General features: G+C 54.0%; 3 protein-coding genes across 3 annotated transcripts; 2 read left to right on the forward strand and 1 right to left on the reverse strand.

Moving 5' to 3' along the window:
* Positions 1–3,591: 3,591 nt before the first annotated feature.
* On the reverse strand, positions 3,592–55,391 carry LOC120324669 (zinc finger protein 501-like). Its single transcript, XM_039388410.1, has 3 exons — positions 55,224–55,391; positions 50,795–51,390; positions 3,592–4,215 (listed from the first exon to the last, which is right to left on the reverse strand). The coding sequence occupies exons 1-3, from the start codon at positions 55,389–55,391 to the stop codon at positions 3,642–3,644; spliced, it is 1,338 nt and encodes a 445-aa protein (XP_039244344.1). The 3' UTR covers positions 3,592–3,641.
* LOC120324672 (zinc finger protein 154-like) lies at positions 13,104–13,893 on the forward strand (the record flags this gene model as incomplete). Its single annotated transcript, XM_039388414.1, has 1 exon — positions 13,104–13,893. A coding segment is annotated over one exon (789 nt), but the record flags the coding sequence as incomplete, so codon positions are not given.
* Positions 55,392–63,390: 7,999 nt separating the features above from the next.
* Positions 63,391–64,308, forward strand: LOC113983331 (olfactory receptor 14J1-like; the record flags this gene model as incomplete). The annotated part of the gene is made up of 1 exon (XM_039388413.1): positions 63,391–64,308. A coding segment is annotated over exon 1 (918 nt), but the record flags the coding sequence as incomplete, so codon positions are not given.
* Between the last annotated feature and the right edge of the window lie 5,327 nt (positions 64,309–69,635).

Here is a 69,635-nt window from a genome sequence, read left to right on the forward strand (position 1 = left end):
CCAGTTCCCTCAGCCGTCCCTCAGCAGACATGTTTTCCAGAGCCTTCCCCAGCTCCGTTCCCTTCTCTGGACACGCTCCAGCCCCTCAAGGGCCTTTTGGCACTGAGGGGCCACAACTGGACACAGCACTCCAGGTGGGGCCTCCCCAGTGCCCAGCACAGAGGGGCAATCAGTTCTCTGCTCCTGCTGGCCACACTCTTCTCCACAAAGGCCACCATGCCCTTGGCCTTCTTGCCCCCCTGGGCACACTCTGCCTCATATCCAGCCCCTGTCAAGCAGCACCCCCAAGTCCCTTCCTGCTGAGCAGCTCTCCAGCCCCTCTGCCCCCAGCCTGGAGCGTTCCAGGGGGTTGTTGGGAGCCAAGGGCAGGCCCTGACACTTGGCCTTATTGATCCAGCCTGTCCAGATCCCTCTGCAGAGCCTTCCTGCCCTCCAGCACATCCACACTCACACCCAACATGGTGTTGTCCACGACTTTCCTGAGGGGGCACTCGATCCCCTGGCCCAGATCATCAAGAACGATGTGAAACAGGATCAGCCCCAACCCTGAGCCCTTGGGAACCCCACTAGTGACCGGCCCAACCTGGATTTCCTTCCATTCCCCACCACTCCCTGGGCCATCAGACACTTTGTCACCCAGCAAACAGTTCCCCGGGCAAGCCATGAGCAGCCAGTTTGTGCAGGAGATGCTGGGGGAGATGGTGCCAAAGGCTTTCTGGAATTCCACAGAGACACATCCCCAGCCTTTCCCTCAGCTGCTGAGCGGGTCCTTTGTCAGAGAAGGAGATGAGGTTGGTCAGGCAGGACCTGCCTTTCCCAACCCCACGCTGGCTGGGCCTGATCCCCTGGTTGTCCTGCCCCTGCCATGGGATGGCACTGAGGAGGATCTCCTGCATGGACTTCCCTGGTCCTGAGGTCAATGGGACAGGCCAGAAGTTCCCCAGATGCTCCTTTTGGCCCTTCCTGGGGATGGGCATCACATGTGCTTGTTGCCAGTCAGCTGGGACTTGTGCAGTTGTGCAGCACTGCTGGGGAATGAGTGAGAGTGGCTTGGCCAGCTCTTTCTCCAGCTCCCTCAGGACTCTTGGCTGCATCCCATGTGGACCCAGGCACTTGGGGGGTCTCACTGGCAGAGCAGGTCACTGACCATTTCCTCCTGCATTGTGGGGGCTTCACTCAGCTCCCCATCACCAGCTTCCAGCCAAAGCCTGCCTGCCAGGTGTCCAAGGGGTCAGTTCTGCTGCCCCCTCCTTCCTTCCCCCACAATGGAAAACTCCCTCATTTTGGGTCCCTGTGCCCCAGACGGCTCCAACCACCACCTCACCCACCAGTCCCACAATCATGGGATGCTTTGGCTTGGGAGGGGCCTTAAAGAGCATCTCAGCACCCTCAGATTCAAGATTTCCTTCCTACTGCCTCCTGGAACTCTTCCCTCTATCCGTGTGAAGCCACTGCCCCTTGTCCTGTCACTCCAGGCCCTTGTCCAAAGTCTCTCTCCATCTTTCCTGTTGGCTCCCTTCAGGCACTGCAAGGCCACAATTAGGTCACTCCAAAGCCTTCTCTTCTCCAGCCTCAACAATCCCAGTTCTCTCAGCCTTTCCTCACAGCAGAGCTGCTCCATCCCTCTGATCCTCTTGCTGCTCCCCTCTGCACTCGCTCCAACAGGTCCATGTCCTTCCTGTGCTGGAGCCCAGAGCTGGAGGCAGCTCTGCAGGTGGGGCAGCATTACAGCCACACATGTTCCAGCAAGGACATGGTGGAACCTCATGGAACCAAGGACCATTGGGACACTGCAGGGCCTTCTGGAGCCAAAGGAGCCCTGGGACACTGGGCAATCTCATGGAATCAAGGCAGCACTGTCACCCTGGGAAAACTCAGGGAATTCAGGGCCCACTGTGACACTGCAGGTCCCCATGGAACAAAAGGAACCCTGGGACGCTGCAGAAACTCATGGAACCAAGGGACCATTGGGACATTGAGGGGGCTGATGGAATCAGGAGGCCATTGGGACAATCCAGGGTCTCGTGAAATCAAAGGAATTCTGGGACACTGTCAAACCTCCTGGAACCAAGGGTTCCTGGTGACATGTGTGTCCTCCTGGAACCAAGGGAGCCCGGAGATATTTCTGAACCTCCCAGAATCCAGGGGCCATTGGGACCCTGCAGAACCTCCTGCATTCAAGTGCTCCTTGTGAAACTGCAGGCTCTCCTGGAACCCAAGGATTCCTGGAACACTGCAGAGCTCACGGAACCAAGGGGCCACTGTCCCACTGCAGCTCCTTCTGAAGCACAAGGGACCCTGGGACAATGGGAAATCTCCGAGAATCCAAAGGGCATTTTGGGACTGCAGGGCCCCATGGAACTAAAGGAACCTTTGGAGACTGTGGAAGTTCATGGAATCCAGGGGCCATTGGGACATGTGGGGCCTCCTGGAAGCAAAGGAACCCTGAGAATTTCTGTGGGAACAACAAAAGGCAGCAGCAGCTGCATTCAGTTAATCAAGATCCAAAAGGAGTGTTTTGGCCTTGACTGGTGTTTTCCATCCAGAGAGTGCTGTTTTCCAAAGTGGAAACCACTTGGAACGCTCTGCATGGCAGCCTGTGTTTTTGTCTGGTGGCTGAACACAGCCAGCACATGAGGGGAGGGGAATATCTGGGATCAGGGCCCTGCTTTGGGGCCATGCTGGGAATTCCAGTGGACTAAAAGACAAAGCCCAGGCGCTGTTTCCAAAGGAACCCCAATGAAAGGGGGACGCCGGAAAGATGGGAGGACAAGTCCCGCAATGGAACTCTGTGTGTGCAGCCTCATTTTCTCCTTCAGCACCCACAGGAGAGGGGGTAAAAAGTAGGAGGGTGGGAGCCCAAAACTATTTGGGGGGAAATTCGGGATTGAAAGGACAATGGAAAAGTGGGAGGAACAGGGAGAAGGGTGGAAAAGGGGGGGTGGTCTGGCACGTCCAATGTTCCCATGGGGGTCTTTGGGCACAGGGAGGCTTGAAAAGGGGGTTGGCCCCATGAGCTCCCAACTTCCTGTGGGGTGCTGGGGGCTGCTGGATCCAATCTCAGCCTTGCATTATGCCAACAGTTTAATTTAGAGGAATTACAGAGGTGTGACTGAACCACTTTTGTCCCCCAGGTTTTAATGATGGCAAATCAGATCAATTGAGGGAAGTGAATTATTTAGGGTTACAAATGATCAGACAAAAGATCTTCATCAGAATTATTTACTGCACAAGATAAACACTAAAACTACCAGGAGTACAGGATAAGATAGGACAGTGCTCTACACTAAAGCAATTGTTGAAGCAATTCTACTCAAGCTGGCACAAAAGCAAGAATTCTTAATTAGAGATGGATGGAACTCCCCCAGACCAACGCTCAGGGGGAGATCTCTGCTCTCAGCCTCCAGCAGTGACCTTGGAGGGGTCCCAGCCAAGGCAGGAATCTCCACACACACCCCACACACAGGAAGGGTTCTGTTGGAAGAAGTTGCCCCTGGGAAAGGGGACTGGTCCTTTGTGGTTGAAAGGGATGGACTGACAGTCACTGGAGTCCAGGGGTTGCCTCACCATCAGGGGGTTCATTCGGGGTGGAAGCAGCGGCCGAAGCTCTTCCCGCAGTCGGGGCACTGGTAGGGCTTCCCTTACTGGTGGGTCCGTTGGTGATTGGTCAAGGTAGAGCTGTGGGGGAAGCTCTTCCCACACTCCTCACACTTGTAGGGCCTCTCTCCAGTGTGGATGCGCTGGTGGGTGATGAGGTGGTAGTTGTGCTTGAAGCCCTTCCCACAGTCGGTGCAGTGAAAGGGCCTCTCATCCGTGTGCGTCCGCTCGTGCAGGAGGAGACTGAAGCTGGTCTTAAACCTCTTCCCACATTCCAAGCACTTGTAGGGCTGTTCCCTAGTGTGGATGAGCTGGTGGGTGCGGAGGCTGGAGCTGTCACTGAAGCTCTTCCCACATTCCCCACATGTGTGGGGCCGTTCCCCAGTGTGGATGTGCTGGTGTCGGATCAGGTTGGAGCTGTTCCTGAAACTCTTCCCACAATCATTACACATGTAGGGCCATTCCCCAGTGTGGACACGCTGGTGTTTGAACAGGTGGAAGCTCTGGTTGAAGCTCTTCCCACATTCCTCACACGCGTAGGGACGTGCCCCAGTGTGGATCTGCTGGTGTCGGATCAGGTGGGAGCTGTTCTTGAAGCTCTTCCCACATTCCAAGCACCTGAAGGGCTTCTCTCTGCTTAGAGGCTGCTCAGGGACCACCAGCTCAGAGCTCTCCCTCAAGCTCCAGCCACCTTCCCGGCACAGGCTGGCTCTTTCCTCCTCAGAGCACCCTGGGATGGCTTTGGAGCCCCTCCTGCGGGGGGATCTCCGGCCCTTTTCCTCCCCGGTGCCTTCCTGCGCCGGGGAGCCCTTCAAAACGGCCTCTCCCACCAGGGTCTCACGGGGGGATTTGTCCTCCGGGCTCTCCGTCCTCACCTCGGGGCCTGGGGCAGGAAGCAAGAAGGACAGGCAGGGGATTTGCCTCCGGCCCACAGGGAAGGCCAAGGACATCCCCCCAACTCCGGCCCCGGCAGGACGGCGGCGCCAGCGGGGTTGTCCTGCAGCCGGGGCCATGCTCGGCTGACAGAGCCAGCACAACACCCGCCCAAAGGGACACTGACTTCCTCCTCACCTGCCTGGGGGGACCAAGGCATCTTCCTCTTCCTCGCAGCCTCCTCCTCCATCCGACCAAGCTTTGGGAAGGACAAATCCTGATGGGGGGAAAACAAGGGCTGAGTGCGTTGGCTTGGGGGTTCCTCCTGCCCAAGTCCATCTCTTAAACTCACCGGGCATCCTGTGTCCATTAAAACCTCCAAAACACCAAGATTCAGCCTAGAAAAACTCAAACCACCACCCAGATTCAGGCAAAAACCCCTCAGAAATAGCAAGAAGACCCTCGCCACCCCAAACTGCAAAAAGTTGAGATTCAGCTAAAAAATACTCCAAAGTATGAAGATTCAGCCCATGAAAAGGTGATGGGGACTGAATTTAACCATCCAGCAGGAGAGTTGTTTGATTTCAAGCTCATCTTCAAGGCGTACCCTGCAATTGGAGCCTGGGTTCTAATTAACCTCTCCTGTGCTGCCAAACAACAGGAGCTGTATGGCCAAGGGACAAACTCTGTGATCCCTGTCAGTGTCCATGGCCCCTGTCAGTGTCCTTCAGGTAAACTGGGAGGAGGAAATGAAGAAATTGGTTTGGAACTAAAACGGTGTTAACATGGGAAAAACCTCCTTCCATGGAAATAAAACTTAATTTTTCCTGGGATGAACGAGCTCATTCAGGGATGAAGGACTGCCATATATATGATACAGAATATATCTGATTATTGCTTTATCTGCCTGTCCAGACAGATATTGTGTATGCACAGAGATTGTATTTGAGGGATATGTTCCTCTCTATACCCTGTTGGTTCCACTCCCAAGGCCAGCAAATTCCTGAAGCTCCCCCTTCTGTGCCCTGCAGGTTTTGGCAGATTTGCAAGAGCAGGGGAATCATTCCCTGCAGCCCCTTTGCACTGTAGGAAATGGGAGCCCTGTGCACATCCTGCTGCCTCCAGATTCCATTCTGGGTGTGGGAAGGACCCTGTGGGGAGCAAAGAAATGCCTGGTTCTGCAGGAGCTGGAGATGCTCAAGGGGCAGCAGGACCAAGTCAGGGGCCTGGGGGGGCCTGGGGGGCTTTGGGGAGCGGGAGGGTCCTGGGGGAGCTGGGGAGGGGCTTTGGGGATTGGGGGTACAAACCAGGACAGACCAGTACAGACCAGTACAGACCAGTACCTCCTCACTGCTCCCCAGATCTCTCCTGGAGCTGGGCCACGTTGTCCTGGGACACCTCAGCCCCCCCCAGTGCCCTCCCAGTACAGCCCAGTGCCCCCAGTACAGCCCACTGTGTTCCTGTCCCAGGGTGCCAGCTGATCCCTCTTTGGGGGGGGTTGGAAGTGATTTGAGGGGGGGCTGGGGAAGATTTGGGGGGATCTGAGGAGTTTGGATGGGGATTTGGGGGTTTTGAGTGCCCTTAGGGAAGTTAAAAGAGGTCTTGGGGACATTGGGGGGTCAGAGGTACCTATGGGGGGAGGGGATTAAAGGGAAAATGGAGGTTAGGAGACATTTGGGAGCAGTTAATGAGGCCTGGGCGGGCAGAGGAGGGGCTGCACCAAGAGCAGGTGAGTCTTGAGACCCCTCCTGGTGTCCCCAAGACCCTCTTGGTGTCCCCAGTTCCTCCCTTGACACCCCGAGGCCCCCCTGGTGTCTCCAATGTTCCCAAGGACTTCCCATAGCCCTAATTCCCCCCTGGCACCCCCAATTCCACTGTCCACAAACCCCTCCCCACTGTCCCCAAGGCCCATCCCTGATGTCCCCAACCCTCCATCTCACCCCAGGAGCCCCCCTGGACCCTCTGACCACAAAAACACCCCCCACCCCATGCTCACAGAAAGGCCAAGGGCATCTGGGGAAACATTGGGGAGAGTTGGGGGGCTTTGCAGGGCCCTGGGTGATTATTGGGGGATACTGGGACACACTGGGGGGAACTGAGGGACACTGGGAGGGCACTGGGAGGGACTGGGGGGTTAATGGGGGATTACCAGGACACATGGGGAGACAATGGCAGGTTACTGGGCCATACTGGGGGTTACTGGGTGCTCACTGCAGGATCACTGGGCCATCCTGGGGGGCAGTGGGAGGTCACTGGGACACACTGGCTGGTCACCGAAGGGGTCACTGGAAAGTCACTGGGATATACTGGGGTCTAGGGATCCCCTTACCCCGATGTGGTACATTCCCCCCCCGGATTTTGGGGAGCATCCCTAGGACCCCTCCCCTTGGGGCTGGGGGACCCCCTGGACCCACTGCTGGGCTTTAGGGGACCCCCAAAATGCCTTCAAACCCCCTGAAATCCCCCCCTCGACACATCAAAACCTTCTCAAGGTCCCCTCAAATGCCCTCAGAGACCTCATCCCTCCCCAGCACCCTCTAAACCCTCTCAGTGACCCGCAAAACCCACCTGGGACCCCCCAGTCCCCTTCAGAAACCCCCCAATCCCCCTCAGAGACCCTCAAGACCGTCTAAGACCCCGTAAACCCCCTAGAGACCCCAAAACCACCTTAAAGGTCCCGCCAGGACCCCCAAACCTCCTCAGAGACCCCCAAAGCCCACCTGGCACCCCCCAAATCTCCTCAGAAACCAAAACCCCCTCAGAGACCCCCAAACCCCTTCAGGAACCTTCAACCACCCCCTGAGTCCCCTCAGGACACCGAACTCCCTCAGGGACCCCTCAAAACCTCCTCGGTTATCCCCGAACCCCCCCGCTAAACCTCCCGATCCCCCCCGGGGGGACTCACAGCACTCAGAGCGAACCGCAGGCCCCGCCGCCAGCACCGATTCCCGGCTGCGCGCGCACCGCGTTCCGAGAACGCCGCCGCAGCCAATCAGCGCGCGGCCACGCCCCCGCAGCCCCGCCCCCGCCCCTGCCGCGTGGGCTGCCGGGAATCGGTGATGGCGGCGGGTCGGTCGGTGAGCTCTGAGTGCAGGCGGGGGGTGCGGGAGAGCGGGGTCTGGGGATCCCCTCGGGGGCTGCGGGGAGCGCGGCTGTGGGGGGAAAGGCTGGAGGGCTCGGGAGGGTTTAGCGCGGAGGGTTCGGAGGTTCGGAGGACCCTCTCGGGGGCCGCGGGGCCCGGAGGCCTCCCAAGAACCCGGAAGGGTGATTCGATTCCTGAAAAAGTCCCTCGGAGAAAAAAATTCAAAACTTCCCAACCAAAAAAAGAACCCTAAAAAAAAGGAAAAGAGAGAAAAAGGTGAAGGAAAAACTGGAAGGGCGAGGATGATTTTATTGCTTTGCTTCAGTTTTTCCTTGGTCTCCTCCTTCTCAGATTCTTTGCTCTCTTCCTTTACAGAAAGCTCTTCTGCTGTTCTGTGGTTTTGTGGTCCCTTAGGGGCTTTTAGGGGTCCCTGAGGAGGTTTTGAGGGGTCTCTGAAGGGGTTTGGTGTCCTGAGGGGACTTAGGGGGGAGGTTGAAGGTCCCTGAAGGGGTTTGGGAATCCCTGAGGGAGTTTTGGAGTCTCCGAGGGAATTGGGAGGTCCTGGGGGGCTTTGGGGGGAGGGTCTTTGAAAGAGTTTTGGAGGTTTCTAGGGGGATTTAGGGAGTCCCAGGCGGTTTTGAGGGTCCCTGAGGGGGTTTTTGGGGTCCCTGAAAGGGCCTGGAGGATCCCAGGTGGGTTTTGCAGGTCACTGAGAGGGCTTAGGGTGTCCTGGGGGGGAGATGAGGTCTCTGAGGGGATTTGGGGTGTTTTTGAGGAGGTTTTGATGGGTCCAGAGGTGGATTTCTGAGGGAATTTCAGGGGTTTTGTGTGGATTTTATGGAGTCCCCGTGTCAATCCTGTCTGGCCACGGCCAACTAAAACTCCTATGAGGCCATTTCCTGTCCCACCACAATGTCTCTGCCAGCCCAGCGGACCAACCCCAAGGAAAGGGGATCCCAATTCCCCCCTCGAACCCCAGAGACCCCCAAAACTCAGCATACAGAGACTCAGCATACAAAGACACCCTTTAGGTGTCCCCTAAAGCCCAGCAGTGGGGTTCAGGGGATCTCCCAGCCCTCAGGGGAGGGGTCCTGGGGGTGCCCACAAAAGTCCAGGGGGAGATGTACCACATCCGGATAAGGGGATCCCAGTGCCCCCAGTATATCCCAGTGACCTCCCAGTGAGCCCCACTATGGCCCAGTAACCCCCTCAGTGACTACCCAATGTATCCCAGTGACCTCCCACTGCCCCCCAGTATGGCCCAGTGATCCTGCAGTGAGCACCCAGTAACCCCCAGTATGGCCCAGTAACCTGCCAGTGTCTCCCTGTGTGTCCTGGTAATCCCCCAGTAACTCCCCAGTCCCTCCCAGTGCCCCCTGGTTCCCCCCAGTGTGTCCCAGTATCCCCCAGTAATCACTCAGTGCCTCTCAAAGCCCCCCAACTGTCCCCAACGTGTCCCGAGATGCCCTTGGCCTTTCTGTGAGTGTGGGAGGCAGTGTGTTTTTGTGGTCAGAGGGTCGAGGGGGGCTCCTGGGGTGAGATGGAGCGTTGGGGACATCAGGGATGGGTTTGGGGACAATGGGGACAGTGGGGAGGGGTTTGGGGACAGTGGAATTAGGGATGTCAAGGGGAGAGTTGGGGCCATGGGGAGGCCCTGGGGACATTGGAGACACCAGGGGGGTCTCGGGGTGTTAAGGGTGGAACTGGGGACACCAAGAGGGTCTTGGGGACACCAGAGGGGTCTCAGGAATCACCTGCTCGTGGAGCTGCCCCTCCCCACCCAAGCCCCTTTAACCCCCCCTAAATGTCCCCAACCTCCATTTTTCCTTAAATCCCCTCCTCCCATAGATCCCTTTGATGCCCCAGTACCCTCCAAACCCATTTTAACTCCCCTAAATGCACCCAAAGCACCCCAAAACCCCCCAAATTCCTATCCAACCTACCCCCCAAATCTCCCCCAGCCTCCCCTCAAATCCCTTCCAGCCCCCCCCCAAAGAGGGATCACCCGGCACCCTGGGACAGGAACACAGTGGGCTGTACTGGGGGCACTGGGCTGTACTGGGAGGCCACTGGGGGGGGCTGAGGTGTCCCAGGACAACGTGGCCCAGCTCCAGGAGAGATCTGGGGAGCAGTGAGGAGGTACTGGTCTGTCCTGGTCTGTCCTGGTCTGTCCTGGTTTGTACTCCCAATCCCCAAAGCCCCTCCCCAGTTCCCCCAGGACCCTCCCAGACCCCAAAGCCCCCCAGGCCCCTTCAGGCCCCTGACTTGGTCCTGCTGCCCCTTGAGCATCTGCAGCTGCTGCAGAACCAGGCATTTCATCAGCAAATGTGCAGGTGACCCCAAGCTGGGGGTGTGTTGATGTGCTGGAAGGCAGGAGGGCTCTGGAGCACAGATGGTGTGAGGAGAGGCTGAGGGAGCTGGGGGTGTTGAGGCTGGAGAAGAGGAGGCTCAGGGGAGACCTCCTGACTGTCTGCAAGTCCCTGCCAGGAGGTTGGAGCCAGGTGGGGTGGGGCTGTTCTGCCAGGAAGCAGCAGTAGGACAAGAGGGCTGGGTCTTGAGCTGTGCCAGGGGAGGTTTAGGTTGGATATTAGGAAGCAATTCTTTCCCAAGAGAGTCATCAGGCCTTGGAATGGGCTGGGCAGGGAGGGGGTGGAGTCAGCGTCCCTGGAGGTGTTGAAGGTGAGAGTGGATGTGGCCTCAGTGCCATGGTCTGGGAAGCACGGCGGGGTTGGATCCAGGGTTGGACTTGATGATCTCAGAGGTCTTTTCCAACGTGGCTGATTCTGTGATTCTGTGATTGCCATTCCTGTGGCAGCACATGCTTGAGGCTCCATCCCCAGGGGGATAGAGATGTCTGTCCATATCTATCTGCAAGGTTAGTCTGTAAATGTGTGGTGTTAGAAAAGCAGGCTGAGTTCTGGGCTGGTTGTAGAAGGAGAAAGAAGCCCAGAGGGCAGTGCAAGCAGGCAGCCCTGAGCTTGCACCTGATGTCCCCTCCCTGCAGGTTCCTGTCCTTGAGCCCAGGCCCTGAGGTGAGGCTGAGAAGTGGCGCGGAGGTGAGCCCAGAGCTGTCCCTGAGGTGAGGCTGAGAATAAGTGCAAGGCAGAGGTGCTGCTGAGGAAGGAGAGCCCCGTGGTGGGGAAGGGACAGAAGCTGTGAATGCCCATCCCTGAGCAGGTGCTGTGTCCATCCCCTGTGTGCCAGGTGAGCTGGGGCTTTGCTGCAGAGCTGCGGGCGCTGATTTGAGCGTCTCCAAGTGCTGAGATGGTGGGCACCCAGGAACACAAACTGTGCCTGGCCACGGAGCCTGCAAGGAGGAGCAGAGACAGCAGTGGCAGTGTGGGGGGCCAGGTTGTGCCTGTGCCTTCCCCTGCAGGCCCTGTCTGTCCCTGCTGGGCCCCTGTCCATCCCCATCAGGTCCCTGCCCGTCCCCCCGGGCTGAGCTCCCCCCAGGAAGTGCCGTGGAGCTGAAGCTGCTGCCATCCCCCCCTGCAGCCGCTGCCCCAGCCAAGGGAGCAGCAAAGGCAGGGCCAGGAGCAGAGGCAGCAGCAGGGGAGCCCTGGGGGGGCCGGGAAGGTCTTGTGGGGGTCAGGAAAGAGGCGCTGGGCACGAGGCCGGGGCTGTGCTGAGCAGGCCCAGCCCTCACATCCCCCCAGCCAACGCCGGCTGCCCGGGGGGCTTGGGAGGGACCCCCAGCCCGTGTGCCCCACACTGAGCTGGCAGAGAGAGAGCCAAGGGACAGGGCCATGGGCAGGGCCCCGGGTGAGGGACAGGCAGGGCCATTGCAGGGCCACGGTGAGGGCACAGCCTGTGGCAGCAGAGCTGCCCAGGGCCGGGGGCAGCCGGGGGTGTTGGTACCAGCCAGTGCTGGGGCCGAGCAGAGCACGAGGCCTCTTGCAGACCCCTGGAGCAGCCTCCCACTTGCCAGCCCCGCCCTGGTGGGGTGACACTGTCCCCTCCCTACAGGACACTCCCCCAGAAATCTTCAGAGAGACCTTTTGTGTATATTGCTGGTTGCTGATTGATGCTGGGGACCTGAGAGAACCTCTGCAATCCCATTCATGGGGCACAATCTTCTCTCCAGAGTTTGACTCACTGCAGATTGTGCAGGGAAATCTGTGCTTGTAGCTAAAGTATGTCATGACCTCCTACCCTTCCCCCAGGGTATTTGGGATGAGTTCCCTCTTCCCGGGCACCTGCGGGATGGGAGAACCGTTGTTCTCCCGCTGTTGCTGTTCCTGCTCCACCCCTGGGTGCTCTTGGGGGTGGGCAGGAGGTGTTTTTTGGGGGTGCCGGGCTGGGTTGGGGGCAGAGCCTCGGTGGTGGGTGGGGGGATGTGGGTCCCCCCCATGGTGGGGGTTGGTGTTGCTGGGTCAGGCCCCGCCGGCTCCATTGTCAGCCCGGTGCTGATGGGGGGGACACAGCGGGTTTGGGCCCCCCAGGAGTGCTGGGAGTGGGTGTGGAGCCCGGGAGCTGCCGAGTGTGGAGGGCGGAGCGGGGAGATGCCAGAGCTGGGGGACCCCCGGCAGCCTGGAGGGGGGAGCACGGAGAGGGAGGAGCCCTGGGACCCCCGGGAGCCTGAAATAGGGGGCGTGGAGAAGGGGAAGCCTGAACAGTGGGGACCCCTGGGATCCCTGGGACAATAAAGTGGAGAATCTGGAGAGGGGCAATATCAGGGAATGTGGCACCTGAAAGCGAGTCAGAGGAGAAGGGACCCTTGGGACCCCCAAAACTCCCAGCATCCCAGACAGGGGAGACTCTCTGTACCCCATAGGAGGGAAACCAGAGAGGGGTAACTTCTGAGAGAGATGTTTTGGGCTAATCTTCATATTTTGGAATATTTTTTACCTGAATTGCAACTTTTTGCAGTTTGGGGGGTGTAAAAGTCGTCTTGCTATTTCTGATGGGTTTTTTTCCTGAATCTTGGTGGTTTGGGTTTCTTTAGGCTGAATCTTAGTGTTTTGGAGGGTTTTATGGACACAGGATGCCCGGTGAGTTGTAGAGATGGACTTGGGCAGGAAGAACCTCCAAACCAACGCGCTCAGCCCTTGTTTTCCCCCCATCAGGATTTGTCCTTCCCAAAGCTTGGTCGGATGGAGGAGGAGGCTGCGAGGAAGAGGAAGATGCCTTGGTCCCCCCAGGCAGGTGAGGAGGAAGTCAGTGTCCCTTTGGGCGGGTGTTGTGCTGGCTCTGTCAGCCGAGCATGGCCCCGGCTGCAGGACAACCCCGCTGGCGCCGCCGTCCTGCCGGGGCCGGAGTTGGGGGGATGTCCTTGGCCTTCCCTGTGGGCCGGAGGCAAATCCCCTGCCTGTCCTTCTTGCTTCCTGCCCCAGGCCCCGAGGTGAGGAGGGAGAGCCCGGAGGACAAATCCCCCCGTGAGACCCTGGTGGGAGAGGCCGTTTTGAAGGGCTCCCCGGCGCAGGAAGGCAGCGGGGAGGAAAAGGGCCGGAGATCCCCCCGCAGGAGGGGCTCCAAAGCCATCCCAGGGTGCTCTGAGGAGGAAAGAGCCAGCCTGTGCCGGGAAGGCGGCCGGAGCTTGAGGCAGAGCTCTGACCTGGTGGTCCCTGAGCAGCCTCCCAGCAGGGAGAAACCCTTCCAGTGCTTGGAATGTGGGAAGAGCTTCAGGAAGAGCACCAACCTCCTCTGCCATCAGCATATCCACACTGGGGAACGTCCATACACTTGTGGGGAATGTGGGAAGAGTTTCAGTGACAGCTCCAACCTTAGGCAACACCGGCAAATCCACAGTGGGGAACGTCCCTACACATGTGGGGAATGTGGGAAGAGTTTCAGGGACAGCTCCACTCTCACCCAACACCAGCGCATCCACACTGGGGAACAGCCATGCCCATGTCAGGAATGCGGGAAGAGTTTCAGGGACAGCTCCACCCTGATGCAACACCAGCACATCCACACTGGGGAACGGCCATACCCATGTCAGGAATGTGGGAAGAGTTTCAGGGTCAGTTCTGACCTGATCCAACACCAGCACATCCACACTGGAAAATGGCCTTACACATGTGGGGAATGTGGGAAGGGCTTCAGTTACAGCTCCAGACTCCGCAAACACCAGCTCATCCACACTGGGGAACGACCTTACAAGTGCTTGGAATGTGGGAAGGGGTTTCAGACCAGCTTCAGTCTCCTCCTGCACCAGCGGACGCACACGGATGAGAGGCCCTTCCGCTGCACCGACTGCGGGAAGGGCTTCAAGCACAACTCCACCCTCGTCGCCCACCGGCGCATCCACAATGGGGAGAGGCCCTACAAGTGTGGGGAGTGTGGGAAGAGCTTCACCCACAGCTCTAACTTTACCAGACACCAACGGACCCACCAGTAAGGGAAGCCCTCTGAGTGCCCCGACTGCGGGAAGAGCTTCAGCCGCTACTTCCACCCTGAATGAAGCCCCTGATGGTGAGGCAACCCCTGGAGTCCAGTGACTGTCAGTCCATCCCTTTCAACCACAAAGGGCCAGTCCCCTTTCCCAGGGGCAGGTTATTCCAACAGAAGCCTTCTGGGAGAGTTTGTGGAGACTCCTGCCTTGGCTGGCAACCCCCCTAGGTCGGTTCTGGAGGTTGAGAGCAGAGATCTCCTCCCGAGCGTTGGTCTGGGGAAGTTCCATCCATCTCTAATTAAGAATTATTGCTTTTGTGCCAGCTTGAGTAGAATTGCTTCAACAATTGCTTTAGTGTAGAGCACTGTCCTACCTTATCCTGTACTCCTGGTAGTCTTAGTGTTTGTACTGTGCAGTAAATAATTCTGATGAAGATCTTTTGTCTGATCATTTGTAACTATAACTAACTCATTTCTATCAATAGATCTGTTTTGCCATTATTAAAATCTGGGCGACAAAAGTGTTTCAGTCACACCTCTGTAATTCCTCTAATTTGCAACTGTTGGCATAATGCAAGTGAGATTGGATACAGCACCCCCAGCACCACACTTTCCATGCACCCCTGTGTCCAAAGACCTCAATGGGACTGTTGAACCCACCAGACTATCCCCCTTTTCCACCCTTCTCCCTGTAACTCCCACTTTCCCATTTTTCCCTCAATCCCCATTTCCCCCCCCCCCAACAGTTTAGGGGTCCCAACCCCCACTTTTTGCTCCCTCTGTGGGCACTGAGGGAGAAAATGAGGCTGCACACACAGAGTTCCATTTCAGGACTTGTCCACCCATCTTTCCGGCGTCCCCCTTTCATTGGGGTTCCTTTGGAAACAGCGCCTGGGCTTTGTCTTTTAGTCCACTGGAATTCCCAGCATGGCCCCAAAGCAGTGCCCTGATCCCACACATTCCCCTCCCCTCATGTGCTGGCTGTGTTCAGCCACCAGAGAAAAACACAGGCTGCCATGCAGAGCGTTCCAAGTGGTTTCCACTTTGGCAAACAGCCCTCTCTGGATGGAAAACACCAGTCAAGGCCAAAACACTCCTTTTGGATCCTGATTAACTGAATGCAGCTGCTGCTGCCTTAACTTGTTCCCACAGAAATTCTCAGGGTTCCTTTGGTTCCATGAGACCCCACATGTCACAATGGCCCCTTGGTTCCATGAGCTTCCACAGTCTCCAAAGGTTCCTTTAGTTCCATGAGGCCCTGCAGTCCCAAAATGCCCTTTGGATTCTCAGAGATTTCCCACTGTCCCAGGGTCCCTTGTGCTTCAGAAGGAGCTGCAGTGGGACAGTGGCCCCTTGGTTCCGTGAGCTCTGCAGTGTTCCAGGAATCCTTGGGTTCCAGGAGAGCCTGCAGTTTCACAAGGAGCACTGGAATGCAGGAGGTTCTGCAGGGTCCCAATGGCCCCTGGATTCTGGGAGGTTCAGAAATATCTCCGGGCTCCCTTGGTTCCAGGAGGACACACATGTCAGCAGGAACCCTTGGTTCCAGGAGGTTTGACAGTGTCCCAGAATTCCTTTGATTTCATGAGGCCCTGGATTGTCCCAATGGCCTCCTGATTCCATCAGCCCCCTCAATGTCCCAATGGTCCCTTGGTTCCATGAGTTTCTGCAGCGTCCCAGGGTTCCTTTTGTTCCATGGGGAGTTGCAGTGTCACAATGAGCCCTGAATTCCAGGAGTTTTCCCAGAGTGACAGTGCTGCCTTGATTCCATGAGATTGCCCAGTGTCCCAGGGCTCCTTTGGCTCCAGAAGGCCCTGCAGTGTCCCAGTGGTCCTTGGTTCCAGGAGGTTCCACCATGTCCTTGCTGGAACATGCATGGCTGTAATGCTGCCCCACCTGCAGAGCTGCCTCCAGCTCTGGGCTCCAGCACAGGAAGGACATGGACCTGTTGGAGCGAGTGCAGAGGGGAGCAGCAAGAGGATCAGAGGGATGGAGCAGCTCTGCTGTGAGAAAAGACTGAGAGAATTGGGATTGTTGAGGCTGGAGAAGAGAAGGCTCAGGGGTGACCTAATTGTGGCCTTGCAGTGCCTGAAGGGAGCCAACCAGAGAGATGGAGAGAGACTTTGGACAAGGGCCTGGAGTGACAGGACAAGGGGCAGTGGCTTCACATGGATAGAGGGAAGGGTTGGAGGAGATAGTAGGAAGGAATTCTTGACTCTGAGGGTGCTGAGATGCTCTTTAAGGCCCCTCCCAAGCCAAAGCATCCCATGATTGTGGGACTGGTGGGTGAGGTGGTGGTTGGAGCCGTCTGGGGCACAGGGACCCAAAATGAGGGAGTTTTCCATTGTGGGGGAAGGAAGGAGGGGGCAGCAGAACTGACCCCTTGGACACCTGGCAGGCAGGCTTTGGCTGGAAGCTGGTGATGGGGAGCTGAGTGAAGCCCCCACAATGCAGGAGGAAATGGTCAGTGACCTGCTCTGCCAGTGAGACCCCCCAAGTGCCTGGGTCCACATGGGATGCAGCCAAGAGTCCTGAGGGAGCTGGAGAAGGAGCTGGCCAAGCCACTCTCACTCATTCCCCAGCAGTGCTGCACAACTGCACAAGTCCCAGCTGACTGGCAACAAGCACATGTGATGCCCATCCCCAGGAAGGGCCAAAAGGAGCATCTGGGGAACTTCTGGCCTGTCCCATTGACCTCAGGACCAGGGAAGTCCATGCAGGAGATCCTCCTCAGTGCCATCCCATGGCAGGGGCAGGACAACCAGGGGATCAGGCCCAGCCAGCGTGGGGTTGGGAAAGGCAGGTCCTGCCTGACCAACCTCATCTCCTCTGACAAAGGACCCGCTCAGCAGCTGAGGGAAAGGCAGGGGATGTGTCTCTGTGGAATTCCAGAAAGCCTTTGGCACCATCTCCCCCAGCATCTCCTGCACAATGCTATAGTGAAAGGTTGTGAGGGAATGGCCTTAAATTGCGTTGGGCAAGGTTCATATTAGATATTAAAGAAACCTTTTTCCACTGAGAGAGTGTTCAGGCATTGGAACAAGTAGCCCAGGGAGGTGGTGGAGTCTCTGGAAGTGTTCAGGTGTGTGGTGGGTTGACCTTGGCTGGATACCATGTGCCCTCCCAACCACTCTATCACTCCCCTTCCCAGCGGGACAGGGGAGAGAGTAGGGTGGAAAAAAAAATAGTGGGTTTAAATAAGGCAGGTTTTTTAAAGGAAAAAGCAAAGCAAAGCTTGTGCACACAGAAGCCAAAGACAGCAGGGTTTGTTCTCTGCTTCCCATGAGCAGCCATGGTCGGCCACTCCCGAGGAGCAGGGCTTGGGTCCGCGGGACGGTTCCTCAGCAGGCAGCCATCAGACAATGAATGCCCCCCTCCTGCTCCCTGCCTCAGCTTTTAGAGCTGAGCTGACCTCCCATGGGCTGCAATGTCCCTTGGCTCAGTTGGGCTCAGCTGGCCTACTTGGGTCCCCTGCCAGGCTCTTGCCCTCAGCTAAGGAAGGAATGTCCCAGTGTTGGTGCTGTGCTCAGCAGGGGCCAAAACACTGGTGTGATGTCACAGGAGAGCTGTTATGTCATGAGGAGGTATGATGTCATGTGGGAGATGTGATGTCAGAGGGGAGGACGTGACATCACAGGGATGATATGATATCACAGGAGAGGTGTGATGTCACAGGGGAGAATGTGATATCATAGAGGAGAGATGATATCACAGGAAGGATGTGATGTCATGGGGAGGACATGATGTTACAAGGGAGACATGATGTCATATGACGGATGTGACATCATAAGAGAGCTGTGATGTCCTGGGGAGGATGTGATGTCATGGAGGAGTTATGATTTCACAGAGAAGGACAGGGCATCACAGGGATGATGTGACATCACAGGAGAGGTGTGATGTCATATGATGGATGTGAGGTCATAGGGGAGATGTGATGTTACAGGACAGGTGTGGTGCCACAGAGGAGCTGTGACGTAACAGAGGAGCTTTGATGTCATGGGGAGGTGTGATGTAATAATGAAGATGTGATGTCACATGAAGGATGTGATGTCATAGGGGAGGAAATGATGTCACGGGGATTATATGATATCACATGAGAGGTGTGATGTCATATGATGGATTTGATGTCATAGAGGAGATATGATGTCACATGAAGGATGTGATGTCATATGATGGATGTAATTTCATAGTGGAGGATGTGATGTCACAGGGAGCTGTGATGTCATAGGAGAGCTGTGATGTCACAGGGGAGGACATGATGTCACAGGGGTTATATGATATCTCAGGACAGATGTGATGTCATATGATGGATGTGATGTCATATAGGAGATGTGATGTCATAGGGGAGGTGTGATGTCACAGGAAGGATGTGATGTCATGGGGAACATGTGATGTCAGAGAGGAGTGACACATCCCCCCCCAACCTTGCTCCAGCTAAAGCCATGGAATTTGTCTTTGTTTCCCTTGGGTTCAAGGTCAGGCTGGTTTATTTCCATGGATGTCTAGAGATGAGTTAAGGGTTGCTCAGACCTTTTGGTGAGGAAGGAGTTGTTTCCTCTTGAGCATTTGAACACAGCCTTTGTTCCTGGTTTCTTCCCACTGTTTCAGAGCAGTTCATTTCCCAGGGTGAAAGCTCTGATTCCCCAGCACAGTCAGGTTCTCCTGAGTTCAGGATCTTTCACTGGTCTCATTTTTCTCCGGTATTAATTCTGTGCCAAATTCTTGCTTCCTAGGTCAGTTAAATGTTGGGGTTTTTTGTGGATGATTTTCCCCCCCAGTCTTTCCAAAGGAGCTTTCTTGAATGTACCTTCTTACAGCTAATTTGAAGGATTAGTTTAGATAAGCCTCTTAGAGTAGATGCATTTCAATAAAATGAGGGCACGTGTCTTTTTGGCTCTGGTGCAAGATTCTAACTAATTTGTTTCTTCCTCTTTGACTCAATTAAAAGTCATCTTAAAACACTCCCAATATATTGTGTGAGTGCAGGGCTTGAGACTGAATGTATGGGATTGAATGGACACAGAGAAAGAACTAACATTCAGAAATATATCTGCTTCAATTAACAAACCCTACAGTTTAACACATTAATAATATCCATAGTAATTGTGATTTGACTATATATTGTGACCTGCATATGCACATGTGAGCATAAGGACATAGGAAATAGGTGTTGTAGTTTCTGCAGTTCTTGTGTTATGGGTGAGGGTAGAGAGGATTCGAGCTAAAAATTGTCTGAACATTTTGAGAGTGCAGAGACATCTGTCTGACCATCACTAGGTATGCTTTGATTTGAAGGCAGAGCATGTTAAAGAATGCAATAACTTAAAGCCAGCTGCAGTCTTGAATTTTTGCTCTTTCAACAATAACAATAGCACTAATAATTACTAATATTTAATGAGCTAACATGCAATAAATGTATCTACTCATTTTGACATATGTGTCAGTTAATTAAGTTTAAATGAATCAGTGCATTTGTAACAGGAAATCTCCCTCAACCTCTGATTACAATGTAACGTTGACTAAAGGATTCTAGAGGGGACTTAATTTTACTGACTGTTTTAACAGTTGTCACAGGTGTTGGAAGAAGGAAAGGCAATTGAAACACTTCAAAAAAGGGGGGGGGAGCAGAACGGGAGTAGTTTAATAAATTTAAACATGGTCTCTGAATGCCAAACATAAAAAATTGAGCAGATTTGTAGCACCAGGAAGCTGCTGTACACTATGTACGTTTGCCTTTTGTGGCTCACTGTGTTTCATTCATTTGAACACTGAGCAGTTTCCCTACTTTCTCCATTTAAAAATGTGCCAACAGCGTTTAAATGTGGAACAGATTCAGCTGTTCATGTGCCTGGAGTTTCATCTTAGAATGCAGCTGATAGAATACTCAGCTGACAGGAAATAAAGGCTGTGTAGAATGGCTGTAACATTTCAGAAGTGGACACAGGTGTCACATCCTGTGAATGCTGCAGTGCAGTGATGGTTGGTGCACATATTTTATGTTTTTCTAACCGTTCCCATGTTGTGATGTGGGAATGGTGTGTGGAGTTCCCCTGCGAGTCTGTCTGGGTTATGTCTGTGCAGGGATGAACAGGAGTGTGTGTGTAGATTCCCATGCCTGTGTGTTTGTGTGTGTGCAGGGGGATTCTGTGCTGAACTCATTGAGCTACGAGGTGCACAAAGGACCCCCCTGCTTTCTAAAGTCCTTCTCAGAGAGGAGCCTGGGGGTGGCTGGATCCAATCTCAGACTCAGATTTTGGTTTCAGTTGCAGGAATTATAGAGGTGTGATTCAATCACTTTGTCCTGCAGTTTTTAGTGATGGCAAATCAGAAATATTTCTATAAAATGAACGATTTATTATGACAAATGAACAGAAAATTTACTAGACAAGTGAACAGACTAAAGACCTTAAAGAGAGTTATTTACTTCAAATTATAAAAGCCAAAAATCTCTTAGCAGTATAGTGTAAGATAGGACAGGACAGTCTATCAAAGTCATTCTATTAAAGTAATTGGATCAAAATCAGCAAAAAGAAACAATCCTGAAGCAGACATTGAGATAACTCATCCCACAATGACAGGGGGTAGTTCTCTCTCTTTCACTTAACCCTTGGGCAGTGACCATGAAGAGCTGTCCCTGCTTCATGGCAGAAGCCCCACAAACTTCAAGAAGTCTGTGGAAGAATCTGCCCCATGACAGTTGGACGGGGCTTTTACAGTTATCAAGGGTTTGACTGCCAGACATATTTGCAGGCCAGGGAGCAGCTTCTCTGTCAAATCCTGCTTCAGAAAGCAGGATGTGTGTCTGAAGTTTCATGAAGCATTTTGGGTTTAGCATAATTCAACATTAAAAACAGCACCTTGACACCAGCAGTAACTCACTACAGAGAGCTTGCATGGTTTGCATTCTCTAACCATTGTTTAGGTACTGTCAGAGCAGAGCATCCTGCCAGAAACGGCCCCTTGATTCCATGAGTTTCCACTATCTCTCCAGGATTCCTTTGGCTCCATGAGGCCCTGCAGTGTCACAATGGCTCCTTGCTTCCAGGATGTTCCAGAATATCCCAGGGTTCCCTTGGCTCCAAGAGGCTCCCCAGTGTCCCACCGGCCCCTGGATTCCAGCAGGCCCTGCAGTGTCCCAATGGCCACTCGGTTCCACGAGCCACAGCGGCTGCCGCCGGCGTCTGTGCCCGGAGCCGCCGCTCCCACGGGGCTGCCGCACTCACCGCCGGGGTTGCCGCTCGCGCAGCCGCCGCTCTGCCCCGGCTGCACCGGGACCCGGCACCGCCTCGGGCCTGCGCTGCCGCCTCAGCGGCCACAGGGACACAGGGATGGGGGACCTTTGCTCTGACACTGATGGGGCCTGCCTTTGTTCTGCTGGGCTCTGGGCTTTAGGGAAATTGCTGTTCATTCTCATGGAACAGCTCCTGAATTCCAAAGGTTTCCTAATCCAGGGGGAGGGGTTTCTATGGCATCAGAGGTGCTGCCCCTCAGGACACATTGTCAATAAACCATCCAGCTGACTGGGATGGGTGTAAGAGCAGTTGGGGAACACAGGATAATCAGTCATCCCCTGAAAACCTTGGAACGTTCCCTACCTGAATCAGAACTCAAATGGAACAGTTTGGATACAATTCCCAAATAGTTTGGAAACTCCAGTCATTCCTGACACCAGGATGGAAATTCAGCAGATAACTAAAGCCAGTCCCCTTGGGAGCCCACACCCAGCGGGGCTGAGGGAGGCCCTGGCAGCTCCCCAGCACCTCCCTCTCAGTGGGACACCTCTGGCAGCCTCTCCCAGCTCGGGAACCCTCCAGTTTGCAACACTCCAAAGACCCTCGCTGGTGCCCAGGACAATTCTGATCCCCCTCAACAAACACTCCTCCAGCTGTGACCCTTGTCTGGTGGGAAACACAAAGGGATTTGGGGGAGTGTTTCCCTGACAACAAGGAGAATTTGGGAGAGGGACCTTTCCACACCCAGCTCTTGATGTGTCCACACATCTCTGCCTGGGTGTGGGTGTGAATTGACTGTGGTGGGAATGTTGTTCTTGGGAATCTATAATTCAGTCACTGTTAAAATTGTAGCACATGCTATTGAATCACTTGATAACTGTTCAACTGGTCAATGATTAATTGCTAGTAATGTCTTTTGTCCCCTTATCTTTGGATCCAATTCCTTTGTGCCCTGACCCTCTTGCATCCCAATGATCTATGTAAATCATTCCATTTCATCAAAAAATATATATTTTTCATGACTTCCACTTTAAAGTCATCCTCCTTAGCTAAAGTACAAAACAACTCCAATTAGCTCTAGAAGTCTTGAAGACTTGAAGACAATTAAAGGAATGAAAATAATTTGTTTGTCAGTGTTTTAATAGGTCCCACAGTGTGTTTGGAGTTGCATCAGCTGTCAGTCCAAGATGGGCCATGTCAGAACTGGTGAGGTTGGGGGGTGAGGAGCAAGGTTGATCATCCAGGGTCAGTCTGGATCTCCTGAGGAGACACTCAGCATCAAGATCACTTGGAGAACACCTCTGTCACCTCTTCTCTGAACTAAAAAATATCCATCCTTGAATTAAAACAAAAAAAGTACAAATTTTGAAGACTTGTTTTGCAATTGCCTTGAAGACAATTAAAGGAAGACAAAGAGATCCTGAGGGATTTCTGGAATTTAATGAGCCCCACGGTGTGTTTGCAGCTCAGCCCATGATCCTGAGGTGCTGAGAGAAGATTGAAGCAGCTGCTGAAGAAGTCAGAAGCCAAAGTCCAAGTGCCTTGAAGCATTGCTGGGCCCCACTGAGGGCAGGCACTGCCAAAGCCTCCCCAGGGACTCCTTGGAGCAGCTCCTTGGAGGCCAGGAGTGCAGGCAGACAAAGGCTCTGGGCAGGCCCCTGCAATGCTGAGCAAAGCCTGCCTTGGTTTTGTGGAGCACAAAGGCCAAGGGCTGAGCCCCAGGCCCTGGCCCAGCAGATCCTGTCCCTCCCGGCTGGCTCAGGGCTGTTTGGGGGGCACTGGGATGGGAGGGGGAGGAACAACAAAGGCCCAAAACTGGGCAACCCCTGCCAGGCTGCTGAGGGAGGGGCGAGGCAGAACCCAAGGGCAGAACCTGCCAGGAAAGTGGCTTGTGGTGGCCTGAGTGGCAGAGGCAGCTGCCAGAGGCAAGGGGACAAAGGCCTGGGTGCCTTTGGGCCTTGCAGCCCTGCCAGAGCCCTTGGCCATCTCTCCTGCAGGCTGTCCTGCCCTGGCCCTGCTGCTGCTCTGGCCTTGCAGGCTGCACACACCCCTCCTGCTTTCCCACCCCCTCCCAGCAGCATTTCTAGACCCTCCCTGATGGCTCTGCACCAGCTCTGGCTGTTCCCTGGAACACAAAGCCATGGGCTGATCCTGACTCCCTCTGGGTGACCTCTTGCAGCACAAGGGTCCCTATTGAGTGACATTTCTTTTTCCTCACCTTCAGTCTCAACCTTCAATGCTACTCTTTGTGGAGATTTCATTCTATTTCCAATATGGAGAAAAGCTCCATCCTGTCAGATCTCCTCTAGACCCTCTCCTGTTCTTCCTCATTCCTCCAGAATGGGGAACCTCACAGACAGACAGACCAGTCCAGATGTGGTGACCCCAGGGCTGAGTCCAGGGGGGTGACAACTCCCTTGTCTGGGTGCCCACACTCCCCCCAAGGCAGCCCCATGTGCAGTTGGCCTTAAATCAAGGGGCCATTCTGATTCTTTGTAATGTCACGGAATCAAGTGGCACCGTGACACTGCAGGGCCTCATGGAACCAAAGGAATGCAGGGACACTGTGGAATCTCATGGAACCAAGGGACCATTGTGACATGTGGGGTCTCTTTGGAACAAAAGGAACCCTGAGACATCTCAGAACCTCCTGGAACCAAGGGGCCACTGTGCCTCCCCAGAACTCCATGGAATCAAGCAGAGCCGCTGCCTCCCCCCCGCCGCCGCACGGACCGGAGTCGCCGGCTCTGCCCCGCTTGGACACCTCTGGAGTCAGCGTGTTCTTGGGCAGCACAACTGATCTCAGACCAGAGAGTTTCCCACATTTTGCTTTGCCCCCTCTTTCATGTGGTTTTCTTTTTTGTTCTTTGTTCATTCAGGGGGAAAAGGGAGAAGGGAAACATGTTGATCCCTGTTTCATCTCCCAACAAAAGGGAGTTGGGGCAGATGGGTAGAGAGGAGGCAATTTCTCTCTCTGCTCTTGCTTTGAACTGTTCTGTTGATATCACTGTTTTTGCTGGTTTATTTCTTGTCAGTAAACTCTTATCTTTTAATTTATACATCCTTGTATTTTGTCTCCCTATAGTGGTGGGGAATTAAAGGGGAGTGAATTCATTTTATTGGAGTTCCCACCCCAATATGTGTCTTTAAACCAGGACAGGTTGCTCAAGAGCTCCCTGAAATTTGGAATCATTCACAAAGGACTTGAAAATACATTTTGTCCCAATGTACAGAGAGATAATAAAGATGTTCTGTAGTGGTGTTCAAGGGCTGGTCACTGAGGGATTTCACCAGGAAGTTGCTGCCAAGAGGACTTTGTACCATGGATTTTATTTGACACTCTTCATTCAGCCAACTTCCCACTCACCACATGTTTCACTTGTCCAGTCCAGCTCTCACCAGTCTGGCCATAAGGAGACCACAGGAGACCATGTCAAGGGCCTTGATGAAGTCTGGGCACAAAACATCCCCTTCTATTCCCTCCCACAGGGGTTCTGCAATCCCTGCCTTGTCCTTCCCATGCCTGGCAATGGCTGCAGGAGGACTTGCCCTATCCCCTTCCCTGCTGAGCCTGAGCAGTCTGGAAGTCTCCCAACCCTCCTTGCTGCCCTGTTGGCAGACTGGTTCCATGTCTGCCTTTGGCAAGGCCCCAGGAAGCTCTGGAATGGCTCTGGCCTTTCCAAGGGTTTGGGAGAGGTCTCCCAGTGATACTGCCCAGCCTTCTCAATATCCCTGACACCAAAACCTTTTCCATAGCCCACACTTCCAGAGGAGTGCCCAGGACACAACACAGGTTGTCCTGGTGGTTCTGGAGAATGAGAAGGGATTTCTTCCTCGAGGCCAACCCCTCCAATTGGATTTGAGTGCAGCTGAAAGTTTCCCTCAGCATTTTCCCCAGTGCCTCCCTGCCCTGAAGGTTTCTGGTCCTCAGGCTGGAGCTGAGGGGCTTGGGCAGGTGCCTGAGGAGGGGGTAGAACAAGGGCTGTGTCCAACTGTGCCAGGAGGGCTGTGCTGGGCAAGGATGAGGAGGCTGCAGAAAACAGTGGCACTGGGGAGGTGAGAGGAGCAGGGGGAGAGACCTTGTGCCTGCCCACGCTGGGCAGGAGCTGCCCCAGGATGGCAGCTCTGAAGCACTCCCAGGGTGTCCCTGTGAACAGGAGGGGAAGACTGGATCTGAAAATGGAACCTGGAAAGCAGAGAGCAGGAGTGTCATGGGGACACTGCAGGAGAGTTCCAGCCCTGGAGCAAGGTGACAGAAGAAGTGACCCAGTACATGCAGTGGCCTCAGAAGATCCCACAGCATCCTGGAGATGCTGTAAGGGAACCAAGCTCTGCTTCACAAGTTCCCAGGGCCTGTCCCTGCCTGTGCTCCAAGGGCTTCCAGCCCACAGGACTGTGCTCAGAGAGCACTCAGGCCTTACAGTGAGAAAGGGGCTCAGGAGGACAGTGTGGAAGTGGCAAGAGAACAGCTCTGCAAAGACCAAGCCCTGCTGCTCCCTGGCAGTGCTGCTGGGCTGGGATTATTGTCCCCTTCCCCTTTGCAAATACACCCTGTCCTGCAGTGTGCTGTCCTTTAGGAACATCTGAGAAGAAGGGCCTTGGACAAAGAAGGCACTGCAGGGTCCTTTATTTTGTTTAAATACTCAGAGAGCACAATTCATCATTTATACAGTCTCAGTGTCAAAATCAAAAGATGGACACTAAATTAGAAGGCAGATGCATAATAATATTTAATTGCAGAGAAAATTATTACAAGAAGAATGTGATGACCTGCAAGAAAAACCTGAGCAGGAAAGCTGGGCCATTAAGGAGTCCCATTCTGAATGCTACACACCAGAAACCTGGCACTTTATTGCTCCTGAAAAGCATCCAGTCATCATTTTTCTCAGGGCATCCTTGAGCTCCTGGTTCCTGAGGCTGTAGATGAGGGGGTTCAGTGCTGGAGGTAATATTGAGTACAGAACTGACACAATCAGATCTAGGGATGGGGAGGAGATGGAGGGGGGCTTCAGGTAGGCAAATGGGCCAGTGCTGACAAACAGGGAGAGCACGGCCAGGTGAGGGAGGCACATGGAAAAGGCTTTGTGCTGTCCCTGCTGAGAGGGGATCCTCAGCACAGCCCTGAAGATCTGCATATAGGAGAAAACAATGAAAATGAAACAACCAAATACTAAAGAGATGGAAAACAAGAGAAGCCTGAGTTCCCTGATGTAAGAGTGTGAGCAGGAGAGCTTGAGGATGTGTGGGATTTCACAGAAGAACTGGCCCAGGGCATTGCCCTGGCACAGGGGCAGGGAAAATGTATTGGCTGTGTGCAGCAGAGCAGTGAGAAACCCAGTGACCCAGGCAGCTGCTGCCATGTGGGCACAAGCTCTGCTGCCCAGGAGGGTCCCGTAGTGCAGGGGTTTGCAGATGGCAACGTAGCGGTCGTAGCACATGATGGTGAGGAGGGAAAACTCTGCTGAAATGAAAAAGAAAAGTAAAAAGACCTGTGCAGCACATCCCATGTAGGAGATGGTTGTGGTGTCCCAGAGGGAGTTGTGCATGGCTTTGGGGACAGTGGTGCAGATGCAGCCCAGGTCTGTGAGGGAGAGGTTGAGCAGGAAGAAGCCCATGGGGGGGTGCAGGTGGTGGTCACAGGCTACGGCGCTGAGGATGAGGCCGTTGGCCAGGAGGGCAGCCAGGGAGATGGCCAGGAAGAGCCAGAAGTGCAGGAGCTGCAGCTCCCTCCTGTCTGCGAATGCCAGGAGGAGGAACTGGGGCATGGAGCTGCTGTTGGACATTTGTTGCCTCTGGACATGGGGACCTGTTCAAGAAGGAAAGGACAGTGACTGTGCAGGGCAGACTTCTCTGGGAAAAGCCCTTTCTCAGAGGCCCATCCCTGCTCCTCAACACCTCCCCCTTGACCGTGTCCAGGTGTCCTTCCTTCCCCTGGTTGCTGGAGCCCTGATTGCTGCTGGCCAAGTGTTCTGTGAGCAGCAGGACCTCAGCCTGCAGGACACTGGGCAGTCAGCCCTGCTCCCCCCAGTCAGGGCACGGGAACAGTGAGGGCAGGGCCAGTCCGGGGGGGTGAACTTTGACAAAGAATCTGCTCCTAAGGCACAGCAGCTTGTCAGCAACAGCACTGCCAAGGTGCAGGCAGGGGGATGGCAGAAGGCAGAGGGAGAGATTCTGCTGCACTGCGGGAGAACAGAGAGGCCTGTGAGGCAGGAGGATTGTCTGAGGCCTAGTGCAGAGTGAGGGGAGTTGCTCTGTCCCTCTGTCCTGTGCCAGCTGCCCTGCACTGGCACCTTTCTGAGACACAGCTCAAAGTTACACTCCTGTGTTCCCCTGGTGAGCAGAGGGACCCACGGCAGAGAAATTGGCTCCCTCCTCTCCTAAAGTCAGGGACAGTCAGCTCATTCCCAGCCTGCCAGAGCCCAGAGCCCCACAGGACACAGAGAGCTGGGACACCTCCTTGCTGTGCTCAGCCCTGCACAGGAGGAGCCCCAGGGGCTGGGCCTGACTCTGCAGCTCAACCTGCCATTCCCAGAGAGCCTGTCAGCAAGAGCAGGAGCACCTGAGCAAGGCAAGGAGAGAGACAGCCGGGCCCTGAGGAAAGGCTTTCCCTTCCCAGCCCTGCACAGCCCCTCCCAGGCAGCCCCAGGGCAGGACAGTCCCCTCAGGCCCTGCTCAGCAGCAAATGGGCACAGGGCAGCGGAGATGACCTCCATCCCTCGTGCTGCTCTGCCTGCCCAGGAGGTGCCTGAGGGCCCAGAGCCCCCGGGCTGAGGGCTGTGCTGGCTGGGAGGGGACACAAGAGCTGTGCTGCTCAGGGAAGGGGTCTGCACTGCAGGGCAGGGTCGGGAGGTGCCACATCTGCCCTGCAGCAGGGCTGCCCTCAGCATTCCCTCCCTCCCTGCCCATGTCTCTGCTGCCTGGAGCTGTCCCAGCTGGGAGCTGGTCCTTGGGCCCCGTGGTCCTTCCCTGCCAGTGCTCCCAGAGCCCAGCTCAGCCCCTGAATGCACAGCTCAGCCCTGCAGCTGCTCAGGCTGTGCAGGGATTAAAGAAGAGCTCAGCCCAAGCCTGGGGACAGTGGGAAGGTGCTGCTGGCTGGATCTGGAGGCTGGTGAGGGTGAGGGCACTGGCTGAGGGTCTCAGGAAACATCAGCACAATGGTTTAAGTCTCAGCCCCTGCTCTTAACTGTCCAGCTGAGTTTCCATTCCTATCAATTTGAAAGAAAAGTAGAAGCACAGATTGATGAAAGCAGAGACTCAAGCAGGAAAGTCTGGCCCTGAAGGTGCTCATGAAAAGTCCCATCAAAATGACCTGGCTATGAGCTGGAGCTCTGAGCAGCCCTTGCCCAACCAGCACCCTCTCAACAGCAGAAGAAACCTGTCCTGCCCTGCCAAGAGTCACTCCTTCCACCCACAGCTTCACTCCACAGTCCTGTGGGAGCTCCCCAGGAAGAGTGAGAGGTGACCCCAGCAGTGACAGATCCCCTGCCCTGACAAAGAGCCCTCTGGGCTGCAGGACCCTGCTCTGCAGGACAGCCCTGGGCACCCCTGGCTGCACCCCCCCTTCACACCCTGCAGCTGTCCCTGGAAGGAGCCGTCCTGCCCTGTCCCTCTGATGGTGCCACAGAGAAGCCCTGCCCTGGAGCTCCTCCTGCTCCTCTGCAACAGAGAAACTGTGGGAGTCCTCCTAAAAGATCCTCCAGGCTGTGGGATGTGCCAGCTTTGGCAGATTCCTCCAGGCACACAAGCAACATTGTCCTGCGTGCACAGACTTACCATAGAGAGGCTGTGAAAATCTCTCCTCCACTGAAGGTTCAGCTCACTGTCTTTCCAATCCTGATTCCCTTTAACCTTTTCCTGCCTGGCTCCCTTCCCCTCGGTGCTGCAGGCAGTGCCCTCAGCCCTGCTGGGCTGTGCAGAGGAGCTGTTCCTGGGCAGAGCTGTCTCTTTGAAGCTCTTCTTGCTTGCCAGGAGCTCCCTGTGTGCCAGGAGCCTGGCCCAGCTCAGCAGCACAGCAACTGCCCCAGGCATTTCATAACCCTCAGGGGGGTTTGTTGTTGTTTACATGAGACTCAGTCCCTGAGAGAAAGTTCAAACAACTTCTCAAGAAGTCAAAATGAGATTGAAACACCAAAGTTTCTTGTAGTGCTAATGAGTCTCACTGAGGGACACAACTGAGAACGTGTCCCCAGGTTCCAGTTAGAGCAGAAAAGTGCAGACAGTGATGACAAGGATGAAGAAGCAAGGGAAAGGTGGCTCTGATGCTGAAGAAACCTTGACTTGTTTCCTTAATCCAGAGGACCAAGGCCTGACCCTCAGCGCCCAGAAAGGGACATCCTGCCTCATTCCTCAGGGCTCTTCCTGGGGCACTGGGATGTGGGATGTGCAATGCCAAGGGCAGGACCGTGGGGTGGCACCTGCCAGGCTGCTGAGCAGGGACAAGGAGGCCATGAGGCCCCAGGGCTGCAAGGGCCACTCCCCTCCTCCTGGCATCAGGGGCACAGACAGCAGCCCTGGCCAAAGGCCTGCAGAAGGTGGCTGTGTCAGGGCCTTTCAGCTTCTCCCCCTCCCTGTCTCCTCTCCAGCCCAGGCTGTCCTACGGTGTCCATGCCCTGCCCCTTTCCCTGCAGGCTGTCGTCATCCCCCCGGCTGCCCCACCTGGCTGGCACCTTCCTGCACTGACATCTCTGCGTCCTCCCTGGCTCTTCCTGCACACACAAAGCCTGGGGCTCATTCAGACTCCTCCTGGGTGACGTGTTCCAGCCCAGTGTTTTCCATGGAGTGAAATTCCTTTTTCCTCATGTCCACTCAGGACCTCCCCAGCTGCACTTGGCATTAATTCTTTCTTTCTCATGCTCTTTTCTGCTCTGACAAAAGGATCCACCATCTCTAAATCCTCCCTTCAAGCCCTCTCAGGGCTGTCTTGTGCTGTCCTCAGTCTCCACACCATTGAGGCCACAGCTCCTTAGTCCCTGTTTAGTGCTCATGTGCTTGAGACCTTTCAAGCCCATCTTGGGAGATCTCTGGACACTCACTAATGTTTTTGCAGATGAAAATATCATGCTCAAAGCCTAAGTAAATCACAGTTGCCATGACAACCAGCATGCATTCCCATTACTATGGTCAGTTACCATGGCAAATAGAGTACATTCTCATTGCCACAGTCAGTTACCATGGCAACCATAATACACTGTCATTGCTATGGTCGGTTACCATGGCAACCATAATTGCTACAGTCATTTAGTTGGCAAACAACATACTTCCCACTGCTATGGTCAGTTACCATGGCAAACAGCATATATTCTCATTGCCACGGTCAGTTACCACAGCAACTACCATGCATTCCCATTGCTAAGGGCAGTTACCATGGCAACCATCACACATTCCCATTCCGACAGTCAGTTACTGTGGCAACGATCATACATTCCCACTGGTATGCTTGGTTACCATGGCAACCAGCATACATTCTCATTGCCATGGTCAGTTACCACGGCAACCATCATACATTGCCATTGGTACAGTCAGTTACCTTGGCAACCATCATACATTCCCGTTTCTACAGTCATTTACCATGAACAACATCATACATTCCCATTGCTACACACAGGTACCATGGCAACCATCACACATTCCTATTGCTACAGTCAGTTACCATGGCAACCATCATGCAGTCTTATTGCTATGGTCCGTTACCATGGCAAGCATCACACATTTCCCACTGCAAAGGTCAGTTACCATGGAAACCATCATACAGTCCCATTGCTATGGTCAGTTACTCTGGCAACCGTCATAGATTCCTGTTGCTATGATCGGTTACCATGGAAACCATCATACACTCCCATTGCTATGGTCAGCTACCATGGCAATGAGCATACATTTTTCGTTCTACAGTCAGTTACCATGGCAACCATCACACATTTCAGTTGCTACAGTCAGTTACCATGGCAACCTTCATACATTCTTACTGCTATGGTCAGTTACCATGGCAACCAGCATAAATTCCCATTGCTACAGTTGGTTACCCTGGCAACCAGCATGCATTCCTGTTTCACAGTCAGTTTCCATGGTAACCATCATACTTCCCACTACTACGGTCGTTTGGCATTGTAACCAGCATACATTCCCGCTTTGATGTTTGGTTACTATGACAACCATCATACATTCAAATTGCTACGGTCAGTTACCATGGCAACCATAATATTTCCCTTTGGTACATTTGGTTACCATGGCAACCAGCATACATTCCCATTGTTACGGTTTGTTACCATGGCAACATCATAGATTCTAATTGCTATGCTCGGTTACCATGGCAACCAGCATACATTCCCATTGGTACATTCAGTTACCATGGAAACTAGCATACATTCCCGTTACTATGGTCATTTACCACAGGAACCATCATACTTCCCACTGCTACAGTCGGTTACCATGGCAACCATCATACATTCTCATTGCTACTATCAGTTACCATGGGAACCATCATAACTCTCACTGGTACAGTCAAATACCATGGCAACCACCATACATTGCTGTCCCCATGGTCAGTTAACATGGCAACCATCACACATTCCCATTGCTATGGTCGGTTACCATGGCAACCAGCATACCTTTCCATTGTTACAGTCAGTTACCATGGCAACCATCACACATTCCCATTGCTATGGGCAGTTACCATGGCAACCAGCATACATTCCTGTTGCTATGGTTAGTTTCTAAGGGAACCTCTTGGTTCCTCTTGGAGAGAAGCAGATGCAGATGAGCCTCCCTGTTGTCCACCAATTTGCCAGCTGTGCTCTAAAGGCCTGTGTACCAAGGGGTGTCTTGACCAAGACTCTGCACAAACCTCTGGGACTCTTTGCATCCTCTCGTGGTGCCTTTCCAGTGAATTCCAGGGTTATCAAAGACAACTGGAATGGGATCTTTGTCTCACTCCACAAGGTCAACCAAGCCAGTATCTTCTCTGACCCTCACCCACAAAAGTTCACCCAATTTCTTCATCCCCTAGGGCAGCTCCACAGCTCCAAGAAGCTCCTTCCTGCTGAGGACACCTCTCTCCTGCTCTTTCTCTCCTGTGTCTCCTTGGCCTTCTCTCCCAACCCATCACAGCCCTGCAACCTGGGAACTGTCTCAGCAGGCCTGGGCTGTTATTGCCTCCAAGTGGAATGCAGAGAGACTTGGGGCTGCAGTTCCTCCTGCCTGTGCCCCACACGCAGGGCATTGGGGCCTGTCTGGCTGCAGCCCCTCAGCGGGGGCACCGGGGTAAGAACAGACTTGCAGTGGGGAAAGCTGCTCTGAAAGCCCCGAGAGCTGGGCTGTGCAGAGGCTTTGCTGACAATGGCCTTGGGGGTGGACGTGCTGGGACTCAGGCCCAGGGGGAAAATCCCAGGCCTGATCCCTGAGGAGATCAGCACGTGCTGCTGAAATGCTGGGGGAGAGAAGAGCCAGCAGAGGGAGGAAACAAGTGTGGACAGCCTGGGCTGATGTGCTTTGGACTCGTGCCTGGCCCGGCCTTGGCTGGGCAGAGAAGGGACAGCCTTTGTGTCCCTGCAGGGCTGGGATTCACTCCCTGCCCCAAAGGCCCCCAATGTGTCTGAGAAGCCCTGGGTGGTGCCTGTCCCACAACTGCTGGGAATGGGGACGGGGTCCCTGCACAGGCCCTGTGCTGTCCATGGCAGCTGCTGCACTTGTGCTGCAGAGCCCTGGCACCTCCCCTGGCACTACAGGCCCCTCTTTGGCTGTTCAGTCCAGGCTCAGCTGCCCTGAATTAGGTTTAGCAGTGAAGGGATGTCCAGGAGACAATGGCCATTGTGCTCTGAGGACATGTAGAAAATACCTCTGATAAAGAACAGGAGAGAGACCTCTCTCCCTGTGCCACCTGACTCCATTTGGTCACCTGAGCACCTCTAGGGGCTGCCCTGGACAGAAGGAACAGTGACAGGTTCCCCTGTCCTACATGTGGGCACCTTCTGCCACTGAAGTTGGCCAAAGCAATGTCCCAGCAGCCTCCAAGAAGATCCCACAGCTGCTGCCCTGTCCCTAGGAACTGCTCCATTGGAACCTGCAGTTCCCAGCAGGAATCTCGGTCACCTCTGGCCCCTCAGAAGGAACCAGGGCTTTGTGTCCCAGCAGGTCACTCCTGGCTTTGGTCTTCATTCATTGCCATGGGAGCTGGGACAAGGAGTCACCTGCAGGTGCCTGTTTTGGGCCCACTGAAGTGGGGCAGGAGGAATCCCAGCCCATGGAGGTTGTGGAGGGAGCTGAGTGTCCTTCTGGCCCCAGGTCTGCAGAGCCACAAGGAGACACCTCTGTTGACTCAGCTGAGTCCCTTCCCTCAGTGCAGGTGAAGGAGATCCCTCCTGGGCAGTGTATGGGTTTCCTGTCTAATGATGGGACATGAAAAGGGGCCTCTTGAAGTTAACTCTGTGTCTGTTTGGAGAAATGACAGTGCTGAAAGAAGTGTCTGTGCCCAGGTGAGAGAAGGCACATCATTATTTCCTTCAGCTGTGTGCCAGCAGGTTCCCCTGGAGCCCCAGGGACAGCTGGAGGGAGCCCAGAGGGGCAGAGAAAGGGCTACCTGGGGCTGTTTCTGTGCTGCTGAGCTGGGCCGGGCTCCTGGCACACAGGGAGCTCCTGGCAACCCAGAAGAGCTTCAAAGAGACAGCTCTGCTGGTGAGCAGCTCCTCTGCACAGCCCAGCGGGGCTGAGGGCACTGCCTGCAGCACCCAGGGCACAGGAGAGAAGGCAGAGAGATGAGAGGCAGCCTGGGCTGGGAGGTGACTGAGCTCTCACTACAGGAGAAACCTTCCCAGGATTTGAAGGAAGAATTCTCTGGCTGTAGGAAAGTTCAACTTGCCTTCCTGGAGGCATCTCCTAAAGCTGGCACATCCCACAGCTTCTAGGATCTTTCAGCAGGACTCTCCCAGTTGCTGCAGTGCAGGGGAAGTGGCCATATGGCAGAGCAGGGCAGGAGCTGCAGGCAGCAAGGGCAGAGAGGAGAAGGGAGCAGGAGGTTCAAGGGATCCTGGGGTGGGAGGACAGGGCAGAGCTGCTCAGGGCAGGAACCTTGCCAGCCCTTTGCCACGGTCAGGCTGTGGCTGCAGAGCAGTGCAGGTGAGTTCCTGCAAGTGCCTCTCCCAGCTGCCAAATGGCAGCAGTGGCAGGAGCTGTCAGGATGGCTCTGCTGGATTTGCTGGGGTGCAGCAGGAGAAGCTGCTGCAGAGCAGGACTTGCTGCTGCCCCCTCAGAGGCCCAGGGCCAGAAGGTTCCCTGTGCCAGGGCTGGCTGTGGGGTGGGAAGGTGGGGGTGCAGCCAGGGGTGCCCAGGGCTGTGGGGCAGAGCAGGGTCCTGCCCCCAGGGCTCTGTGTGCTGGGGCAGGGACTCTGCTGCCTGCCAGGGTCAGCTCTCAGCCCGGCCAAGGAGCTGCCACGGGGATGGGGGAGAAGGGCTGAGGGGAAGGAACAACTCCTGGGAGGGCAGAGCAGGGCAGAGACCTTCTGATCTCCAAAGTGGGCTGCAGGGATGAGGGCTGGTCACAGCTCCAGATCAAAGCAGGAAATTTCCCAGAAGGTATTTGCAAGAGGCACAGACAGACAGGGGGTACCTTCAAGAGAATGAACCAGTTCTTTCAGTGTTATACTCTGGGTTGTCTGAGTGCTGACTGTGACAGAGAAATCAATCTCTGAGCACAGGAGGAGACACTGAAACTTGAACTCTGTTAGATTAGAGAGTGCTGAACCTGAGAGTATCAGACATCCAAACTGTCTTACAGACAGCATCAGTGTCACTTTTCCAGCCTCCTCAGGGTTGCTCTGACATTGCCATCAAAGCCTGCCCAGCCAGAGATGCCCCTGGGCAGTGCCCTGTGCTGCTGGGAGGGCTCTGCAGGGCAGAGCTGAGCCCCCAGGGCTGGGATGGGCTCTGGCAGCACTACCAGGGCCCAGCCCTGTGCCCAGGGAAGCAGCTGCTGGCAGGGACAGCTCCAGGCAGCAGAGCCCTGGGCAGGGAGTGGGGGGCAAGTGCCCCCAAGGCCTGGGGGAGGGGGCGTTCAGGCAGCTCTGGGGGCCCTTCCCTGCAGCTCTGCTGGGCACTGTGTGCTGGGCCATAGAAATGAGGATTCCTGCAGTGGAAAAAATCCTTCCCCAGATGTGATGGTAAAAATAGAAAAACACAGGTACAATTATTCTAAGTTCAGACTAAGCTTCTGCTCTGCAGCCCCAGCTCTTCTGAGTCATGGGTGTAGAGATGGAACTTTTGTATTCAAGGTCTTTTACATCTGATATTCCTTGTGTGTGAGAGCGTTGTACCAAAAAATTCCATGTCCCACTGCAGCAGAGCAAAACTGACTCCTTGGCAGTGCATTTGGTGACATTTGACACATTGATTTCTTTTAGAAATGGAGTTGCTTTTTCACAGAGGTCTGTCTTAACTGTTCCCTGTCCTTTCCTTTTTTGAACAGACCCTGTCCTAAGAAAAAGCAAATGTCCAACAGCAGCTCCCTCACACAGTTCCTCCTCCTGGCATTTGCAGACAGGAGGGAGCTGCAGCTCCTGCACTTCTGGCTCTTCCTGGCCATCTCCCTGGCTGCCCTCCTGGCCAACGGCCTCATCCTCAGCGCCGTAGCCTGTGACCACCACCTGCACACCCCCATGGGCTTCTTCCTGCTCAACCTCTCCCTCACAGACCTGGGCTGCATCTGCACCACTGTCCCCAAAGCCATGCACAATTCCCTCTGGGGCACCACAACCATCTCCTACATGGGATGTGCTGCACAGCTCTTTTTCTTTGTCTTCTTCATCTCAGCAGAGTTTTCCCTCCTCACCATCATGTGCTACGACCGCTACGTTGCCATCTGCAAACCCCTGCACTACGGGACCCTCCTGGGCAGCAGAGCTTGTGCCCACATGGCAGCAGCTGCCTGGGCCACTGGATTTCTCTATTCTCTGCTGCACACAGCCAGTACATTTTCCCTGCCCCTGTGCCAGGGCAATGCCCTGGGCCAGTTCTTCTGTGAAATCCCACACATCCTCAACCTCTCCTGCTCACACTCAGGCTACCTCAGGGAAATTGGGCTTCTTATGGTCAGTGGCTGTTTAGTGTTCAGTTGTTTTGTTTTCATTGTTTTCTCCTATGTTCAGATCTTCAGGGCTGTGCTGAGGATCCCCTCTCAGCAGGGACGGCACAAAACCTTTTCCACCTGCCTCCCTCACCTGGCCGTGGTCTCAGTCTTTGTCAGCACTGGTATTTTTTCTCAGCTGAAACCTCCCTCCATCTCCTCCCCATCTCTGGACCTGGTGGTGTCAGTTCTGTACTCAGTGGTTCCTCCATCACTGAACCCCCTCATCTACAGCCTCAGGAACCAGGAGCTCAAGGATGCCATAAGGAAAATGATGACTGGATGTTTTTCAGGAGCAACAACCTGCCTCTTTTCTTCTGCAGAACACTCATTGTGCAACCCTTTACTGACCCAGCCTGCTTTCTAAAGCTTTTGAGAGTGGTGGTGGTGGGGATTTGTTACATTTTTTTTTTTAATCTTTTGATGTCATTAACACAGCAATTTATTCTTCATCTCATACCTAATTCACGCTCTACCTCTTTGTTTTGACCCACAATTGTGTAAATGAGGGATCATTCTCTCTGTGCATTTAAACAAAATAAAAGTTCCCTTGCCTTCTTTGTCAGACATTCTGTCTTTGTCACTCTGTACATGAGGAATCACAATCTCTGAGTAAAATGAAGGACTTGAATTCTTTTTCTTTGAATGCAGATTCTCCCTCCAACAACTTCCCTGAAGCTGGAGGGCAGTGCCTGTGTGCAGAGGAGAAGGGGTAAAGAGTCCTGGTACAGGAGCACTGCCAGGGAGCAGCAGCTCTTGGCCTTTTCAGAGATGCTCTTTTCCCACTGCCTCCCTCTTCTTTCTGCTCCTTGCCCAAGGCCTGAGTGCTCTGGCAGCTCAGTCCCTGCTGTGTCAGTCCTGTGACCGTGGGCAGGGACAGGCCCTGGGCACTGCTGGGACAGGGCTGGGCTCCTTAACATCATTTCCATCAGGAAAGGGGATCCCCCTGGGCAGTTCCTGAAGACTTTGTTCTTTTTGAAAGGTTGGTGTAAAGAACAAGGCCAAGGAATAGACTCTGCAAAGTCTCATTGCTTTCCTTGTTTCCCCATTCAGTCCCTGCAGTGAGAGAAGCGACTCACTGGGGTACTTGAGGGACTGAGGGCTGGTTCAGATGTTCTGGGCTGGTGGCCAGTGGCAAATGGTCTCCACATCACCTGCCTGGGGCTCTGCAGCTTGTGAGGGCTCTGATGGCAGGTGAGGACTTGTCTGTAGGAACTCAGGAAGTGCAGGAGAGCACAGAGGATCTGCAGGGACAGCCCGTCCCATCCAGTCAGCAGGGAATGGAGCCCTGGAGCAGAATCCTGCCCAGGGTGGAGTCTCCCAGAGATCAAGTCCTAAATCTGCCTGTGAACTGGTAAAGGAGAGTTCTGCAATTCCAGGGGATGCAGCAGGAACAGAGAAAGGACTCTGGCCAGTGACTCGTCTCACCTGCAGTGAACTCCCCTTGTGCCTCCCCAGTTCAGGGGGGGCTGTACCAGAGCCAGGGGTGGGCTTTCCAGGAGGGTGTCCTGAAGAACTCTCCAGCCCACAGGCTGCATGGAGTGGAGCCCTGCCCTGCCCTTTGTGCCATTGGAAACAGCCCATGGTCCTGCCCAGCCTTGTTCTTGGCTACTGAGCCTTCCAGGACTATGGCAGAGGGTGGAGAGGAGTGATCCCCATCCTGCTGGGTCTGCTCCCCACCCTGACCAGCATGGCCAGTGCAGGGTCAGCCCAGGGTGCCACAGCCCCTCCCTGTGCAGAGCAGCACCTCCAGCTCAGGGCCCTGCAGGGATCCCAGGCTGGGATCTGCAACTGGCCAAGGCAGCCTGGACACACTGACCTGGGCAAAGGGATGTCCCTGGAGAAGAGCAAGGCAGCATTTCTGGGCCTGCAGAGAGGAATCCCTGACACAGAGACACCTCTTTCTGCAGCCCCCCTGGGGACAGGCTGCTCTGTCCCCTGGCCAGAGCCATCCCAGAGCTTCCTGGGGCCTTGCCAAAGGCAGACATGGAACCAGTCTGCAAACAGGGCAGCAAGGAGGGTTGGCAGAGTTCCAGACTGCTCAGGCTCAGCAGGGAAGGGGATAGGGCAAGTCCTCCTGCAGCCATTGCCAGGCATGGGAAGGACAAGGCAGGGATTGCAGAACCCCTGTGGGAGGCAAAAGAAAAGGGATGTTGTGTGCCCAGACTTTTTCAAGGCCTTTGATGTGGTGTCCTGTGGCCTTCTTAGAGGCGGACCTGTGAGAGCTGGACTGGAGAAGTGAAACGTGGTGAGTGGGAAGTTGAATGACTGATGAGGGTCAAAAGTCATGGCACAAATTCCTCTTGGCAGCAACTCCCAGGTGACATCCATCAGGGACCAGCCCTTGACCATTCCTATGGAACATCTTTATTATGTCTCTGGGTGATGGGATGAAATGCACTTTCCACTCCTTTGTGGATGATGCCAAGTTGCAGCGAGTCTGTGAGAAACCTGGTCCAGTCAATGGTGACTTGTACAAACAATGTGGTCAAGATGACTGAGTTGGAGAAACTTGTCTTGCCATCAAGTGCCCAGCAAGGCCCAAGACAATGAAGAAAAAACTCATGGGTCAGAGGAAAGGAAAATCAAAAGGAGGGAAAAAGACCAAACACAACCAAACCAAACCCAAGCAAACACAGAATGACAGAATATGCTGAGGTGGAAGGGACCCACAAGGGTCATCCAGCCCAACCCAACTGTTCCATCGCCATCTGCCCCCACCCCAGCAGGCTCTGGAGCAAAGCACGGCTGAGGTCCAACACAGCTCTGCTCTGACACAAAGAACCTGCAGTCAGGGACAGGAAGAAGACAAAGTCTTGTTTGACCAGCCTGAGGAATAATGAGATCAAAGACCTCCTGTATTCCTGGGCACTTGAATGACCCTGTGGATCAGGTTTGGTAGCAGTAAGGGGGCTGCAGGTTTCCCTTAGGGAAGAGGAGATCAAGAGTTGACTCTGTGTCAGAGAGAGCCAGTTTCAGGTGGCTCCAAAATGGACCAGCCAGTGCCCAAAGCTGAGCCAAAAAGCAATTCCAGAGGCACCTCTGTGATAACCCTTTGGAGAAAGAATAAAATCCAGGGTGCTGTAACCCAGAGAGGAGTAGGAGAAACGGGGGAGAAACAACCCTGCAGGCACCAAGGGGAGTGGAGAAGGAGAAGGAGTGAGAGAGAGCCTTGATGGGCATCTGGCAGCCAAAAGCCACAGCTGAGCCCAGCACAAAAGCTCCTTTAGGTCTGGAGGTTCTTTGCAGCAGCTTTTAAGCAGAGCTGCCAGATGGGACATCAAAGGGGATGCTCAGCTGGGTCTGAAACCTGTGTCAGCCTTGGCACCAGTAGAATGATGGAAGAGTTTTGGTAGGAAGGGATCTTTGACATTCATCAAGTCCAACCCTCTGCAATAAGCAGAAACATCCACAACTAGATCACATTGCTCAGAGCCCCATCCAAGCTGCCCTTGAATGTTTCCAGGGATGAGGCATCACCTCTCTTGGCATCTGTGCCAGTGTTTCACCACCCTCACTGTAAAAACTTCTTGGTTATATCTACTTCAAACCTGCCATTTTTCAGTTTAAAATCATTTGTCCTATCACACCATATCTAGGCCCTACAAAATGTTTTTCCACATCTTTCTTAGAAGCCTCTGTGGTGGTGCATCCTCCCCCCATTCTCCTCAGGACTGGTTGATGATCTCAGGAGCTCCTGACAAGCCTTGACCAAACCAGTTGAGCAATGAAGAGCCCCTGGACTGGACCAGGGGTGTGGTGAAGTGTCCCTGGACTGGACCAGGTGCTCCTGGATGATACAGGTGGGAACAACCCAGAGTGGAATAGGTGGGAAACACAGGATAATGAGTCATCCCCTGAAAATCTTGGAAAATTCCCTGCCTGTATCGCAGCCCAAATGGAAGAGTCTGGATGCAATTCCCAAATAGTTTGGAAACTCCAGTCATTCCTGACACCAGGATGGAAATTCAGCAGATAACTAAAGCCAGTCACCTTGGGAGCCCACACCCAGCGGGGCTGAGGGAGGCCCTGGCAGCTCCCCAGCACCTCCCTCTCAGTGGGACACCTCTGGCAGCCTCTCCCAGCTCGGGAACCCTCCAGTTTGTGACACTTCAAAGACCCTCGCTGGTGCCCAAGACAATTCTGATGCCCCTCAACAAACACTCCTCCAGCTGGGATCCTTGTCTGTTGGGAAACAAAGGGATTTTTGGGAGTGTTTCCCTGACAACAAGGAGAATTTGGGAGAGAGACCATTCTGCACCCAGCTATTGATGTGTCCACACATCTCTGCCTGGGTGTGGGTGTGAATTGACTGTGGTGTGAAGGCTGTTGTTGTGAATCTATAATTCAGTCACTGTTAAAATTGTAGCAAATGCTAATGAATCACTTGAAAACTGCTCAATTGGTCAATGATTAAGTGCTATTAAACTCTTTTGCACCCTGACCTTCTTGCAACCCAAGGCTCTGTGTAAATCATTCCCTTTCATAAAAATATATATATTTTTCATGACTTTAAAATCTTCCTCCTTAGCTAAACTACAAAACAACTCCAATTAGCTGTAGAAGTCTTGAAGACTTGAAGACAATTAAAGAAAGAAAATAATTTGTTTTCAGTGTTTTAATGGGTCCCACAGTGTGTTTGGAGTTGCATCAGCTGTCAGTCCAAGATGGGCCATGTCAGAACTGGTGAGGTTGGGGGGTGAGGAGCAAGGTTGATCATCCAGGGTCAGTGTGGATCTCCTGAGGAGACACTCAGCATCAAGATCACTTGGAAAACACCTCTATCACCTCTTCTCTAAACTAAAAAATGTCCATCTTTCAATTAAAAAAAAAAGTACAAACTTGGAAGACTTGTTTTGAAATTGCCTTGAAGACAATTAAAGGAAGACAAAGAGATCCTGAGGGATTTCTGCATTTTAATGAGCCCCACGGTGTGTTTGCAGCCCAGCCCATGATCCTGAGGTACTGAGAGAAGATTGAAGCAGCTGCTGAAGAAGTCAGAAGCCAAAGTCCAAGTGCCTTGAAGCATTGCTGGGCCCCACTGAGGGCAGGCACTGCCAAAGCCTCCCCAGGGACTCCTTGGAGCAGCTCCTTGGAGGCCAGGAGTGCAGGCAGACAAAGGCTCTGGGCAGGCCCCTGCAATGCTGAGCAAAGCCTGCCTTGGTTTTGTGGAGCACAAAGGCCAAGGGCTGAGCCCCAGGCCCTGGCCCAGCAGATCCTGTCCCTCCCGGCTGGCTCAGGGCTGTTTGGGGGGCACTGGGATGGGAGGGGGAGGAACAACAAAGGCCCAAAACTGGGCAACCCCTGCCAGGCTGCTGAGGGAGGGGCGAGGCAGAACCCAAGGGCAGAACCTGCCAGGAAAGTGGCTTGTGGTGGCCTGAGTGGCAGAGGCAGCTGCCAGAGGCAAGGGGACAAAGGCCTGGGTGCCTTTGGGCCTTGCAGCCCTGCCAGAGCCCTTGGCCATCTCTCCTGCAGGCTGTCCTGCCCTGGCCCTGCTGCTGCTCTGGCCTTGCAGGCTGCACACACCCCTCCTGCTTTCCCACCCCCTCCCAGCAGCATTTCCAGACCCTCCCTGATGGCTCTGCACCAGCTCTGGCTGTTGCCATGTGCACTTGGCCTTCTGAACTTGGATCCTGAGCCCCTGTGCCACAGGACATCCCTGCCAGAGCCCAGGCCCTTCTCCTGGGGGTCACTGCAGAGCTGAGCAGATCCAGGTCACCTCCCATTCCTCTGCCAACCCCCTGGGCCTGCTCTGGGCCCTCCAGGTCCTTGCCCTGCTCCCAAGGGCTGTGGGGGTGCTGAATGGTCAGGGCTTGGGGTTCAGAGCTCAGGGTGGGGATTAGGCAGAACTTTGGGAGGTTTGTGGTTCTGCTGGCAGTGTCTGGTTCATGATTAGGGGAAGAGCTTTTTAGGCTGGATCAGGATTAAAACTTGGCTTTTCATACTGGTAATACAGGTTTGGGAATGGGGTGGGCATTGGAGGACAAATAAGAGTCTGGAGTTCTGGGTTTGGGCTTTTTCTGGTTTGGAATTAGAGCAGTGGATTCCTTTCCATGGGAGGGGCAGCACTTTTGGGGATTGTTGGGGCTTGAGGTTACAAAGTGCATAAAGGTCTATCAGGAATGTTTGCACAGTCAGTGTTTTAGCACCCTCAGCATTACCTGAACCTGGTTTTACCTCATCAAAATCCTTCCTCTCTGTTGGTCAAACCCCTCTTTCCTTCCCCAGTTTTCCTTCCCTTTTGTCCCACTTCCTCCCAACCTCCTCAGAACATTCATCAGGATGGGCTCAGCTTTGTGATAACACAGTGCAACCTCATGGAATCAAGGAACCACTGTCAAACTGCAGAAACTCATGGAATTATGGGGCCATTGTGACACTGGGAAAACCCTTGGAATCAAGAGGCCACTGGGATGCTCCAGGGCCCCATGGAGCCAAAGGAACCCAGGGACAGTGGGCAACCTCCTGAAATAAAGGGGCCATTGTGACAGTGCAGAAACCCATGGAATCAGGAGGCCATTGTGGCACTGCAGGGCCTCTTGGAAACAAAGAAACCCTGGGTCACAGTGGAATTTCATGGAATCAAGAGGCCATTGTGACACTGGGGAACCTCATGGAACAAAAGGAATCCAGGGACACTGTGGGACTTCATGGAATCAAGGGGCAGTTGTAACACTACAGGGCCTTATGGATCCAAAAGAACAGAGGGAAACTGTGGAATCTCATGGAACCAAGGGACATATGGGGCCTCATGCAACCAAAGGAACCCTGAGACATTTTGGAAGCTCATGGTTAAAAACATCCATTGTGCCACTGCAGGGCCCCGTGGAAACAAAGCAACACAGGGACACTGAAATGTGGTGGAACCAAGGGGCCATTTTGACATGTGGGGCCTCATGGAAGAAAAGGAACCCTGAGACATTTTGGACCATCATGGAGCCAAGGGGCCATTCTGACCCTGAGGAACCTCATGGACTCAAGGGGCCACTGTGACACTGCAGGGCCTCCAGGAACCAAAGGAACCCTGAGACATCTCAGAGCCTTGGGCTGTGCTGCTCAAGCTGGGAGGCAGAGCCAGCTGATGGTGCTCCCTGCCACTGACCACCTCCCACAGATGCTCCTGTGTGGCCATGGGGGGGGCTCAGAGGGGCCCTGCCTTGTTCCAGAGCTGGGACATGGCTTTGGGGGCTGCTCTTGATCCACCTGTGGAAGTTCACTGAGGGGAACACAAGTCACTTGCAAGAGTTTTCTCTGTACCTGCTGTGTCTCCTGGGTTTGCAGAGCTCTGTTTGCCAATTCACAGGCAGATTTAGTACTTGATCTCTGGGAGACTCCACCCTGGGCAGGATTCTGCTCCAGGGCTCCATTCCCTGCTGACTGGATGGGACGGGCTGTCCCTGCAGATCCTGTGCTCTCCTGCACTTCCTGAGTTCCTACAGACAAGTCCTCACCTGCCATCAGAGCCCTCACAAGCTGCAGAGCCCCAGGCAGGTGACTTGGAGATCATTTGTCACCTACATTGGCCATTGGCCACCAACACACAACATCTGACCCAGCCCTCAGTCCCTGCAGTCCCAGTGGGTCCCTGACCTCACTGCACTGTCTCCATGGAGAAACAAGCAAAGCAACAAGACTTTGGAGAGTCTGTTCCTTGGACTTCTTCTCGATACCAGTGTTGGGAAAAGACCTCAGCCTTCAGGAAGTGCCTGGAGGGGAACCCCTTTGCTGCTGGAACTGCTGTTGTGGAGCCCAGCCCTGTCCCAGCAGTGCCCAGGGCCTGTCCCTGCCTGTGCTCACAGGCCTGACCCACAGCAGGACAGTGACTGAGCTGCCAGAGCACTCAGGCCTTGGGCACGGACAGGAAAGGAGAGGGTGGGAGTGCAAAGAGAGCAGCTCTGAACAGACCCAGTGCTGGTGCTCCCTGGCAGTGCTGGGACTCTTTTCCCCTCCACATCTGCAAACATGGAAATGCCATCCAACTTCAGGGGAGGTCTTGGAGGAAGGATCAGGGAAAAAGAATTTATGTCCTTTCTTACACTCAGAGATTGTGATTCCTCATGTACAAACTAACACAGGGAGAATGTTTGACAAATACCTTGCTGCACAAGCTTTTAATTTGTTTAAATGCACACAAAGCATGATTCCTGATTAGTACATTTTGTGGGTGAAAAAAAAGAGGTAGGATGAAGAATAAAATTTCAGTGTTAATGACATGAATAGAGGGAAAAGACAGGGAAGCCCCCCAACCCAAACACTAAGAAAAGCTTTAGAAGGCAGGCTGGGCCCAAAATGTGTTACACAATGAGTGTTCTGCAGAAGAAAAGAGACAGTTTATTGCTTCTTAAAAAAACATCCAGTCATCATTTTCTTTATGGCATCCTTGAGCTCCTGGTTCCTGAGGCTGTAGATGAGGGGGTTCAGTGCTGGAGGCACCACCGAGTACAGAACTGAAACCACCAGATCCAGGGATGGGGAGGAGATGGAGGGGGGCTTCAAGTGGGCAAACGTGGCAGTGCTGACAAAGAGAGAGACCACGGCCAGGTGAGGGAGGCAGGTGGAAAAGGCTCTGTGCCGTCCCTGCTGAGAGGGGATCCTCAGCACAGCCCTGAAGATCTGCACATAGGAGAAAACAATGAAAACGAAACAGCCAAGTCCTAAAGAGAGAGTAAAAAACATAAGTCCAATTTCCCTGCGGTAACCTGAGTGTGAGCAGGAGAGCTTGAGGATGTGTGGGATTTCACAGAAGAACTGGCCCAGGGCATTGCCCTGGCACAGGGGCAGGGAAAATATGTTGGCTGTGTGCAGCAGAGAATAGAGAAACCCAGCGGCCCAGGCAGCTGCTGCCATGTGGGCACAAGCTCTGCTGCCCAGGAGGGTCCCGTAGTGCAGGGGTTTGCAGATGGCAACGTAGCGGTCGTAGCACATGGTGGTGAGGAGGAAATACTCTGCTGTGATGAAGAACAGAAAGAAAAAGAGCTGTGCAGCACATCCTGTGTAGGTGATGGTTGTGGTGCCCCAGAGGGAATTGCGCATGGCTTTGGGGACAGTGGTGCAGATGGATCCCAGGTCTGTGAGGGAGAGGTTGAGCAGGAAGAAGCCCATGGGGGTGTGCAGGTGGTGGTCCCAGGCTACGGCGCTGAGGATGAGGCCGTTGGCCAGGAGGGCAGCCAGGGAGATGGACAGGAAGAGCCAGAAGTGCAGGAGCTGCAGCTCCCGCCTGTCTGCGAATGCCAGGAGGAGGAACTGGGGCATGGAGCTGCTGTTGGACATTTGCTGCCTCTGGGTGTTTGTTTCCAACACAGGAGAAGAAGACAATAAGAGGTCAGTTAGTGTGGACTTATCTAAACAAAGTCAAAGCTGTATTCTACAGACACTCCCCATGTCACACACAGACAGCCTTTTGATTTCCTAGGAGATCTTCCTTCAGCTCCCGTGCTGGGTCCCTCCTGAACAGCATTTTCACTGTTTTAGCATCATTGTGCTTCTATATTGGGGTTTCACATAACAAGGAGATGTTTAGGGACAGGTTTCCAACCTGAGGGAAATTCACAGCTTGGAAGGAAACCTCAGGGAGACAGCCAAGTGTCCTTATGATGGCATTTGATTTAAGCAGACTCAGCTCCTTCCCCAGCACCACAGGCTGCACTGGTAGGGGTCATATTCCATTTGCAGGTGCAAAAAGGACATCTCAGACTAGTCCTGATGGGTCTAGTAGAGGTGATGCTGTTGCTGCCCACAGGCAGAGCAGTGGTTGAAAGCACATTAGGAAGCTCAGATAAACCTACTGAGCACTCACAGTTCAGATGTCTCAGGGACTTGTCAAAATTAATACTTTCTTAATGATTTATTCCTCTCATTCCTCAAGAGTAGGAAACTGGAAACACAATCTCAGGAAATTTCTTTAACCTTATAAAAATCTTTGTCTTGGAAATATTCTGAGAGGGAGCTGAAGTTCTGAGCATGTCCTCCTCCTCTACACTACAGATAGTCTCAGAGTTGCACTTACAGAATCTGTAGTTGGTGAGCAGTGCCAGCTTTCCCAGATGCCTCCAAAAGCTGCAGTCCCATTGCTCTCCATGACCAGACTTCCTGTGCCAAGATCTGTTAAAATTCTCGCCCAGTGAGGTCTCAGCATCATTCTACATCTGACAGCCTTTAATTTCTCTCTGTCTCCCTCCCCTGTCCCTGGTGCTGCAGGCAGTGCCCTCAGCCCTGCTGGGCTGTGCAGAGGAGCTGCTCACCAGCAGAGCTGTCTCTTTGAAGCTCTTCTTGCTTGCCAGGAGCTCCCTGTGTGCCAGGAGCCCGGCCCAGCTCAGTAGCACAGCAACAGCCCCAGGCATTTAGTGACCCTCAGGGGGGGTTGAGGTTGTTTACATGAGACTCAGTCCCTGAGAGGAAGTTCAAACAACTTTTCAGGAAGTCAAAGTGAGATTGAAACACTGAAGTTTCTTGTAGTGCAAATGAGTCTCACTAAGGAACACAACTGAGAACGTGTCCCCAGGTTCCAGTTAGAGCAGAAAACTGCAGACAGTGATGACAAGGATGGACAAGCAAGGGAAAGGTGGTTCTAATGCTGAACAAACCTTGACTTGTTTCCTTAATCTAACAGGCCAAGCCCTGACCCCCAGCCCCTGGGAAGGCAGATCCTGTCCCTGCCTCATTCCTCAGGGCTCTTCCTGGGGCACTGGGATGTGGGATGTGCAATGCCAAGGGCAGGACCATGGGGTGGCACCTGCCAGGCTGCTGAGCAGGGACAAGGAGGCCATGAGGCCCCAGGGCTGCAAGGGCCACTCCCCTCCTCCTGGCATCAGGGGCACAGACAGCAGCCATGGCCAAAGGCCTGCAGAAGGTGGCTGTGTCAGGGCCTTTCAGCTTCTCCCCCTCCCTGTCTCCTCTCCAGCCCAGGCTGTCCTACGGTGTCCATGCCCTGCCCCTTTCCCTGCAGGCTGTCGTCATCCCCCCGGCTGCCCCACCTGGCTGGCACCTTCCTGCACTGACATCTCTGCGTCCTCCCTGGCTCTTCCTGCACACACAAAGCCTTGGGCTCATCCAGACTCCTTCTGGGTGATGTGTTACACCACAGCACTGCCCTTTGAGTGAAATTTCTTTCTCCTTGTTTCCAGCCTGGACCTCCCAGGCTGCACTTGCCATTAATTCTTTCTTTCCAGTGCTCTTTTCTGCTACGACAAAAGCATCCACCCTCTCTGAAGTGACTCTTCAAGCACTCCCAGGGTTCTTCTCTGCTGTCCTCTGCCTGCACACCACTGAACCCACCACTCCTTTGCCCCGTAGAGTAGTTATATGTTTGAGACCTCCAAACCCCTTCTGGGACATCTCTGAGCACTCTCCAAGGTGTCTGCAGATGAAAACATAGTCTAAGGTAGTCACAGAGATACGTTTTACCAAGGCCTGCAGTGGTAGAACACAGGGCAATGGCTTTGAAATGAAATAGGGGAGGTTTCTATTGGATAAAATAAAGAAATACTTACCAATGGGGCTGGCAAGAACTGCAACAGAAGAGGATGTCCCATCCCTGGATTTGTCCAAGGTCAGGATCTTTGAGCAGCCTCAATTAGTGAAGATGTCACTCTCCATGTCCAGGGACTTGGACCACCTGAGCTTTTATGTCCCTTCCAAGCCAAACCATTCTTGATTCTTTGAGTCCCAAACTCCTTCTCCAAAGAATTTCTGTTGCTAGGACATGAATTACCATGTTTTTGGAGAAGCCACTGTAAACCCAAAAGGTAAAAAATCAATTCAAATAAAGTTCCAACATCTCTGTGTGAGAGTTTCACCAAATGGGTCAATGGCAGAGCCTCCCAGGATGACCTTGCCAGTTGAAGATGGGGGATTCTGTTTGGGGTGTGAGTCTTATGATGGGCACCAAGAAAGCACATTTGGGGACTGGGCAAGACTTGTGCTGAGATCTCTAGGGAAGAGCCAAAGGGAGGGAAATGGTGGGATCACAGTGGTTTGTGAAGGAACGAGTGTGAGAAAACAGAGAGAAAAGGGATGAAAAATCTGGTCATGGTAAACAGGAGGATGCTCAAGACACTTCCCAGGCCATGCCCTGACACTGATCCCCACAGCCTGTCCCGTTTTCTTAATAACTCCATTGCCAAGAAGTTTCTGTGGGGAGGGACCTCTCTGCTCCTGGCACAGGTTGTGGTCCAAGTTCCAGCCACTGCAGCAGGAGCCACAAAGAGTCAGGTCTTGTGTTCTCTGGGGGGCCAGACTCTGCCCAGAGTGGGGTGGGTGTGTGTGTGTTGGAAGCACAAAAGAGTGAAGCCAATGCAAAGCTAAACACCCAATGTACCCTGACTTTGTCCCTAAGTGGGGGCTGAGAATTGGACCCAACATGTGCAGGGACAGATGGAGGGGTTTGTCCCCCTGGCCCTGCCCAGAAGAGACACCTTTCAGGAAGGGTTGTGGCCTTGGCTGTGCTGAGGGTTGCCCCGGGCAATGCAGCTTGGGATTGCAGTGGCACTGTCAGGGCTCTGCAGAGCTCCTGGCAGTTCCTGCCTTTGTCCCCAGCAATGCCAGAGAACTGCAGGGGTTGCAGTCAATCACTTGTGCTCTTTGGGACCCCGACTGGCTCTGCTGAATGGGAGCAGGCCTGGAGTTCCCAGACTGTTCCTGCATCCAGGGTCGGGCCTGCAGTGACGTTTCTGCAGCATTAAATTGGGGCAGTGGCAGGATGGCCATGGATCCATTCCTGCAGAAACACAATGGGGCTCCATCCCAGGCAGGGATAGAATGGGCCCCCAAATGTTGGAAGGATAAGAACCAGGGAGTTTTGGCACTCTGGAACCCCATGGAACCAAAGGAACCCTGGGACATGGAGGGACCTCATGGAATCAAGGGGACATTGTGACCCTGCAGCACCTCATGGAACCAAAGGGAGTCTGGGACGTGGCAGGGCCTGATGGAAACAAAGGCCCTCCCCGGGGCCTCAGGCCCAGCCTGGACCTCCCCCATCCCTGTGAGGATTTTGGGAGGGTCGTGTGTCCCCCCCTCACCTGCTTTTATTCTGACACCACCCGGCTGCTCCCAGTGATCCCAGTAAAGCTTCCCAGTTCTCCCCAGTCCTGGTTATTGGGGGGCAGTGGGGAAGGGGCTTGGGGGAATCCCAAGGGTTGGAGCTGAGTTTGGGGGGGGCAGAACCGGCCATGGGATGGATCAGAAATGCGGACCCCCCTGTGTTCCCCCCATGTCACCCCACTCTGCGGGGGCTTTGGGAGGGCACCTGCCCCTCAATAAAGCAACCAGTTCACCCCAAGAGGTGCTGGGACCCCCCAAAAGCTTCCCCAGAGCTCCCCAAGGACCCCCAAACACAGTCAAAGCCCACCAAGGACCCCACCCAACCCCTTTTCTGGGGGGACTTCTCTGGGCACTGGTGGTGCTGGGAGCCCCCCCGGCTGCGGGCGAGGAGCTCTCGGGTGAGCGAGGGTTGGGAAGGGGGTGGTCGGTGGCAAAAGGGGGGTCAGAGGGGAAAAAATGGGTGGTGGGAACCCAAACTGAGTGGGAGGGAAGTGGGACCCCCCAAAAGTGGAGCAGGGCAGGGCACTGAGGTTTGGGGGATGATGGGAAATAGGGGGTGAGAGGTCAGAAGAGTGGGGAAAGGGCAGGGTGGGACCCTCAAATTGAGCATGAGGTTGCTAGGGATGGGGGGGATGATGTGGAAGGGGGGGGAGATGAGGGAAAGAGTTAGAGGTTGGGACCCAAAAAGTGATCCTGGGCAGGCTGGGGATTGAGGAACCATGGAAAAGTGGGAGGAACAAGAAGAAGGGTGAAAAATGGTTGGTGGTCTGGCAGGTCTGATGGTCCCATGGGGGTCTTTGGGCACAGGCAGGTTGGTAAAAAGGGGTGGCCCCCCTGAGCTCCCAACTTTCTGTGGGATGCTGGGAGTTGCTGGATCCAATCTCAGCCTTGGATTATGCCAACACTTTCAATTTAGAAGAATTACAGAGGTGTGACTGAACCACTTTTGTCCCCCAGATTTTAATGATGGCAAATCAGATCTATTGATGCAAATGAATTTATTTAGAGTTACAAATGATCAGACAAAAGATCTTCATCAGAATTATTTACTGCACAATACAAACACTAAAACTACCAGGAGTACAGGAATAGACAGGACAGTGCTCTACACTAAAGCAATTGTTGAAGCAATTCTACTAAAGCTGGCACAAAAGTAATAATTCTTAATTAGAGATGGATGGAACTCCCCCAGACCAACACTCGTGGGGAGATCTCTGCTCTCAACCTCCAGCAGTGACCTTGGGGGGGTCCCCAGCCAAGGCAGGAATCTCCACACACCCTCCAAGAAGGGTTCTGTTGGAAGAAGCTGCCCCTGTAAAAGGGCACTGGCCCTTTGTGGTGGAAAGGGATGGACTGACAGTCACTGGACTCCAGGGGTTGCCTCACCATCAGGGGCTTCATTCGGGGTGGAAGCAGCGGCCGAAGCTCTTCCCGCAGTCGGGCCACTGGTAGGGCTTCCCTTACTGGTGGGTCCGTTGGTGTGAGGTCAAGGCAGAGCTCTGGGTAAAGCTCTTCCCACACTCCCCACACTTGTAGAGCCTCTCCCCGGAGTGGATGCGCCGGTGCCTGACGAGGGTGGAGTTGTACTTGAAGCCCTTCCCGCAGTCGGTGCAGCGGAAGGGCCTCTCATCCGTGTGCGTCCGCTGGTGCAGGAGGAGATGTGAGCTGGTGTGAAACCTCTTCCCACATTCCGAGCACTTGTAGGGCCGTTCCCCGGTGTGGATGCGACAGTGGGCAAGGAGGCTGGAGCTGTCGTTGAAGCTCTTCCAACATTCCCCACACGTGTATGGACGTTCCCCAGTGTGGATGTGCTGGTGTCGGATCAGGTCGGAGCTGTCCCTAAAGCTCTTCCCACACTCCTGACATGGGTAGGGCCGTTCCCCAGTGTGGATGCGCTGGTGACGCATTAAGCTGGAGCTTTCAGTGAAGCTCTTCCCACAAACATTACACATGTAGGGACGTTCTCCAGTGTGGATGTGCTGGTGTCGGATCAGGTTGGAACTCCGGTTGAAGCTCTTCCCACATTCTCCGCACGTGTAGGGACGTTCCCCAGTGTGGATGCGCTGGTGTCGGATCAGGTGGGAGCTCCGGCTGAAGCTCTTCCCACATTCCAAGCACCTGAAGGGCTTCTCCCTGCTGGGAGGCTGATCAGGGACCACCAGCTCAGAGCTCCCCCTCAAGCTCCAGCCGCCTTCCCGGCACAGGCTGGCTCTTTCCTCCTCAGAGCACCCTGGGATGGCTTTGGAGCCCCTCCTGCGGGGGGATCTCCGGCCCTTTTCCTCCCCGCTGCCTTCCTGCGCCGGGGAGCCCTTCAAAACGGCCTCTCCCACCAGGGTCTCACGGGGGGATTTGTCCTCCGGGCTCTCCGTCCTCACCTCGGGGCCTGGGGCAGGAAGCAAGAAGGACAGGCAGGGGATTTGCCTCCGGCCCACAGGGAAGGCCAAGGACATCCCCCCAACTCCGGCCCCGGCAGGACGGCGGCGCCAGCGGGGTTGTCCTGCAGCCGGGGCCATGCTCGGCTGACAGAGCCAGCACAACACCCGCCCAAAGGGACACTGACTTCCTCCTCCCCTGCCTGGGGGGACCAAGGCATCTTCCTCTTCCTCGCAGCCTCCTCCTCCATCCGACCAAGCTTTGGGAAGGACAAATCCTGATGGGGGGAAAACAAGGGCTGAGCACGTTGGCTTGGGGGTTCCTCCTGCCCAAGTCCATCTCTAGAACTCACCGGGCATCATAAAAACCTCCAAAACACCAAGATTCAGCCCAGAAAAACCCAAACCACTGAGATTCAGGTAAAAAAACACTCAGAAATAGCAAGAAGATCCCCGTCCTCCCAAACTGCACAAATATGAGATTCAACTGAAAAATACTGCAAAATATGAAGATTCAGCTTAAAAAATCTCTCCCAGAAGTTCCCCATCTCTGGTCTCTCCCCTCTGCGGTTCGGAGGGTCTCCCCTGTCTTGGATGTTGGGGGTCCCACTTAGGGATGCTGGGAGTGTTCGGGGTCCAAGGGTCCCTTCTCCTCTGACTCTCAGCTTCGGGGTGCTGCATTCCCAGATATTCCCCTTCTCCAGGTTCTCCACTTTGTTTTCCCGGGGATCCCAGGAGTCCCCACTGTCCAGGTTTCCCCTTCTCCACGCACCCTGTTTCAGGTTCCCAAGGGTCCCGGGGCTCCTCCCTCTCCGTGCTCCCCCCTCCAGGCTGCCGGGGGTCCCCCAGTTCTGGCATCGCCCCGCTCCGCCCTCCACACTCGGCAGCTCCCGGGATCCACACCCACCCCCGGTACTCCTGGAGAAGCCCCAAACCCGCTGTGTCCCCCCCATCAGGACCGGGCTGACAATGGAGCCGGCGGGGCCTGACCCAGCAACACCAACCCCCACTGTGGGGGGGACCCGCATCCCCCCGCCCACCGCCGGGGATCTGCCGCCAACCCAGCCCGGCACCCCCAAAAAACACCTCCTGCCCACCCACACTCAGCCGTGGCCCTGCCCGTGGCCCTGTCCCTTGGTTCTCTCTCTGCCAGCTCAGTGTGGGGCACACAGGCTGGGGGTCCCTCCCAAGCCCCCCGGGCAGCCGGCGTTGGCTGGGGGGATGTGAGGGCTGGGCCTGCTCAGCACAGCCCCGGCCTCGTGCCCAGCGCCTCTTTCCTGACCCACACAAGACCTTCCCGGCCCCCCAGGGCTCCCCTGCTGCTGCCTCTGCTCCTGGCCCTGCCTTTGCTGCTCCCTTGGCTGGGGCAGCGGCTGCAGGGGGGGATGGCAGCAGCTTCAGCTCCACGGCACTTCCTGGGGGGAGCTCAGCCCGGGGGGACGGGCAGGGACCTGATGGGGATGGACAGGGGCCCAGCAGGGACAGACAGGGCCTGCAGGGGAAGGCACAGGGACAACCTGGCCCCCCACACTGCCAGGGCTGTCTCTGCTCCTCCTTGCAGGCTCCGTGGCCAGGCACAGTTTGTGTTCCTGGGTGCCCACCATCTCAGCACTTGGAGACGCTCAAATCAGCGCCCGCAGCTCTGCAGCAAAGCCCCAGCTCACCTGGCACACAGGGGATGGACACAGCACCTGCTCGGGGATGGGCACTGACAGCTTTGCCTTCCCCCACCACGGGGCTCTCCTTCCTCAGCAGCACCTCTGCCTTGCACTTATTCTCAGCCTCACCTCAGGGACAGCTCTGGGCTCACCTCCGCGCCACTTCTCAGCCTCACCTCAGGGCCTGGGCTCAAGGACAGGAACCTGCAGGGAGGGGACATCAGGTGCAAGCTCAGGGCTGCCTGCTTGCACTGGCCTCTGGGCTTCCTTCTCCTTCTACAACCAGCCCAGAACTCAGCCTGCTTTTCTAACACCACACATTTACAGACTAACCTTGGAGATAGATATGGACAGACATCTCGATCACCCTGGGGATAGAGCCTCAAGCATGTGCTGCCACAGGAATGGCAATCACAGAATCACAGAATCAGCCATGTTGGAAAAGACCTCCGAGGTCCTCAAGTCCAACCCTTGATCCAACCCCGCCGTGCTTCCCAGACCATGGCACTGAGGCCACATCCATTCTCACCTTCAACACCTCCAGGGACACTGACTCCACCCCCTCTCTGCCCAGCCCATTCCAAGGCCTGATTACTCTCTTGGGAAAGAATTGCTTCCTAATATCCAACCTAAACCTCCCCTGGCACAGCTCAAGACCCAACCCTCTTGTCCTACTGCTGCTTCCTGCCAGAACAGCCCCACCCCCACCTGGCTCCAACCTCCTGGCAGGGACTTGCAGACAGTCAGGAGGTCTCCCCTGAGCCTCCTCTTCTCCAGCCTCAACACCCCCAGCTCCCTCAGCCTCTCCTCACACCACTTGTGCTCCACTCCCTTCCCCAGCCTCGCTGCTCTTCTCTGGATCCTCTGACCCCAAAAATGCTCCCCCTCCCATAGAAAGGCCAAGGGCATCTGGGGACAGTTGGGGGGCTTTGTGGGGCACTGGATAATTACTGGGGGATACTGGGACAGACTGCGGGGAACCAGAGAGCATTGGGAGGACTGGGGGGTTACTGAGGGACACTGGGAGGGCACTGGGAGGGCCTGGGGGGGAACTAGGGCACACTGGGGGGCACTGGCATTGAACTGGGGAGTTACTGGGGGATACCCGGACAACGGGGGGGATACTGGCAGGTTACTGGGCCATACTGGGGGTTATTGGGTGCTCAGTGCAGGATCACTGGGCCATACTGGGGGGCAGTGGGAGGTCACTGGGACACACTGGCTGGTCACTGAGGGGGTTACTGGGCCATACTGAGGGGAACTGGGAGGTCACTGGGATATACTGGGGGCACTGGGATCCCCTTACCCAGATGTGGTACATCTCCCCCCCTGGATTTTAGAGGGCATCCCTAGGCCCCCTCCCCTGGGGGCTGGGGGACCCCTTGAACCCCATTGCTGGGCTTTAGGGGACCCCCTAAAATCCCCTCAAAACCCCTGAAACCCCCCCTCGACCCATCGAAACCTCCTCAAGGGCCCTTCATCCCTCCCCAGCACCCCCTAAACCCTCTCAGTGACCCACAAAACCCACCTGAGACTCTCCAATCCCATTCAGGGACCCCCAATCCCCCCCACAGGCCCTCCAAACCATCTGGGACACCTTAAACCCCCTGGAGACCCCAAAACTGCCTTGAAGGTCCCCGCAAAGCCTCCCAGGAACCCCAAACCTCCCCAGAGACCCCCAAAGCCCACCTGGGACACCCCAAATCTTCTCAGAAAACAAAACCCGCATCAGAGCCCCCCAAAACTCTTCAGGGACCTTCAACCTCCCCCCTGAGTCCTTTCAGGGACCCCCCAAAACGTCCCCGGGAACCCCCGAACCCCTCGGCTAAACCCTCCCGAGCCCTCCAGCCTTTCCACCCACACCCGCGCTCCCCGCAGCCCCCGAGGGGATCCCCAGACCCCGCTCTCGCCGCCCCCCCGCCAACTCACCCAGCGAAGCGCAGCGGCCGCAGGCGAGTCCTGCTCACTCCCGACCACGAGGCCAAAATGGCGCTCGCTCCGCGCGCCCTCCGCCTTTACAGACCCGCCCCGCAGCCAATCAGCGCGCGGCCACGGCCCCTGCCCGCCCTTCGCCACGCCCCCACCTGCGCGGTGCATTGTGGGAGTTGTATTCCCTGCGGCGGGGGAGGATCGGACTTGTTGGGGTTTAGTTTTTCTGTCTTCTTTCATTTTCTCTTTTTTATTTCATTCTTTTCTTTCTTTTTTCTTTCTTCATTCCTTTTTCTCTTTTTTTTCTTTCTCGTTCTTCTTTTTTTCTTTGTTCTTTTTTTTCAATTTTTTTCCTGTTTTTTCTTTCGTGTTTTCTCTTTTTTTCTCCTTTTTCTTTTTTTTCTTCCTTTTCTTTGTTTTTATTTTTCTTTTTCTTTTTTTCCTTTTTCCCTTGTTTTTTATACATTATTTTCTATCAGCTGTACTTTCAATCGGTTGTACTTTCAAGGAAGATTTAAACACATATCAAAACAATCTCTAGGTACATAGCTTACAACAACAGATAATCTGCCATTGTTCCAGGTTTGTGAGGATTCCCAAGATCACAAACACTGAGACACCAAGGGTGGAAGTGAAGCCACTTTATCCTGTCCCTTGCCACAGCCTTCAATCCACACCCAGCCCTGGATTTCTGCAAAGCCCCTGGGCAGGAGCAGGAGATGGAGCTGGTGCTCGGCGGGAGGGGCAGCAACAACAAACCTGTGTCTTTGGCACAGGGGAAGGAATTTAGTGCTTGAGGGGTTACATTCCACAGGCTCCCCTGGGGATCAGCTCATGCTCGGGCAGAGAGAACAGCAAGAACATTCCTAATAAAAATGGCAGAGGGAAGGGAGCGGAGGGGGAGCAGGGGCAGGAAAAGGAAGCAGAGCGATGGAAGATGGGCTGGGGCGGTCGGGGCTGGGGGAAGGCAGGCTGGACAATGCCTTGTTTGGTCCAGCAGCTGGACCAGCTCCAGGGCAGATGTCGGGGAGCCTCTGCCACAGGGACATGGACAAACAGACGCTACAAAAGCTCTCAGAGGGGTTGGGGGCTCTGGGCGGGGCTGCGCTCTCGCCTCAAGCCAGGATATCCCAGGGCAGTGGAACAGCAATTCCTGTCAGCTCCCAGCAAAGATTATTGGGGTTTGCACTGGGCAAATATTGACGCTCCAACTTCCTCTTCTCTTTTTAGAACTTTGAGCTTGCAGTCGGGTAGAAGGGCTGGTGGGGGAGTGGGAAGAGACCCATTTTGAGGGACACATCTCATCCCTCAGTTAGATGGAGCTAAACCCCTGATCTTGCTTAGGAAGAGCTGCTGATGCTCAGTTGTCTTCTTTCCCTTCTGCTTTAGTGGGATATTACATTTCCCTGCAGTATTGGTGATAGAAGGGTATGTCAGCTGGAATGGTTTGGTTCTTAAAGAGAGCATAAATGCATTTTAAGGAAGGTATTTTTACATAGGTGAGGCCTCCAAAAAAACCCCCAAACCCAAAAGGTAATATAAGTGCAGAATCAAGTGCAGAACTTTGGGGTTTTCTTTTTAATTCTTGGGTAGAAAAGCCATCCCAGTTAGGGACAGCAATTTATTGCATTGCTGAAAAAAAAAAAAAAACAACCAACCAACAAACAAAGAAATATGAATTGGTTCCCTTTCAGATTTGTTTTTGATCATAAAAATCCTTCTAGTGAAAAGGGCTAATTTACTCTTTCTAGAGGAATATTTTAAGTGTGATTATCACAATATCACAACTGCTGAAAAGGTCTAAAATAGGACTGACCTTGAACGTGTTCCTGAGTTTAGGATGTGGTGGTTAACATTAAAGAAACAATAGAACTGCAACTCATTTATTAATGTATCATCTCAAAATGTTCACTCTTGCTCTGTAAAGACATGCCACAAGGATTGTAGAAAGCTTGCAGTATCCCAGGAAGTACATGTGGTATTTTATCAGTCTAAATATGCATAAGATTTTCAAGATTTCTGCTGACAATACTCCATAACTAAAGTAAGTTTTCCCTTTGGTGCTGCACGAGTTTATGATTTAATTGTTACTGACATTCCACCAGTCACATTATTAGCTTCACCAAAGGAAAGGGAAATAATCCTGTATTTAATTAAAGAGAGCAACTGAATTCCCTCAGTCACCTTGTCCTTGGCTGTCTGGGACAGTGATGCAGTTCAATGCCCTTGAAAATAAAACAAGGAGAAAATAGGGAGTATTTGTTTGAGACCAGATAAACTGAATGTAGTTCAGTAATATGGTAAGGGAATTGCTGTTATTTCACAGAGACATTTCTTTGTCTGCTGGAACTGAGGGGAGCAGCAAAAGCTAAAAGCCTTGCTCTGTGTCTTTGTGAACACACTGTGGGTAAGTTCAAAGGAGCATTCAGAGATTGTGTTGTGTGAGCCTTTTTCCCTCAGATCAAAACAAGGAGTAATTAATGCTAAATCCAGCAGGTGGCTTTCAAGTAATAACTTGGTCCAGTTTGTCCAACTGTGTCCAAACAGGTGAGGAAAATCTGGAACTTTAGAAGGGTTAGTTTTTTACCTCATTAGCAGGATATCCAGGGGTGCACCAAGTGCCTACCAGTGAGATTTAGCATTAATTACTCCTTGTTTTGATCGTGGAGGAAAAAAGCTCACACAACACAATCTCTGTGGACCCAACAGAGAAAACATCTCCAGGGTCTTGTTAGAGCACAAACCTGCAGACAGGGATGACAGGTCAGAGAATCACAGAATATCAAGGTTGGAAGAGACCTTCCAGATCTTCTAGTCCAACTGTCAACCCAGCACCACCAGAATCACCCCTAAACCCCATCCCAAAGCTCTACATCCAGATGCCACCTGAATGCTTCCAGAGACTGCACCACCTCCCTGGGCTACTTGTTCCAATGCCTGAGCACTCTCTCAGTGGAAAAAGGGTTTTGGAATATCTAATAGGAAACTTGCCCAACGCAATTTAAGGCCGTTTCCTCTCTTCCTGTCACTAAAGGCTTTAAAGAAGAGACCGACTCCCACACCCACTAAAACCTCCTTTCAGGTCATTGCAGAGAGCAATGAGGTCCCCCCTGAGCCTCCCCTTCTCCACACTCAACAAGCCCAGTTCCCTCAGCTGTCCCTCAGCAGACATGTTTTCCAGAGCCTTCCCCAGCTCCGTTCCCTTCTCTGGACACGCTCCAGCCCCTCAAGGGCCTTTTGGCACTGAGGGGCCAGAACTGGACACAGCACTCCAGGTGGGGCCTCCCCAGTGCCCAGCACAGAGGGGCAATCAGTTCTCTGCTCCTGCTGGCCACACTCTTCTCCACAAAGGCCACCATGCCCTTGGCCTTCTTGCCCCCCTGGGCACACTCTGCCTCATATCCAGCCCCTGTCAAGCAGCACCCCCAAGTCCCTTCCTGCTGAGCAGCTCTCCAGCCCCTCTGCCCCCAGCCTGGAGCGTTCCAGGGGGTTGTTGGGAGCCAAGGGCAGGCCCTGACACTTGGCCTTCTTGATCCAGCCTGTCCAGATCCCTCTGCAGAGCCTTCCTGCCCTCCAGCACATCCACACTCACACCCAGTCTCCCAAACAGCACAAAGTCTGACCACCAGCAGTCCAGGGTGTCAGTTCTGCTGCCCCCTCCTTCCTCCACCCAGAATGGAAAACTCCATCATTTTGGGGTCTCTGTGCCCGTCGGCTCCGACCACCACATCCCCCACCAGTCACAGAATCATGGAATGGTTTGGGTTGGAAGGGACCTTAAAGAGCATCTCAGTCCAACCCCCTGCCATGGGCAGGGACACCTTCCACTAGACTCAGAGCTCAGAGCCCCATCCAACCTGGCCGTGAACACTTCCAGGGATGGGGCAGCCAGAACTTCTCTGAGCAACCTGTGCCAGGATCTCACTACCATCACAGTCCAGAAATTCTTCCTAATATCCCATCTAACCCTTCCCTTTCTCAGTGTGAAGCCACTGCCCCTTCTCCTGTCACTCCAGACCCTTGTAAATAGTCTCTCTCCATCTTTCTTGTTGGCTCCCTTCAGGCACTGTAAGGCCACAATTAGGTCACCCCAAAGCCTTCTTTTCTCCAGCCTCAACAATCCCAATTCTCTCAGCCTTTCCTCACAGCAGAGCTGCTCCATCCCTCTGATCCCTTTTGTGCTCCCCTCTGCACTCGCTCCAACAGGTCCATGTCCCTGATGTGCTGGAGCCCAGAGCTGGAGGCAGCTCTGCAGGGGTGACAACATTACAGCCCTGTGTGTTCCAGCAAGGACACTGTGGAACCTCCTGGAGTAAAGGGGCCATTGTGACACTGTAGGGCCTTCTGGAGCCAAAGGAACCCTGGGACACTGTGGAATCTCATGGAATCAAGGGAGCATTGTGACAATGTGAAAACTCATGGAATTAAGAGACCATTGTGACACTGCAAGGCCTCATGGAATCAAAGGAATCCTGGGACCCTGTGGAAACTCATGGAACCAAGGGTTCATTGTGCCATGAAGGGCCTCATGGAACCAAGGGAGCCCTGAGACATTTTGGGACCTCATAGAATCAAGGGGCCATCGTGACACTGAGGAACCTCAGGGACTCAAAAGCCACTGTGACACTGCAGGGCCTCATGGAACCAAAGGAAGCCTGGGACTTTTCAGAACCTCATGGAATCAAGGGGCCACTGTGACACTGCAGAGCATCATGGAGACAAAGGGACCCCAGGACACTGTGGACCTAAAGAAATCAAGGGCCCGTGTGGGCACTGTGGAACCTCATGGAATCAAGGGGCCATTGTCACAGTGCAGGATCCCATGGAAGCAAAGGAATCCCTGTGACATTGCTGAACCTCATGGAATCAAGGGGCCATTGTGACAATGTGGAACCTCATGGAACCAACGGGCCATTGTGACACTGCAGGGCTCATGGAACCAAAGGATTCCTGGGACACTGTGTAATCTCATGGAACCAAGAGGCCACTGTGACATGTGGGGCCTCCTAGAACCAAAGGAGTCCTGACACATTTTGCAAACCCATGGAATCAAGGGTCCATTATCACACTGCAGAGCCTTACGAAGCCAAATGGACCCTGCGACTCTGTGGAACCTCATGGAATCCAGTGGCCAATCCCACACTGTAAAACCTCATGGATACTGTCAGGTTCCCATTATTAAGAGACACCTCTGCCCAAATTCAGCTGCAAAGGAGACTATGTGCCAAAGTCAGCAGTCCAGTTTTGATTTAACAGTAAATAGGAGGGAGAGTGAGAGAAAGAAATGGAAAGAGAGAGAAGAAGGGGTGGTGGGAAGCCAATGAGAGAGAGACAGAGATGAAGTAAATGTATCACACCATGGAGATCCCTGAGGCTCCCACCGGTCCTTCTTCACCCTGCTCTGCTCGGTGGAGGGTCCCCAAGTTGTGCTTCTGGGCTATCACTTTCATACAGCCCAAGCCCCGGGTATTCAGGGGGGTAGATGCCGTTCCCACAGCTTGGGCTGGCACGTGGACAAGGACTTGCTTCCTTTCCCACAGCTTGCCACGATGGGAGTTTTGCCCAGTGTGCTTCCAGTCTGCAGGTGGGAATCTTTGCCTGGATGGGTTCCCCAGACCTGCCTTACCAGCCCTGGCTTCCTGTTGGGGCTGTCTGCTCTTTCCCACAGTCTGCACAGTGCAATTCTGTCCTGGGGGCTACTTCCAAAGCTTCACCTCCCTTTAGGCCTTGGAACTAAAGGCCTTCCTGTTTGCCACCAGTGCTTGTGTGTTGTGGTGCCCTATGGGATTTTCCTTCTTTGTCAGTGTTTTGAGACAGTTCATTGTGCCCTTCAAGTCCTTCCATGTGCACACACACACCCCACTCTCACCAGTGTCTGGCCCTCCAAAGAACACAAGCCCTGATGATTTGTAGCTCCCACTCCAGTGGTTGGCACTTGGACCTCCCTCCACACCCAGAGCTCAGAGCTCCCTTGTGCCAGAAAATTTAAAGAGATTGTGCCTCATTCTGCCAAGACAACCCTTGGAAAAAAGTGTCCCTCTGTGTTTCCTGGGATAAGAGCACTCTATTGTCATCTTCCAAAACCTTGGAGAGGTCCCAGAGATCTCCCAGGAAGGACTTTGGGGCCTCAAGCACATGACCCGTATATAGAGGCTGAGGACTCAGGGGTCAGTGGTGTGAAGATTGAGGACAGTAGAGGAGTAGCCTGAGAGGTCTGGAAGGGGGGTGTCAGAGCTGGTGGAGCTTTTCTTCCTATCAGAAAACAGCCTAAGAAAGAACTAGTGCCACCAAGGGCAGCTGGGGTGGCCTAGACTGGGGACAAGAAGTCAGAAATTTCCCTCCAAGGTCAGTGTTGTGGTGCAATATGTCACAAAGAAGGAGTCTGGATGAGCCCAAGGCTTTGTGTGTGCAGGAAGAGCCAGGGAGGACACAGAGATGTCAGTGCAGGAAGGTGCCAGCCAGGTGGGGCAGCCGGGGGGATGACGACAGCCTGCAGGGAAAGGGGCAGGGCATGGACACCGTAGGACAGCCTGGGCTGGAGAGGAGACAGGGAGGGGGAGAAGCTGAAAGGCCCTGACACAGCCACCTTCTGCAGGCCTTTGGCCAGGGCTGCTCTCTGTGCCCCTGATGCCAGGAGGAGGGGAGTGGCCCTTGCAGCCCTGGGGCCTCATGGCCTCCTTGTCCCTGCTCAGCAGCCTGGCAGGTGCCACCCCATGGGCCTGCCCTTGGCATTGCACATCCCACATGCCAGTGCCCCAGGAAGAGCCCTGAGGAATGAGGCAGGGACAGGATCTGCCTTCCCAGGGGCTGGGGGTCAGGGCTTGGTCTGTTGGATTAAGGAAACAAGTCAAGGTTTATTCAGCATCAGAGCCACCTTTCCCTTGCTTGTCCATCCTTGTCATCACTGTCTGCAGTTTTCTGCTCTAACTGGAACCTGGGGACACGGTCTCAGTTGTGTCCCTCAGTGAGACTCATTAGCACTACAAGACACTTCAGTGTTTCAATCTCACTTTGACTTCTTGAAAAGTTGTTCGAACTCACTCTCAGGGACTGAGTCTCATGTAAACAACATCAAACTCCCTTGAGGGTCATTAAATGCCTCAGGCCTGTTGCTGTGCTGCTGAGCTGAGCCAGGCTCCTGGCACACAGGGAGCTCCTGGTAAGCGGGTAGTGCTGCAGAGAGACAGCTCTGCTGGTGAGCAGCTCCTCTGCACAGCCCAGCAGGGCTGAGGGCACTGCCTGCAGCACCAGGGACAGGGGAGTGAGACAGAGAGAAGTTAAAGGCTGTCAGATGTAGAATGATGCTGAGACCTCACTGGGAGACAATTTTAACAGATCTTGGCACAGGAAGTCTGTTCATGCAGGGCAATGGGACTGCAGCTTTTGGAGGCATCTGGGAAAGCTGGCACTGCCCACCAACTACAGATTCTGCAAGTGCAACTCTGAGAGTATCTGGAGTGTAGAGGAGGAAGAGATGCTCAGAGCTTCAGCTCCCTCTCAGAATATTTCCAAGACAAAGATTTTTATAAGATTAAAGAAATTTCCTGAGATTATGTTTCCAGTTTCCTACTCATGAGGAATGGGAGGGATAAATCATTAAGAAAGTATTAATTTTGACAAGTCCCTGAGACATCTGAACTGTGAGTGCTCAGTAGGTCTGTCTGAGCTTCCTAATGTGCTTTCAGCCACTGCTCTACCTGTGGGTAGCACCAGCATCACCTCTGCTAGACCCATCAGGACTAGTCTGAGCTGTCATTTTTGCACCTGCAAATGGAATATGACCCCTACCAGTGCAGCCTGTGCTGCTGGGGAAGGAGCTGAGTCTGCTTAAATCAAATGCCATCATAAGGACACTTGACTGTCTCCCTGAGGTTTCCTTCCAAGCTGTGAATTTCCCTCCAGGTTGGAAACCTGTCCCTAAACATCTCCTTGTTATGTGAAACCCATGTACAGAAGCACAATGATGCTAAAACAGTGAAAATGCTGTTCAGTAGGGACCCAGCACTGGAGCTGAAGGAAGATCTCCTAGGAAATCAAAAGGCTGTCTGTGTGTGACATGGGGAGTGTCTGTAGAACACAGCTTTGACTTTGTTTAGATAAGTCCACGTTAACTGGCCTCTTACTGTCTTCTTCTCCTGTGTTGGAAACAAAAACCCAGAGGCAGCAAATGTCCAACAGCAGCTCCCTCACCCAGTTCCTCCTCCTGGCATTCGCAGACAGGCGGGAGCTGCAGCTCCTGCACTTCTGGCTCTTCCTGGCCATCTCCCTGGCTGCCCTCCTGGCCAACGGCCTCATCCTCAGCGCCGTAGCCTGTGCCCACCACCTGCACACCCCCATGGGCTTCTTCCTGCTCAACCTCTCCCTCACAGACCTGGGCTGCATCTGCACCACTGTCCCCAAAGCCATGCACAATTCCCTCTGGGGCACCACAACCATCTCCTACACAGGATGTGCTGCTCAGCTGTTTCTCTTTGCCTTTTTTATTTCAGCAGAGTTTTCCCTCCTCACCACCATGTGCTACGACCGCTACGTTGCCATCTGCAAACCCCTGCACTACGGGACCCTCCTGGGCAGCAGAGCTTGTGCCCACATGGCAGCAGCTGCCTGGGCCACTGGCTTTCTCTATTCTCTGCTGCACACAGCCAGTACATTTTCCCTGCCCCTGTGCCAGGGCAATGCCCTGGGCCAGTTCTTCTGTGAACTCCCACACATCCTCAAGCTCTCCTGCTCACACTCAGGCTACCTCAGGGAAATTGGGCTCATTGTGGTTAGTGCCTGTTTAATATTTGGTTGTTTTGTTTTCATTGTTTTCTCCTATGTGCAGATCTTCAGGGCTGTGCTGAGGATCCCCTCTCAGCAGGGTCGGCACAAAGTCTTTTCCATGTGCCTCCCTCACCTGGCCGTGCTCTCCCTGTTTATCAGCACTGGCGTGTTTTCAAACATCAAGCCCCCCTCCATCTCCTCCCCATCCCTGGATCTGGTGGTGTCAGTTCTGTACTCGGTGGTGCCTCCAGCACTGAACCCCTTCATCTACAGCCTGAGGAACCAGGAGCTAAAGGATGCCCTGAGGAAAATGATGACTGGATGCTTTTCAGGAGCAATAAAGTGCCTGTTTTCTGGTGCATAGCATTCAGAATGGGACTCCTTAATGACCCAGCCTTCCTGCTCAGGTTTGTCGTGGAGGTCATCGGATTCATCTGGCAATAATTTTCTCTGCAATTAAATATTATTATGCATCTGCCTTTGAATTTGACCCAGACATGTATAAATGGTGAATTGTGCTGGCTGAGTCTTTAAACAAAATAAAGGACCCTGCAGTGCCTTCTTTGTCCAAGACCCTCCTTCTTAGATGTTCCCAAAGGACAGCACACTGCAGGACAGGGTGTATTTGCAAACAGGAAGGGGACAATAATCCCAGCCCAGCAACACTGCCAGGGAGCAGCAGGGCTTGGTCTTTGCAGAGCTGCTCTCTTGCCCCTTCCACACTGTCCTCCTGAGCCCCTTTCTCACTGTAAGGCCTGAGTGCTCTCTGACCACAGTCCTGGGGGGTGGAAGCCCTTGGAGCACAGGCAGGGACAGGCCCTGGCAACTTGTGAAGCAGAGCTGGGCTCCCTTCCAGCATCTCCAGGATGCTGTGGGATCTTCTGAGGGCACTGCATGGACTGGGTCACTTCTTCTGTCACCTTGCACCAGGGCTGGAACTCTCCTGCAGTGTCCCCATGACACTCCCGCTCTCTGCTTTCCAGGTTTCATTTTCAGATCCAGTCTTCCCCTCCTGTTCACAGGGACATCCTGGGAGTGCTTCAGAGCTGCCATCCTGGGGCAGCTCCTGCCCAGCGTGGGCAGGCACAAGGTCTCTCCCCCTGCTCCTCTCCCCTCCCCAGTGCCACTGTTTTCTGCAGCCTCCTCATCCTTGCCCAGCACAGCCCTCCTGGCACAGTTGGACACAGCCCTTGTTCTACCCCCTCCTCAGGCACCTGCCCAACCCCCTCAGCTCCAGCCTGATGGTCAGAAACCTTCAGGGAGGCACCGGGCAAAATGCTGAGGAAACCTTTCAGCTGCACTCAAATCCAATTGGAGGGGTTGGCCTCGAGGAAGAAATCCCTTCTCATTCTCCAGAACCACCAGAACAACCTGTGTTGTGTCCTGGGCACTCCTCTGGCAGTGTGAGATACTGCAAAAGTTTTGGGGTCAGGGCTATTGAGAAGGCTGGGCAGTGTCACTGGGAGACCTCTCCCAAACACTTGCAAAGGCCAGAGCCATCCCAGAGCTTCCTGGGGCCTTGGCAAAGGCAGACATGGAACCAGTCTGCAAACAGGGCAGCAAGGAGGGTTGGCAGAGTTCCAGACTGCTCAGGTTCAGCAGGGAAGGGGATAGGGCAAGTCCTGCTGCAGACATTCACAGGCATTGGAAGGACAAGGCAGGGATTGCAGAACCCCTGTGGGAGGGAAAAGAAGGGGATGTTTTGTGCCCAGACTTTATCAAGGCCCTTGACATGGTGCCCTGTCCTTATGGCCAGACTGGTGAGAGCTGGACTGAAGAAGTGGAAGATGTGGTGGGTGGGAAGTTGGCTGCATGAGGAGTGTCAAATAAAATCCATGGTACAAAGTCCTTTTGGCAGCAACTTCCTGGTGAAATCCCTCAGTGATCAGCCTATGCCCACCAATGCCAAAGAACTCTCTATATAATGGGACAAAATGCATTTTCTAGTCCTTTGTGAATGATTGCAAATTGCAGGAAGCCCCTGAGCAACCTTTCCTGGTTTAAAGACATGTATTGGGGTGGGAACTCCAATAAAATGAACTCGCTCCTCTTTTATTCCCTACCACTACAGGGAGACAAAATACAGGGAGGTATAAGTGAAAAAAATAAGAGTTGACTGACAAGAAATATAGAAGTAAAAACAGCAATAATAACAGAACAGTTCAAAGCAACAACAGAGAGAGAAATTGACTCCTCTCTCCCCCCCTGGCCCAACTCACTTTTGTAAACAGATAAAACCAGGGATCAACATGTGCCTCCCTTCCCCCTTTTCCTCCTGAAAGAACAAAGAACAAAAAACAAATCCACGGGAAAGAGGGGGAAAGCAAAATGTGGGAAACTCTCTGGTCTGAGATCAGTTGTGCTGCCCAAGAACACGCTGACTCCAGAGGTGTCCAAGCGGGGCAGAGCCGGCGACTCCGGTCCGTGCGGCGGCGGGGGGGAGGCAGCGGCTCTGCTTGATTCCATGGAGTTCTGGGGAGGCACAGTGGGTGCCATGAGACTCTTCAGTGACCCTATGGCCCCTTGGTTCCACGGGGTTCTGAGATGTCTCAGAGTTCCTTTTGTTCCAAAGAGTCATGGAATGAGCCCTTGTCACAATGGGCCCTTAGTTCCATGAGATTCCACAGTGTCCCTGCATTCCTTTGGTTCCATGAGGCCCTGCAGTGTCACGGTGCCACTTGATTCCATGACATTACAAAGAATCAGAATGGCCCCTTGATTTAAGGCCAACTGCACATGGGGCTGCCTTAGGGGGAGTGTGGGCACCCAGACAAGGGAGTTGTCACCCCCCTGGACTCAGCCCTGGGGTCACCACATCTGGACTGGTCTGTCTGTCTGTGAGGTTCCCCATTCTGGAGGAATGAGGAAGAACTGGAGAGGGTCTAGAGGAGATCTGACAGGATGGAGTTTTTCTCTGCATTGGAAATAGAATGAAATCTCCACAAAGAGTAGCATTGAAGGTTCAGACTGAAAGTGAGGAAAAAGAAATGTCACTCAATAGGGACCATTGTGGTGCAAGAGGTCACCCAGAGGGAGTCAGGATCAGCCCATGGCTTTGTGTTCCAGGGAACAGCCAGAGCTGGTGCAGAGACATCAGGGAGGGTCTAGAAATGCTGCTGGGAGGGGGTGGGAAAGCAGGAGGGGTGTGTGCAGCCTGCAAGGCCAGAGCAGCAGCAGGGCCAGGGCAGGACAGCCTGCAGGAGAGCTGGCCAAGGGCTCTGGCAGGGCTGCAAGGCCCAAAGGCACCCAGGCCTTTGTCCCCTTGCCTCTGGCAGCTGCCTCTGCCACTCAGGCCACCACAAGCCACTTTCCTGGCAGGTTCTGCCCTTGGTTTCTGCCTCGCCCCTCCCTCAGGAGCCTGGCAGGGGTTGCCCAGTTTTGGCCTTTGTTGTTCCTCCCCCTCCCATCCCAGTGCCCCCCAAACAGCCCTGAGCCAGCCGGGAGGGACAGGCTCTGCTGGGCCAGGGCCTGGGGCTCAGCCCTTGGCCTTTGTGCTCCACAAAACCAAGGCAGGCTTTGCTCAGCATTGCAGGGGCCTGCCCAGAGCCTTTGTCTGCCTGCACTCCGGGCCTCCAAGGAGCTGCTCCAAGGAGTCCCTGGGGAGGCTTTGGCAGTGCCTGCCCTCAGTGGGGCCCAGCAATGCTTCAAGGCACTTGGACTTTGGCTTCTGACTTCTTCAGCAGCTTCTTCAATCTTCTCTCAGTACCTCAGGATCATGGGCTGGGCTGCAAACACCCCGTGGGGCTCATTAAATTCCAGAAATCCCTCAGGATCTCTTTGTCTTCCTTTAATTGTCTTCAAGGCAATTTCAAAACAAGTCTTCGAAGTTTGTACTTTTTTTTTGTTTTAATTTAATTATGGATATTTTTTAGTTCAGAGGAGAGGTGATAGAGGTGTTCTCCAAGTGATCTTGATGCTGAGTGTCTCCTCAGGAGATCCACACTGACCCTGGATGATCAACCTTGCTCCTCACCCCTCAATCTTACCAGTTCTGACATGATCCATTTTGGACTGACAGCTGATGCAACTCCTAACACACTGTGGGACCCATTAAAACACTGAAAAACAAATTATTTCCCTTCCTTTAATTGTCTTCAAGTCATCAAGACTTCTACAGCTAATTGGAGTTGTTTTGTAATTTAGCTATGGAGGAAGATTTTAAAGTGGACATCACGAAAAAATATATGTTTTGATGAAAAGGAATGATTTACACAGAGCTTGGGATACAAGAGGATCAGGGTGCAAAGGATTTGTATCCAAAGACAAGGAGGCAAAAGTCATTAGTAGCACTTAATCATTGACCAACTGAACAGTTATCAAGTGATTCAATAGCATTTGCTACAATTTTAACAGTGACTGAATTATACATTCACAATAACAACATTCCCACCACTGTCAATTCACACCCACACCCAGGCAGAGATGTGTGGACACATCAAGAGCTGGGGGTGGAAAGGTCCCTCTCCTAAATTCTCCTCCTTGTCAGGGAAACACTCCCCCAAATCCCTTTGTGTTTCCCATCAGACAAGGGTCACAGCTGGAGGAGTGTTTGTTGAGGGGGATCAGAATTGTCCTGGGCACCAGCGAGGGTCTTTGGAGTGTTGGAAACTGGAGGGTTCCCGAGCTGGGAGAGGCTGCCAGAGGTGTCCCACTGAGAGGGAGGTGCTGGGGAGCTGCCAGGGCCTCCCTCAGCCCCGCTGGTTGTGGGCTCCCAAGGGGACTGGCTTTAGTTATCTGCTGAATTTCCATCCTGGTGTCAGGAATGACTGGAGTTTCCAAACTATTTGGGAATTGTATCCAAACTGTTCCATTTGGGCTGTGATTCAGGTAGGGAATATTCCAAGGTTTTCAGGGGATGACTCCTTATCCTGTGTTCCCCAGGTCTTACACCCATCCAAATCAGCTGGATGGTTTATTGACAATGTGTCCCGAGGGGCGGCACCTCCCAAACCCCTCCCCTGGATTAGGAAACCTTTGGAATTCAGGAGGTGTTCCATGACAATGAACAGCAATTTCCCTAAAGCCCAGAGCCCAGCAGAACAAAGGCAGGCCCCATCAGTGTCAGAGCAAAGGTCCCCCATCCCTGTGTCCCTGTGGCCGCTGAGGCGGCAGCGCAGGCCCGAGGCGGTGCCGGGTCCCGGTGCAGCCGGGGCAGAGCGGCGGCTGCGCGAGCGGCAACCCCGGCGGTGAGTGCGGCAGCCCCGTGGGAGCGGCGGCTCCGGGCACAGACGCCGGCGGCAGCCGCTGTGGCTCGGGGAACCGAGTGGCCATTGGGACACTGCAGGGCCTGCTGGAATCCAGGGGCCGGTGGGACACTGGGGAGCCTCTTGGAGCCAAGGGAACCCTGGGATGTTTTGGAACATCGTGGAATCAAGGGGCCATTGTGACACTGTAGGGCCTCATGGAACCAAAGGAATCCTGGGACGTAGTGGAAACTTGTGAAATCATCAGGGCCATTGTGACACTCCAGAACCTCATGGAACCAAGGGTCCATTGTGACACTGAGAGGTCTCATGGAACCAAAGGAACCCTGACAGTTTTTGGAACCTCATAGAATCAAGGAGCCATTTCTGGCAGGATGCTCTGCTCTGATAATACCTAAAAAATGGTCACAGAATGCAAACAATTCAAGGTCTCTGTGGTGAGTTA

Source organism: Pipra filicauda, unplaced genomic scaffold, assembly GCF_003945595.2.
Source record: "Pipra filicauda isolate LSUMZ 115617 unplaced genomic scaffold, ASM394559v2 scaffold648_size187182_pilon, whole genome shotgun sequence".
NCBI lineage: Eukaryota > Metazoa > Chordata > Aves > Passeriformes > Pipridae > Pipra > Pipra filicauda.

Bases quoted from the DNA above. Each gene is read 5' to 3' on its own strand.
- LOC120324669 (XM_039388410.1), bottom strand. From the start codon at position 55,391: ATGCACCGCGCAGGTGGGGGCGTGGCGAAGGGCGGGCAGGGGCCGTGG. The intron at 51,391-55,223 runs GTGAGTTGGCGG...AGCAGGGAGAAG, and splicing joins CGGCCGCTGCGCTTCGCTGG to CCCTTCAGGTGCTTGGAATG. The intron at 4,216-50,794 runs GTGTGGGGAGTG...GAAGCCCTTCAG, and splicing joins TCCGGGGAGAGGCTCTACAA to GTGCTTGGAATGTGGGAAGA.